The following is a 72,089-nucleotide window of genomic DNA, read 5'->3' as shown; positions in this document are numbered from 1 at the left end:
AAACTGTAATTGTTCCTTTGTTTAAATAATGGGAAGGTTGCTATAATTTATGTAGAAAAGTTAAACCATGACAACAAAAGGGGCACCTCAATGACTAAGGGCATAAACTAACCCCAAAGCAAACAAACTGATAGCTCCCCAACCACAAAGCACTTAATACAGAACTCCTTTGACAGCTTTATTGGATTTTCCTACAAAGATCACAACAGTTACACTTGCAATTATCTGTTGAAATTAATTCAGAGCGCTCCACACTTAGAAGCTGGCTGAGTGAGCCAGCCCTGTGCTTTTCTTTTGTTATCCTAACTTGCTTTACCGTCACCCTTGTTTGCATTGCTGCTTTCTGTTTATTTTTGTTTCTCTTTTTCGTCTTTTTCTTCTTCAAGATTTCAAATGCACTGAATTATCATATTTTGATATTCCAGACCCAAAATTCCAAAATTCTGAGGAAGATTCTAGTGACCATGGCACACCAGTACAAGGATGTTGCTGAGGAGGCAAAGGAATTCCTCAGATAAGTGCTTAAGCCTTTTTTTTTTTTTTGGTGCTTTTTCAAGGCAAGGTGTAGCGCCCCCTTTCACTGAAAGTACAAGGAAAGAGGTCTTGACCTCACAATACTGTCCTAAATTTTAGGCTCTGTCAGTTACTAGGGACCTCACCGGAGCAGTGACCTGAGGAACAGAATGGGCTGGCAAAGGGACAGAAAAGGAACATTTACCCTATCATAGTAGCTCTTTGTCTTTCAGAATTTGGATTGGATGTCTGGTGTACTAGCCACTAACCATGAACATCTGACTTTCTCAAAGACAGAATGGGAGTATACAAAAGCGTTTTAGACTCTCAACATGTTCAGTATGGTAAAACTGTTAATATATATATATATATATATATATATATATATATATATATATAATGTTTTTACAAAAGATTTCTGGGCTAGTAGAAAGTGTCTGATCATCAATGACCTGGGCATGCAATCCTACCCAAATGATTCCTTAATGTGCCATCAGTGGACTTCCCAAAAGATGTGTGAAAAGATACATTGTATTGCTCAGGGGGCTTTAAAATGTTTGTGTTCAAGACTTACAGTAAAAGAAACAGGAGTTCTCATTTTTTCCATTTTCACTTACAACTTCCCAAAACTGCAGAACTGAAACAATTAGCCGCCTCCTGTTCGTCGTCACCCATCGCCTGGGCGTCTTCAATCTTCTGGCTATGCCACAACTGTTTTCTTGTGTGCTATAGCCCTAAATGAGGCTCAGTACTGTACAGAAGGACGGAAATCTGAAGGCGCCTTAGAATAACATTTCAGGGCTTCACTGAGGCTTGATCTGTTTCTTTTTAGCCCTGTCCTAGAAACAGCAAGGCTGCCACACATTTAAGGTGGAGTGGGGGTGGGGGATAACATCTAAATTCCTCTTGTATCTCAGAAATCTAAATTAAAACATTGAGGAAGCAGTTACTAGGTTGCTCTGACAAAGATAACAAGGCTGCAAGGATTGGATTTAGAAATGAGCATTGCAAGGCTCTCTCTGTTGTATCCAATCTGGAATGTCACACCCAGACATACAAGTAGTTAGGAGGGACTTAAATAGCCAGACCCCATAAAAGACAAAGAAAAAAAAAGTAGCATTGCACATAATTACGGGCTGAAGGACTTGGTACCATTATTGTAGAATGCTGTACCATTTTGTTTCAATTAAGGAACACAAATAAATCACAATTAAAAAAATAGTTCAATAGGTTTGGAATCACTCTATACAGTCATAGCAAAGCTACCACACTGTTTAAATCGTCTGTGGAGAACCATCATTCTGTAATGACTAACAGAGAAAGGGGGCTAGGGGCCTCTTTCCCCATGTTTGAGAAGCACTTAAGAGTTTTATTCTCTCTAGATCCATGCACTGGTTAGAAGGACAGGGTGGAAGGGACAGGAGGATCTCAGGGTCTCAGACAGACACCCGGCAGATAACGGGAGACTAGTTCCATGGAGCCCTTCCCCTTGCTACTCTGGAGGCAGGGCAAAAGATAAGAAAGTCTCAGTCCCAGGGTCCTTGTGGCTGTGGTCCAGCCCCTATCTGACCTTGAGGCCTGGGCTCCACTATCTGAACTGGGGAGAGAGTCTGCCAGGAAGCTGCCACCCTTGGTACAGCCGGGGCATAGCAGGTTAGGCTGTGCACAGAGCCTGTGGGCATCAGGAAATTTCTTGGCTTTTAGAAGAGTTGGGGTCCCTCCTAGAAGCCCTCCAGTCCTACCCAGAGCCTACGTACCCTGAGGCTTCCATTACATCGATGTCATTTTTGTTGTGACAAAGCCTGGAGTGCTGGTCTGTTTTTACAGATCGTTCCCCCCCCCCATTCTTTCTCCCTTTCTTCAGTCAGTTATACTGAGTGGGTGAACACATTCCCAGGAAACAGCTCCCTGATAACTCAGGAGCCTTTGAGTCTGCGGCGCACTTCTCTAGTTTTCCTTAACAAAGAACCGAGTGTTGGGGTTGCAAATAAAATAAGCCTTTTTTTTCCCCTCCTTTAGTCAGATAATTTCCTATATTTCTACCTCTTTGATGCCTTGTTTCCTCATTCTTTTTTAAAGGTGCTCTACTCCCCACGTTCCTTCCTTCTGTTGTGACTGTAGACACTTCACACGAGAGCCTCCTCGTTCACTTTTCTCTCCACCTTCCCATGCTGGGGATTGAAAATCCCACAGATTTGTTTTACAGATTTGTGAGCATGAAAACCAGCACGTTGGCATTTTGAACAGAGCAGAGATTAAGGTATTGGCAGCCTTGAAATAGCTCTTTCTCAACTTCCATTCCCATGAGGTTATCCACATAGAGCCGCTGTTAGCACAGGGGCAGTGTGATGAAATGTATTTGTTGAGTCTCTTTGGTTGCCAAAGCTCCAGTCAACTATCTGATCTACCTGATAGTGGTACTATTTCAGAAATGTCCAGTCAGGAGAGCAATATCAGTCCTGTGGATTATCGAGCATGGCATGATAATGAAAACTACAGCTAGTAAGACCTTCACAGTTTCCCCTCCTCTCCACCCTGCCTTAGAAACCCTATGCAAGAACGGGGTGGTAATCAGAGTTTACCTATCAAGGATTGTTGCTTTAGAAACATATTCCCCTTGGATGTGGGATTCAAACATCATTAAAGCTATTTCCATTTTAAACCCAAACATTAGGGATTTTTTTTTAAACAGTGAGGCTGGAAAGAGTAACACACACAGAGAAAAAGGCAGTGATTACGTATGAGATAATATATTTTAAAAGTTCTGTTTTTCTTCTAGTCCCCTACTTCAGACTTACCTATTTAAATACACCAGGATAAACAAATATTTGTCTAAATTACTGGACTCATAACACCCCCAGACTAGCTCATATTACACACCAACCTTTTTAGGTTAAACTTTCTTACCTAAGATGGTCTTGCATTGAGGCAACAAACTTGGAAGGCGGATTTAAAAGCTGATAAAGACACCTCTTGGCCCTCCAGGTTAGAACAAAAGACAGCGTACAATTGAACAATGGTCATTATGGGTGTAGGGATGGTGGGGGAATAAATGTAGCAGGGGAGACACTAGAGAGGATCACTAGGGACTAGGCCTTACCACGTGGTTGCATCTCTGCCTAGTTAAGACCATCTGTAAATATAAATTCTTCCACAAATTCAGAAGCTGGTGGACAAGATGTTCTTGTACAACTTTTCATCCTCCCTTAAATAGAAAATCAGCCCTGAAACAAACCACCAAGGTGTCTTGGGTGTGGGTCAGGAAAATTTACTAGCTTTGGCAATGACACCCACTTATAGTAAGTGGGGTATTGGAGGCAACAAATTTCAAAGCTCAGAATTATCCTCATCTGGTGATCCCAGGGTAGTTTCCCAGTGGCTGGGCCTGTCAGCCCATTTCCAGCCTGATGAAAATGGGGGAAAGATCAGTGTTGCCGCAGGGATAGTAAGACAAACGGTGGTGGAACATAGCGGAGGCCACGCAGATGACTCAGGTGTGCGAGCTCCACTCTCCCGACAGTTCTAAGAAGGGAACATGATAATAATAGCAATGTCCATGGAGCATATTAATTAGTTAGGCATGGCTGAGAGCGTCACCTGTTGCCAATCCAAACATTAAGGGGCTCAGATACCATGCGCTTAGGTCCGTGCACTTGCAAGCCGAAACTTGTAACATCCCAAATGCATGAAGCCAGGACTATACCTCTTATCTCAAGAGACTTTTGGGGATGATGGAATCAGAGGACTTCCTGGAATTTAGCATTTTGTAATCATGAGTCAAAGAACTAATCGATATACAACAACCTCAAGACAAACTTGAACTAGGTGTGTATGCCATCACCACATGCTGTGTGACCTGAAAGAGGAAAAAGGACCCAGGTAAGTGGGTACAACTTTATTTCTCTGGTGACTTGTGCTGAAAGGAAAAGTAATTCACATACTCAGCAGCAATATTTTTCTTAAAGTTCAGGTTACTTAGTTTTATTTCCACCACAATGTTATAAATTAGAATTATATTTAGACCTTACAGACAGATTATTTTGGATTTGAAATTCTTTTTATTGAATTATCCATAAAACAAGAAGTTACTGAAAATTTACAATTGTTCATAGTCAATTAAAATATAGGATGAAAACAAACATATTAACATCTTCTCCTTTAGTGTACTCCAATAAGCAAAGAGAAAAGCTGGCCCTATAGCCAGATTGATAACTGCTCAGTTACACAGAGAGCAGATTCTCTGAGGAAAGAGTCACATTCCCAGGACAGCAGGAAGCAGATAGACAGTATGTCCCATACCGAATTAGGTGAGAGCTGCCTGGACAGTCATCTGGAGAGACTGCCCCATATTTGAGATCTTGAACTAGAATAAAAGAGAAAGAAAGAAAGAAAGAAAGAAAGAAAGAAAGAAAGAAAGAAAGAAAGAAAGAAAGAAAGAAAGAAAATATTCTGACTGTGGTAAGCTCTGTGTGTGAGTTCCCATTAGTTTATGGTTACGGGCAGAAAACAACAGCAGGCGCAAACTCTTTCACTCTGGGGTAGCTTGAATTTATAAGCCAACAGGCCTGGGGATGAACCTGACATGGTTGTAGCTTCTACCCTCCACAATACATCCCTCATCTGTATCCACATTCCCTAATTGCATAGCATACAAAGTAAAGTGGCTAGGAACTGAGGCTCTACTACTCGCATGCTCATTCACTGAGTCTATGGAGTTGAATGGATGATCTTACATTTAAAAGCCTCATTTACACTGCGTAAGAACACTTTTTATGTTGGGGTAGAGATACTGGTGCTTAGTGAAGGCTCAGCATAATGCCTGGCTGAAGGACAAGGTGTTTGTCCCCACTGTGTGTGCCAATGGCAGTGAAAGCTTCTTAATGGATGATGCTGGCTGGCACCTCACAGGCCGCTGCCCTGCCAGGTTTTTGGCTGATTAGACTCTAAAGCTGAATCTTCTCTTTAGGCTAGGGAGATTCATATTTGTTATATTAAACACTCAAGAAACAAGAAATGTGTATACTTGTTATCACCAGAACTTTCTTGGCATGAGGACATCAGAGAGCTTGATGGAATTTAGAAATTGTGTAATAATTAATCAATGAATCAGTACAAGAGGAATGCTAGCTAACTCAGCATGAGTTCCAAGGTGTTCCTGCTTTTAGTGAGAATAAGCACTCACCACCACCACCACCACCATGCATGCACCATGAAAGATGATGGGAGAGGAAACATTTAAGAAATTTTCAAGCAAAATCCTCTCTGTTTATTTCTTTATTTACTTATTGTATTTTTTTTCTTGGTGTTATAAGTGTAGGAAAACTGCCCCCACCTGACAAACAGGTTATTTTTCAACCACCAAAATGTATGAAAAAATTTACTAGAAAAGAAAGTCTACTCCCTGGAGGTGAGTTCTTAGAAATGAGCAAGCCTACAAAGATGGGCAAAGGAAGTGGAAAAGAACATACATGGCCCGAGAATCAGAAAAGGCTGGCTTTAAGTCTCAATTTCACTAGTCACTAGCTGTCCATTTGTTAGCAAACTATCTAAGGAACTTGAGGCTCTTTCTTTATAGTTCTGAAGAGACCATCCATTTGATAAATGAGAGAATTTAATGATAACCACAACCCTTAACTTCTCACTTGAGTGCCAGCCTCTGATAACCCCATGGGCACCAGACAAACCACAAAGCTCTCTGTGTTTCATTTCTCTGCATTCCGCGCCCAAATGGCTTGCTGCTGTTGTTACCATTGTTGCAGAGAATTTTCCAGTGCCTGGAAGGAAAGCAAAAGACAGGCACACCCAAAAATCAAAGGTTGTGAAACAAGCTAATAAAACCAGTGTTATAGGAGGTATTTGGAGGGTGGAAATGGGGATACTGTTCAAAGAACAAGAAGTCAGGCTGAATTCAAGCGCCACCCTACCATCCTAAGCCCCAACATGTCCATTCAAACTCAAGACTTCTCAAGATTTCTAGAAAATAGAGTAGTTATTCCTGAAAGTTGAACAGGGAGAGTGTAGGGGAAAGGGTCCACTGCTGTATAGTAGGTGAAAATAAAACTGAATCCTATTAAGATAAAAATTCACATCTTCTATGCGATAAGGAAGGGAGAGCTTAGAACAGACCTCTGCCCACATCATTATCTTTTTATAGCCACATAGGACAGGGCCTTATCATATAACTGTGTGCGGCAGACAGTCTGCACAGAGTCGAAAGGTTAGACCACATGCTCATCATTTTAAGACTGGAAGCAGTTGTCCCCTGTGATCTGAGTTTATTAGTGAAAATTCTTACCATCATCACTATAGCTATAATCTTCATGATGATCACCATCGCTTTTTTTTAAGGATAATTGATGTAGATCTATATAAACTATGTTACATCCTATATTTTATAATGTCGTGAGCTTAATGTTTGATATCTATGTAATATCTGTATGAAAATACATTTATACACTGTTGTCTGTAAAACAATGTAAAATTATGATCAAGAAATATAACTCATACTTCTCCACTTCTTTTCCTGCCATCACGTGTTTGATCAGTACTATGTTAATTCACAGCTTCTTGTATTGTAATGTCACCAAGAGTTCTGTCTTGTGAGGCAGATTCTTAAAATGGAAGTCACAGGTTCCAAGATATGTATTTATAATCCCGGCAATAGTTGACAACTTTCCTTTAAAGGTAGCTACTCCTGTTAGCTGTTCTATCTGCTACCTGCGGTGTATTTCACTGATGTCAGCTGGCATTCGTTCTAAACTGGTCAGAGAGTGCTTTGGTGTTTTGAATGAGAATGTCTCCCATAGGCTCATGTACTTGAAAATTTGGTGCCCTGCTGGTTGGTAGCTCTGTTTGGGGAGGTATAGGCAGTATGGTCTTCCATGTTTCTTGCTCTAGCTTCCCTGCTTGCTGCTCCTGCCACTCAAACCCTCTGGAACCACAAGCTTAAATAAATTCTTCTATAAGTGCTTTGGGGGAATTCTGTGGTCATCTAACAAAACCGAAAGTGCCTATAGCATCCCAACTCCTAAACAAATGACATAAAGAGATTCTCAAATAGGAACACGAACATATATGAAAAATGATGTTTGTGAATCAGGCCTTAAAATAATGCCTGTGTAGGAATGGAAAGATGAAATAGGATGTGTCAATATAGAATAATAGAACTGCAGATAAAAGAAAGCCAGAAAAACTCATAGCGTGCAGTGAAAAGACGTAGCAGCCAAACAACGCACACATCACTGGTGGAAGGATAATGGGGTTTTTAAAAATAATAAAATATTATAAATTATGTGATTACTTCTTCCTTTCTGATTTGCATTCCCTTGATATCCTTATTGCTTTAAGGATATCAAGGGATAGTCTTATTGCTCTAGCAAGGACTTCCAGAACTATGTTGAAGAGATATGGAGAGAGTGGGCAGCCTTGCCTTGTCCCTGATTTCAGTGAGATTGCTTTAAGTTTATCTCCGTTCAGTTTGATGTTGGCTATAGGCTTGCTGTATATCGCCTTTACTATGTTTAGATATGTGCCTTGTATCCCTGATCTCTCCAAGACTTTAAACATGAATGGATGTTGGATTTTGTCAAATGCTTTTTCAGCATCTAGGGAGATTATCATGTTTTTTTTTTTCTTTCAGTTTGTTAATATGGTGGATCACATGGATGGATTTCCGTATATTGAACTATCCCTGCACACCTGGGATGAAGCCTACTTGGTCATAGTGGATGATATCTTTGATGTAATCTTGTATTCGGTTTGTAAGTATTTTGTTGAGTATTTTTGCATCAATGTTCATAAGGGAGATTGGCCTGAGATTCTCTTTCTTTGTTGGGTCTTTGTGAGGTTTAGGTACCAAGGTGACTGGCTTCATAGAATGAGTTTGGTAATGTTCCTTCTGTTTCTATTTTGTGGAATAGTTTGAAGAGAATTGGAATTAGCTCTTCTCTGAAGGTCTGGTAGAATTCTGTGCTGAAACCATCTGGCCCTGGGCATTTTTTTTTATTTTATTTTATTTTTTTGGATAGGAGACTTTTGATGACTGCTTCTATTTCCTTAGGGGATATAAGACTATTTAATTGATTACCTGGTCTTGATTCAGCTTTGGTAAGTGGAAAAGTGTAATTAATAAAAATTTTTAAAAAAATGTGAAACAAAAATTATGTGAAAACTACCGAACTACAATTAGAAAGATACATGTACACACACGTGTATATATATATATACTTGCACATCTATGTGAGTATTACAAAGACTGGAGATCCAGATCTGGAAGCCATGGCAGTACTTCCCCACCGGACAGAATGCCAGCTATGGCCAAGGTTTAAGGGAGCAGGTTCACAGGGATGGCTAGGTGAATTAGTATTACTATTCCTAGGCTGTGCCTTTAGAAACAGACAAAACATGGACAGTTTTTAAGTTGGGTGTGTTGACATTAGTACATGTTATTTTGTCTCTTTATATTTCCTATTCTAAAATATTTATTAAAGAGAGGTATCAGTGAGATCTTGCATTTCACTGAGCTAAATGCTGATTATTGTAACACAGCCTATTCAAAATTTTCCTTTTCACAGCCTTACTTCTAACTTCCCCTTCCTCCCTCTCCCTTCTTCCTTCCTTCCTTCCTTCCTTCCTTCCTTCCTTCCTTCCTTCCTTCCTTCCTTCCTTCCTTCCTTGTTTCTTTCTGCTCTATGGTTAAAAGATCATTAGAATTTCAAAGAACAAATTAAATAGTCCACTCTAAAATATTGTAGAATCCAATTACCCATTTTTTTTTCTTTTCTCTCTTCCTATTGATCATTGTTCTTTATAGTAAAACACTAGGAAGGTGGGTTGCTTATGAAGCATTAGAGCGCCTGGACAATAGAAACAAGAGACATGCACATCTTGGGTCAAAAACTGATGTCGTTCTACATTAGTTTTTAAGGAATGAAAAACCTCATGACTTCTTTGTGCAATGAAAATGGGGAATATAGAATATTCTACTTTATAATTTGTTTCTGGAATCCCTAAAGATGGCAACGGCCACAGAATATAAGTTAATAGTCAGAACCAGGGAGAGAACCCAGATGCTACGGCTATGTTTTAAATGTCTTTCAAGAGCTTGGTAAAGTCTTGGTGCTGAGGATGTGTCAACTGAGAGGAACCTTCAAAAGGTGGAACCTATAGAAAATTCCTTAGATGACTGGAGACATGCTCTTGAAGGGGATTGTGGAATTCTATCTCTGCCTTTTCTCTCTTACTTCCTGGCTGTGAGGGATGTTTTGCTCTACCACATGGATGCTTATACTATGATGTGTTGTGTTGACATAGGCCCAAAGCAATGGACCCAATTAATCATGGACCATAAAATTGGAACAAAATAAGCCCCTTTCCTTCATAAGTTGATTATATCAGGTAATTTGTTATAGCAATAGAAAGCCAAGTAGCACAGCAGCTGTGCCTGATCTAAACAACAGTTCTTAGCTCATACCAGACAAAGTAGGAACCATCCCCTTGTCCACATCAAAGGCCCACATCCTACATCCTACATCTGTACTTCTGAGGTAGTTCTGGGAAGCATTTGAGAGAGAAGGCTATCTTTTCTTTATCTCAAGAGCTCCTCTTTCCCACTTTCTCTTAAGAGTTTGCAACCAAGGGAACAAGGAGTGACAATTTTGTTAGTTTTGTTTTGCTTTGTTTTGTTTTCCTGTTCCTAACCCAAGGGATTTGGGCAAACTTAGGTTGCTGTTCTCTGAAAAACCACAAGGAATACCAAAATAAGTCTGGATCAGGGCATCTCACCCTGGCTCCCCATGCTCCTTCCTCCATACAGCCAGGCAGTCTCTAGTCTCTAGGGCTGCAGGAAGGTATGGCTATGCCCAGGCCTGGTCTTTGCTCCAAGCCAAGGAGTAACCAGCAGCAGCTGCCAGGCCCCTTGGGAGAGGGCAGGGCTGCAGATGCTCAGATCTTGCAGCTGCACAGTGGGGTAAGAGGGACCCCACCCAGCCAGGGACCTGGCCAGGCTGGAGGCCTACTTAGCACTGAGTGGTTTCCTAGCTGCAAAGTACCCTGTGTGGCTGACAGAGATGAGTGGCAGGACAAGCAGTTTCTGGAAGGAATGCAGGACAAGATGCTCTGTCCTTCTGAGGATGTTACCACTCTGTGTACACCCTGGCTCCTCTTTGGTTGAAAGCTGTCCTGTGAGAACCTCTTAGATTCAGGAGCATCAGCACAGGTGCTGATACAGGACTTGAGGCCTGAGACAGCTATACAAAGCTTCACTTGCTGTGGCTGTGATGCCCCTGCTCTTCTTATTTACAACCATATTCATGATGTTGGTTCTTTGCTGCACCCTTCTAGGGGTGGGGTCTCATTTTCTCAGCCTAGCATAATGATTCACACCGTATGTAAGGGAAGCAGAATTTGGGATGAATCAACATCAATTAAGTTCATTCTAAGCAGATGTTGTTACATGTACAGTAAATTTCAACTGCAATTGGAGGACAGATACACTATATCATTGAGAGCAAGCTGGACTTGTATTCCCTTATTGACAATGGAAAGTAGGGCTTTACAGGACCAGAAGGACCAAAGATCGTAGATAACTCCTTACTCTGAAATGAATTACTTCCTTCTGTTGGATGGAAGAAGATTCTTGAGGTTCAGGAGTTCCACATAAATTTTCCAAGATTCTGAACACCTCTCTGAGATTACAAAAGCAGTGAATGAAGTCAGAAAAAGCAGAGTCTCTTCAGTGCTCACAGACTGTGCTGGTAACACCAGGGCTGCAGCTCTCATGAGTACCCCCCTGTGTCTGGGTGGTATATTTTTTTTAAAGATGTGATAACTCACCATGCCCTTACAAACAATCCCTGTGAACTCTTTAGTTCACTAAGCTAGACTCTAGTAAGACTTTTTTTTTTGTCAACTGTTGATGTTCCGTCTGGGATGAATAGATTTTTTGGTCCTTGGGAGAAGTAGCATAAGGCGTCATTATAGAGAAGAAGTATATGCTTGGTAATCATTGTAGAAATGAAAGTTAAGCTCACACTGCCATATAATTTCATACCTATGATGATACTCATCATTAAAAATAAAAAAAAAAAATAAATGACAGGAGCTGGTATAAAACGAAGAGGAAGCAGACCATTATACCCCATTGTAAAGGGAAAAAATTGAGGTATCCTGTGTGGAAAACAGTATGTTGGTAGAACCATATGTTCTGGCAATCCCTCTTTTGAGCATTTATCATTTGTTGAGACTGAGATTTCAGAGAGATGTCAAGCTTTATTCATTGCACTTTATTCATTGTGCCAAGTATCTTGGCACAAAAGCCAAGATACTTCAACAACTTCAATACCCATTGGTGGATCAATAGATGAAGGGAAATATCATATACAATGGAGCATACTCAGCATTAAAAAAAGGAAATCTACCATATTTAATATAGATTAATCTGGAAGACATTACCATAAATGAAATAAACCAGGGGCAGAACAGCAAAGCTGTATGACTGTTGTGATGGTTTGAATAAAAATGACCTCCATAGGCTCATAGGGAGAGGCACTATCAAGAAGTCTGGCTTTGTTGGGGAAGTCTGTCACTTCCTCCAGGCTTTGAGGTTTCAAATGCTCAAGCCAGGCCCAGTGTCAGTCTCTCTTCCTGCTATCCGATCTAGATGAAGAACACTCAGCTCCTTCTCCAGCACCAAGTCTGCATGTATGCCATCATACTTCCTTCCCTGAAGAGAATGGACTAAACTCCTGAACTGTAAGCCAGCCCCAATAAAATGTTTTCCTTTATAGGAGCTGTCATGGTCTTGGTGTCTCTTTACAGCAATAGAAACCCCAACTAGAACAACCGTACTCAAAGGAAGCATCTAAAACTGCAGATTCATAGAAGTAGACAGAATGGTGGCAGCTAAAGACTTGGAGAAAATGGTGAGTTGCTGTTCAGAGTATAAAGTGTCAGCTTCAGAAGATGAATAGACCCTGAAGAGTTGCTGTTTCATATCATGCGCTTGGGAACAAGACTTTTGGGACTCCAAGGAAATGATAGTTACCTCAATTCATTCTTGACTCTGAAGAGAGTATGATGAATTCATTAGCTTACTCAAACAGTGTTTATAGAGATTAATATGCTCTTTACACTGTATACAGCAGAACTGGTTTTCTGAAAGACTACATGAGCAGATATTTAAGGAGGTAATCAATGAGGCTACCAATGCACTGAGGGGACCTCACTCTAACTAAAAGAACAAACAGCCACGAAGAATCAATCTGTAGTGGAGATGTATTAGGAACATGTGTGAATAATCAATGAGAAACCTGCAGAAATGAATGGGGAAGGGGGAGTTCCATTGGGCTGGGGAAGCATCCAGGCTTAAAGCTGTCATGACAAAGTATCATTCGTCTGTAACAAAAGGAAAATGAGATTCTGATGAGTATGGGTGTAGGACAAGATGGTACTTAGTATATACTTTAATATGATACATGGAAGCAGTAGTCATTTATGAGCTCATGATCCATCAAATGCATAAGTCATTTATTTATTCTGTAACTATGTATCAGGCACTTTCTGTATGCACAACCACTAGGTATATAATAAAAGCACCAATCAAATCATTTCTATGTGTCTATTTTTTTTTAATCTATCATATGGACTTGACTTTGTAGTCCCTTTTAGCTATCACATTTTTGTCCAGGAGGAAGCTGACATTGGCATTGGTCATCTGTATCTAAGAGCTATTTATTTGAGCATTGTCCCACCAATTGAAAATATAAAAAGCAGCTTGTGGTTTAGTAAAACATACCCTATCAAACAGAGAATCAACTTTACACATTTGGGAAAAGGAAAGCTCAAGTGTGGAATTCTTTTTATTAGATTGACCTGTGGGAATAATTGAGGACTTAAATTCTGATTGACACAGGGGAACACAGCCCATTGTGAGAAATGCCATTCCTGGGCAGGTGACCCTGGGCTACATAAGAAAGGTATCTGGACAAGAAAGCAGTAAGCCAGTAATATGTGTTCCCACATGGTATCTCTTTCAGTTCCTGCCTCTAGCTCATGCTCTGGTTTCCCTTAGTGATGGACTATAACCTGCAAGCTCAAGAATTTTTTTTCATCATGGTGTTTATCACAGCAACCCAAAAGCAGGACACTTGTAAAGACTATTTTAAAACATGAATACTTTTAATATTGTAGCAGAATTCTGAGCCTTGAGAAAATGAGAATAGAATATATGTAAAGACAGGGAGGCTTGTCCAATTTCAACGGAAGATAAATATTTTCAGTTCCAGGAGATCTCTGTTGATTTGGGGAGTGTACATATACTAAGTTACCATGTTGTAGGCCATCCTTCCAATATGGCAGGGTTTAGACAATTTGGTTGACCTCAAACTTATTTTAATAGTACTATTCTGTTATTAAAGATATTTTTAAATGAACGGCATACAGAAACAGAAGGAGGAGAAGGAAGAGGAGGAAGAAAAGGATGAGTCATTGTATCAGGAGAGGAGGTGGCTAAAAGCAATTTTGCAAAAACGGTGGCTAGTATTCAACTCTTGGTAGCGCCCCCACCCCCAATATGACTTAAAAACACCCCTTTATTTGGATAGGTACTCAATTCCTCTTTGCAATGAAGCAATGGCATGGCTTTCTTCATTATTATTATGAGAGATATATAAAAGTGTATACATTGGACCCTTGGACAGCATGTGTTGCATAGTAAAATCGTTTATGTGGCAGTAGAATAAGGGTGGAGAAAGAGATATAGAGATTAACACATGAAAGTTCTCAGAGGAAAAATGGAAATTCTCCCAACATGGCTGCACACGGTAGGTAGAGAGCTCATGACAAAGAAGCTGCAAGATCCCCTAGAGAAGACAAGCACTAAGTAAATGAGTCAACCACCCGTGAAGGGTCATAAACCCTCTGATGGGGCCACTTTCCAGCTTCCTAGCTCACTGTCATCTCTGGGAGTGCTTTTTCATTTTCTTAATAAATTACCTCTATTTCAGTCACTTTCTATGTGTCCTTGGTCCAATCCAGTGCTTCATATCCAAAGAATCTAAAAATCTCCACAAGTGTGCTCCACATTTAAACCTGCACCTCTAACATTTAGATGTAAGACACTAGGATATACCATTAGGTGCAATGTTAGAGAAAAAAAAAATGGAGATCTTCCAAGCTTAGCACCGCAGCAACACTAAGGCTCACATACTTCTGGCTCCACTCTCTTAAATCAGTCAGGAGAAACAATACCTTGTCAATTCAATGGGCACAGTTCCAACTCTGCTTTCAAACCTGTAAGGCCATCAAGTTATCACCTAAGAATCTATCAGGAGGCACATGTTTTTTCAAGGAATATCCCATGGTTCTCTGACACAGATACCTGTTTGGTCAAGTACTCTACTACTCTGTCTACTTCTTTTGGGAACAATCACTATAGCAAGATGGCAAAATTGAAGTACATACCAGAAGACCAACCTTTTCTTTGCATGGAGGTGGTTTTCATGTAAAGAGGTAAGCTTGGGATCTATTTCATTCCATGTATGTCTTAGGTAACTCTCTCTAATTACAGCATTAGAGTGCCATTGTAGATTTACAATGCAAGTGTCCCAACAAGTGCTTCCATCTTCAAAGTCTTGAGGTCAGCATATATTGTCGCCATGGTCATGAGTTCCCCAGGAAACATAGAAAGGATCAAAAGGAGAGGGAAAGAAAACTTAATTTGAATAGAATATTTGAAAGGGTCAAGCAATCATTATCAGCACAGAGTTGGACTTTTCAAAGACACAGCATGTCTCCAATGCTTATAATACTCTGTACCTACCCTTTGTGAGGATAGTGAATAGAAACCTGAGGGTTTCTATTGCTGGGATGAAACATCAAGACCAAAACCAACTTGGGAAGGAAATGGTTTGTTTTTTTCATTTTCATGTAACAGTGCATCATCAAAAGCAGTGAGAGAAGGAACTCAAACAGCGCAGAAAACTGGAGGCAGGAGTTGATGCAGAGGCCATGGAGGAGAGCTTTTTACTGGATGGCTCCCCATGACTTTCTCAGTGTGTTTTCTTATAGAACCCTGGACCACAAGCCCAAAAGTGGCCCCACCCACAATGGGTAGGCCCTCCCAAATTAATCACTAATTAAGAAAATGTCCCTAAGGCTTGCCCAATTTTACAGAGAGACATTTTCTCAACTGGAGTTCCTTCTTCTCTGATGACCCTAGCATGTGTCAAGTTGACATAAAACTAATCCTACCATTGGGAACATACATTCAATGACTTTTGATCACCATTTACTCTGTGCTAATTTCTCTAGACAGCACTGACTAGGATTCCCAGTGTCTTATCTGTTGTTGGTGGTGATGATGACGATCTTTCTCACAGTGCTCTATTAACCTGTTTTATTTTTCCCAGCTGTATAGAGGTATAATTGACACAGAATTACTTATGTTTGAGGCACACATATACTGAGTGATAGGAAGCTAATTAAGTAACATTTATGACTTCACATACTTAACCTCTATCTGAGGCTGTGTGGTGAAAATGCTTAAGTTCTCCTGTTGATGTACAGTAATTATTACTGTTTTTTTTTTCTCTCTCTATTTCTTACCTTTTTTCTATTTCTTTTTTTGCTTTCTCTATTTCTTACCTTGTGAAGGATTTGGCCAGCATCTTCCATTCTCATCCTCTCCTCAGCTCTGGTAACTGTTCTTCTACATATTAAATGACCTTGACCTTTTTGTGAGTCCACGTGTAAATGACCCTGGTCATGTTGCTTTCATGAGTATTATAAAGAGTTCCTGAAGATGAGGTAACATTATTCGCTGACACATAATTGCTGAGCCATTTAAAGTTTCTTTTTCTGTTGGCAGCCTTATTCTACTTCCGGATTGTTGAAAGAACTTCTATAAACATAAACATCTTAAAGTACTGAATATAAAAAGGTATGTACATTCTTTGCTATAGTTTCTTCTTCATTCTATTTTTATGTCTGTTTAATGTGCCCCCCCCCAATTATTCTATGGCAATAGGTTCAAGATCTCTGCAGGCCATCTTTGGGTGACTGATTTTTTTTTTCTTTTTCTTAACCCTTTTCTTACCCACACAGCAGCAATAGTTCTCAGAAATACCTCATAAGAAAAGCAGCTGATAAGGGTCACTCAACCAGCAAAGGTCATTTAGAGTTCCATTTGCAATGAGCATGTTCATTCAGGGCTGAGAGCCACTCAGGCCTTGTGCAATCAAACTTTGCAGTTTATCAAGTTAATAAATGAATTAATCATAACAGAACAGTGGAGGCAACAAAGATATGTGTACATGCCAGTAAGGGTTCTGCTGACCCCAGAGAAAACGAGGTCCATGTCACTGGACATGCAAAGTCATCACAAAGAAAACTCACAATTGTGTTTCCAGTTTAATTGCTCATGGTTAAAAGGATAACAATGGAAACAAAGTTTTGTTTGCACAGAGCATGGGACTTTGTCCTGGGAACTTTTGTTCTCCTAATAATTCCCAGCAATGTGAACACTGAGTGCTGACTGACTGTGTGGAATTTTAAGAGAAAGAGCAAAGAAAGCCAGGGTAGACGTATTAAGAAGTGTTCCCAATGTCAGAGACTGGTAAAGATTTCCTCTTTGTAATATCAAGAGGGGAAAAGCTGTAAGCGAATGTGTGAGGAAATGCAGGAACTGTTACTGTTGTCAACGTTATTGAGCTATAAGCATATCCACATTCATTCCCCCAGCAGCCCAGGAAAACAGTTTCTTCCCAGCTGCAAGGGAACACCATCCTGCAGAAGAAAAGGGTCTTTTGGAAAACCCCTATCACACAGGGGTGAAGTGTGCCGTCAGTGTGGGAAGGGGATGTTACTGATGAGCTGAATTTAACTTCTGTCCACGTAGCTATGCCAACAGCATCATCCAGACGTGCAGCTCGTACTACGAAAATGCAGAGTTTGAACTGTACTTCAGAAGGGAAAAGTCAGCAGGTAACTAGTCCCAAGCTAAACCCATGGCTGCCATTTTGCAGTTTCTTCTTCCAGGCTTGACCCTTTTACCTTCTGGCACACCCTTTGGAGTGGCTATAAGAAGCTTCCCACTTTTTGAAAGCACTGTTGACTTCTGAGCATAGCGTATGTCCTCTCTTTTCCTTCGACCAGCTTTCCTCACGTGTCTTTTAACCCTTCATGTGTGTGGCTTTTCCACTAGAAACTGCACACATTTCTGCCCTCCCAGTGACTCAATACAGCACTCACTAACCACAGTGACACAGCTTATGTCCTCCCCGCTGTTGCCAGAGAATCGTGGATTGAGGGCTCCATTTTCCTATGTCCTGTGCACTCCACACCCCGTCCATTTTCAGCAAAGGGTTTCAAGGCAAATCTAGGGACAGGAGATTCAAAAAGAGAAGTGCAATAGAATCTTAGGACAGTCCACAAGTAAGTTCATTTTTTTGTTAAAACAAGAGAAATATAAGCAACAAAGAAACAAAGGAAAAAAAACAACAAAAAGAATCCTGGCAACAGTGACCTCAGATGCTTGCTGAGGGTTAAATGCTGTATATGAGAACTTACCTTGTCTAGGCCAAGCCTGGCCCACAGCAAGAAATTAGAAAATGGTGTTTCCCTCTCCTCCTGCGTAATGCCAATCCCTGAATTTGAAAGAAAGGTTTTGTTAGCTGGTATTTCTTACAGCGTTTCCCCTTCCTCTACCTCATGTATGTCCTCACGCCACACAACCACATCCCGATTTTCTCTTCCTATTTTCTGTATATGATGGCAGCTTCCAGCAGCATTCTAGTGTCCACTCCCTCTGTATCCTGCCTATATCTTCTGTGCACAAAATAAAACACAATGATCCAAAGCAAGTGTTTCCTTTATGGCAGAAAGCGGTAAGGACTACCAGGCCTGGGCTGGATGGCTCAGACCCAGTAACTCTCCCACTACATCTTCCTTTATGTGCAGGGATCAGTCACTCCCAGAAAAACAACTTTAGCTAATGCTTCTCACAAAGTAAAGCCCTTACTTATATGAGGCCCACTTCTATTGCTTTAAAGATGCATTTTCCATACAACCCCACCACCGTGAGGGACAGATGTTCTTTATCCACAACTAAGGTAGGAAAAAAAAAAAAAAAAACAAAACTGAGACAAGTAGACAGTGTTCAAAGACAAGTGGTGAGACTGGAACTCAAGCAGTCTGTCTTGACTGAGATCTATGAGCATCTTAAATGGGGTGGCAGTAGCTCAATTGTAATGGGATCCCGAGGAATCTGGAGAAAATTACTACTCTGGGGAAAAGAAGGTGGTGCCAGCAGCAGCCAACCACAGGCCTCAGCAGGGTGGAGAAACACCATTGCACTTGACATTTGGGTATTTGGTATTTGCCTTGAGGCTGATCCAGGCTTCTCCTTCTCCAGGTCCTCACAGTACAAAGCCAGGGCTGGGAAGAAGATATTTAAAAGGACATGAATCTGTGGCTGTATGAGGGACAAAGTCATAAATGTCCTGTGTGCAGAGTGGCAGGTGTATGTGTGTGTGTGTGTATATATACATGAGTGAGATAGAGAAAGAGATTTTGAGAGAATGGTGAATATATACTTTAATTATAGGAGTATAAAAGCACTTGTATGCCATTCTCTCTCTCTCTTCCTCCTCTCTCTCTGAAATGATTTAGACATTCTGAATGAGATTTAAGCATCCTCCCTTGGGTCCTTCTTGTTTACCTTTTTTTACATCTGTAGATTTTAGTATGGCTATCCTATATTATATGGCTAATATCCACTTATAAGTGAATGTATACCATGCCTGTATTTCTGTTTCTGGATTACCTCACTCAGGATGATCTTTTCTACTTCTATCCATTCGCCTGCAAATTTCATGATTTCCTTGTTTTTAATAGCTGAGTAGCATTCCATTGTGTAAATGTACCACAATTTCTGTATCCATTCCTCAGTTGAGGGACATCTGGGTTATTTCCAGATTCTGGCTTTTACAAATAAAGCTGCTATGAACATAGCAAATATCCTTGTTGAATGTTGGGGCATCTTTTGGGTATATGCCCAAGAGTGGTATAGCTGGATCTTGAGGTAGTGCTATTCCCAATTTTTTGAGAAAGCATCAGATTGATTTGCGAAGTGTTTGTACAAGTTTGCACTCCCACCAGCAATGGAGGATGGTTCCCCTTTCTCCACATCCTATCCAGCATGTGTTGTCCCTTGAGTTTTTATCTTAGCCATTAACATGGAATCTCAGAGTTGTTTTGATTTGCATTTCCCTGATGACTAAGGATGTTGAGCATTTCTTCAAGTGTTTCTCTGTCATTCAATATTCCTCTGTTGAGAATTCTCTGCTTAGCTCTGTACACCATTTTTAATTGGACTCTTTGGTTTGTTGCTGTCTAGTTTCTTGAGTTCTTTATATATTTTGGATATTAGCCCTCTACAGGGTGCACCAGAAACAGTGGAAGAGAGGGAACATGATGGGAATCTACTACAAAGGGTCCTCTGAAAGGCTCTACCCAACAGGGGATCAAAGCAGATCAGAGACTCACAGCCAAACTTTGGGCAGAGTGGAAGGAGTCTTATGGAAGAAGCAGAAATAGAAGGACACAGAGGGGACAGGAGATCCACAAGGAGACCAACAAAGCTAAAAACCTGAGCCGAGGGGGTCCTGCAGATACTGATGCACCAACCAAGGACCATGCATGGAGAAAACCTAGACTCCCTGCTCAGATGTAGCCAATTGGCAGTTCAGTCTCCATGTGGGTTCTGAGTAAGTGGAGCAGAGGCTGCCTCTGTCATGAACTCAGTTGTCTGTTCTTTGATCACTTGTCCCTGGTGATGTGGCCTTGCCAGGCCACAGATGAAGAGGGTCCAGGCAGTCCTAATGAGACTTGATAAGCTATAGGCAGATGGCATAGGAGGAGAACTCCCCCTTTTAGTGGACTAGGTTTAGGGGATAAGGGAGAAGAGGGAGATAAGGTGGGACTGAGAAGAGTTGGAGGGGGCTTCAATCAGGATATATAATAAATAAATCGTAAAAAAAAGAAAAAAGAAATGATTTACACAAATAGAAATTTGAGAATTAATTTTTTTCTGAGAAAAGAAAATAAGAATTTCTGTCCTATCCATAATATTTAAATTGTGCAAGACAGTTGCTCATGAGCTTTATATAACTTAATTTTAAAAGAAGTTGGGATGGTCCACAAACAAGAGTAGTATCAATCCCTCAGCAATGACTGAAAAAAGCTTAAGGTACAGCCTGTTGTTTATTATGCCTGAATGGAGAACGCAGGGATCTCCTTCTTGCCTTTGCCAATATTGTTTGATATCTGATCAGAGGGGTGCCTTATAAATAAAGAAAGTATTCACACAAAACAAAATATCTTAGTACAAACTAAAAACACCTTTGAAATCCAAAGGGCCGGTATTAGTAATCACAGCAGGATACCACACATCATCAGGGATGGTCCCTAGGAAGCACACCACTGTTACCCAACTTAAAAAGGCAGTTAGAAAAGTGCTTCAGGAAAGCGATGGGGCCTTACATCCAAAGATTCTTCCAAGCTCCTAAGAGGCAACTGGGATTGGAAATGAAATCATCAGAGGAAGTAAGACCACTGACTGGCTTCCTTAGAGGTGAGCAGTGGCAGAGAACTGGAAGAGTTCAGCATACGCCTCTCCAGGTTTTGGAGTTCATTATAATATAATAAGCCATGTTCTTATTCGCTTAGCATCTGGTTACATTTATACTCTCAGTGACTCATACTAAACATGGGGTTGGGGAGAAAGATATTGAGAAAACAAGATTATAGACTCTGGTCAGCAAGGACTAGCAGTCCTCCTCAGTCCATTAGAGCTGGTAGAGCTTCTTGGAGTCCTCCAGGACTTTGTACTACAAATTCTTAAAGCTAGAGGACCCGGAGCAGTGATAGCCTAGGGACTATCTCTGAAATAGGCAATACAGCAATTTGTCAACAACAGAGGTGTTCCCAGGCATTCTTCCCTCTAGCACCTTCACATTTCTGCTTTCTGCAAATGATCCAGGCCAGTGTCCTTCATCACAAAGAGCTATGGGTATACTGCTCCTTGCAGAGAGTTTGTGGTCAGATGGAGGGGCCAGGGAAGAGGAGAGAAAGAAGGCAAGGTGCCATCAACTTGGTAAATGTAGAAGAGACAGAACCCATCAAAGAGGCTTTTGGCATGTGGAGGTAAGACTTGAAACAGCCACAGGCACAGTTTTGATCTTATATGTGCAAACATTTATCAGAGAAAAACAGAAACAATCAGGGAGAATGGAATTTTAAAATGCATCACAGAGATTCTGAGGGTAGCTCAGAAGAGGCGTATAGAATGTGCGAAGCCCTAAAATTCAAGAGGTTACAGCTTTAACAGTAACACGAAGCATTGTCTGAACAATTAAAAGCAATAAAGAAGTACCTTCCTTACCCAACTTTACCGCCAGTATACTGAGGATTTGAGAACACAGCTCGGTAGATGAAGTACTTGCCCAGGACCCAGAAGCCACACAATGAACTGAGTATGGTAGCAAGAGCTTACAGACTCAGAGCTACAAAGGCAGAGACAGGTGGGCCTGGGGCATCACAGGCCAAGAAGTCTAGATCGTTGATAAGCTGTAGTGAGAGACCCTGCCTCAAAAAATAGGAGGGAGAGTGACTCAGGAGAGCACAGGATATTGACCCCTGATCTTCACATTGACAGACACACATGCAAGTGCACATGCCAGCAGATATGCATATAGATGAACATGCACAAATAGCTGACCCTGGAGAAGGGATGTCTCTCGGAGAAACACGGAACCTAGCAATATCTTATTTTTTTAGATTCATTACTCTTTTATGTTATGTGTTTAAAACATATGTGTGTTCATTGCATGCAATAGATACCCTGTGTCTATTTATGTGTTTCTATAAAATATAGAAACAGATTTCTTTTCATAGAATGAATACACTCTTGATAGTGGTAGGCCTATCCGTTAGTGCTTCCAGCCTCTGTGGATACTCTATAAAGCTAATATCATTTTTAATATTTTCATTCTAATTTTCTATATATGTTTTACTAGATCTGAATCTTTTGAGTTTTGGCTCAGTGAAGCATAGTGGTATTTCTCTGGGGAAAAAAAATCCCTTCTGGGTAGTTAAGGAATTACACCAATATTTTAAAACTAAACTATAATTTCAATGCTAACCCCTTATTTGTACCATATTTTCTTAATATGTGCATGCCACATGTACAGCGGCTTTTCTGTTAATTTGGATTCACTGTTCCATCTCTGTTATCTATTTGCAGTCATTGTCCTGCATCTGCCTATCTTTGCCTCTGCTGATCTATAAATAGTTACCAATGTGGATGCCAGGGCTTAAACTGCTGTACTATCCTTGCCATGCTGAAAAAAATGTTGTATGAACTTCGCACAGACGGACTTTAATATTTGTAAGAACACTGATATGTCCTTTCTAGTTGAGGAAAACAAATTTTGAGATTTTCACCGCATGCACTCAGCTGGTAAGTTTTCCTTTTCTGTGCTGATTCATCGAATCACCATATTTTCCTAGTCCCTCTCTTGGTTACTTAGCTGTTTCCTCTCATTCTTTCTGTGATGGCAACTCTGCTCCTGCTGGAATGACCTTGGCCTCTTAAACAATGGCAGGCCTAAGAGGCTAAGTGGGCCTCTTGCTTTCACCTCCTGAAGCCATCTCCTCACACAGCCAGAGGGACATTTCAGGGACGCAGTTGCAGCAATCCCTGAGGAGCCTGTGGTTCTGTTGCATCAAACATATCACCCTGTGATGCGGTGTGTAACATCCTTTCTGGCTGGGCTCTGCTTGGCCACCATGCCACTGTTTCCTCTCATTTTCTAGCCTGAAACTAGCCTCCTGTGATAAGAGGCAGTCATAGCATGTCATTCCTTTTCTCCTGATATTGTGTACTTAGCTCCCGTTGGGATACTCTTCATGATCACTTTACCAGCCCCTGGTCCTCTCCTTCTTGAAGCTGCCTAGCCTGGTAAGAAGAAGACTGTTGGTGGCAGGTAAGAAGTGGCCAACTGTGTTGATTATAACATCTCCCATATGAGGAAAAGGCTGACTCAGAATACTGTATGTGCCCTAAGATATCATAGCAATTTCTAAAGACAAAAGTATGTGGCCATATGGGCTAACTTCCTGTCCTAACTGATCAAAGGTACAAGACAGAAGTGACGGCAGCCAGCTTCTAAGATTAGTCCTCAGATTCAGCATACCCCCGGGTACAATTTCCCACCCCTCCCTGGACATGGTGGTGTAATTGGTAGAACAAGGCAGTGGAAACACTCTGGCCTTCTCTCTCTGGGATCTCTTGCTTTGGAAGAGGCCAGTTGCTTTCTTTTGAAAAATCCTCAAACAGTGATCTACAGAGATCGCATGGAGGAGCTGAGCTTTCTGACAATAGTCACATGGTCAGGTCACCCTGCAAGTGTGTCCTCTGGTCTCAGTAGGGCCTCTAGTTAACTATGATTCTTGTTCATGTCGTAGCTCACATTACATTGTAGCCTACGGAAGACTGAGCCTAGATCCCAGCTAAGCTGCGAATACTTAAACCTTATTGTTGATTCACCTCACTAGGACGGTGTAATCTATAACACAGTTTTGCTCATGAGGACTGCACCCCAGATCCAAGCAGGAAGACTTTCTGGATCTATGTCAGAGAGGGACCAATTCTGGGAATGGTCCTGGAGCCTGGATCACTGCACTGTGTAGATAGCTCCTGCTTCCTGCTTGAATCATTCCATCGTATCCTACCTAATGTAAATATAGCTATGGATAATATTTCAGTGAGAAAATTTAATAGGAGGAAAACAGTATCTTATCTGCCAGAGGCTGAGTGATGTAGGTCAAGATTTCTGACTTTGGCTGTCTAGGCTCAAATCTCAGTACTCATTCATCATGTCACACTGACTGAGGTTTGATCCCTTCTGTGTAATCAGTAAAGGCTGGTGATCTTTACTATCATTTCGTAGCTTAGGGCTCTGGGTCACTGAAGGGTGAAGCAATCCATGAGTTCAACTTCATTCTCGGCAGCCCCATTCTGAGACAGGAGTTTTCTGCTCAACTCCGGGAGTCACAGCATCATACAGTGCTGGCCACTGGGAAATGTCACACAGCTCAGGACTTAACCCCCTGGATCCTGGTGACCACACCCTTACATCAGCATTCTACCACCTTGTTCTATTAAAGTTCATCCCTGTTCCTGATAGCCCTAGAAGTTGGTGGGCCTTAGGAATTTCCTAGAGTTGGCTAAAGGCTTGATGTTGCATCTTGTTCCAAAAGACAAGGGCAAGATGAAACGAGGGCATGAGTAGAGGCAAAGCTTCATCGTCTTCTCCATATACCCTTTCTGCTCCAGAACTTCATGGCTGTGTCTTTGAAAGTATTTCTGAGATTTTTTTTCTACAAAACCATGTCCTCTTCGTGCCCATGCTCAAAAACAGGAGTATATCCTATATTGGCTCTGAAAGAAGGAAGCTAGAGTTGGGAATCTTTTTAAAAAATCTGTTTTATGATAATTAAAGGTAGAAAGCAAAATACAGGGTCACCTACACTAGACACAAACAGCAAATAGGAGTGTGCCATCACCCCAGAGCTGCTTGACTTTCAAGACACAGAGTAGTCTGTTTATAACCGACCAAGAAAAAATGTCTCAACATAACTTCAGAAACTTTTTCAATGTTTTCTCCCTGACATTTGTTTTTTCACTGATTTTATTCCTTCTGATTTATTGCCATGTTATGGTGAGAAGTTCTAGATTTGACACACCGAAAACTAGATGTGCATTCTAAATGGTTCGCGTTATGTTGCTCGTTATAGATGGCATCACTAAACAGCTTCTGCTTCCGCTGGGGCAGCTTTGCACAGGCAGGAGATGTAATGCCTGGATCAAGGGGAAGCCTCGGGTACCAGCAGAGCCTGGGAACCCGTCCTTGGACTACTTTACTTGAGGCACCTCACCATTTGCCCGTGATATTCGGTCACTGTTGAGTGAAAATTCTGAAACCAAAATGGAAGCTAAGAAGATACCACGGATGACTTAGAGCATTACAAACGGTCCCGAAGGATGGCAGAAATTTCCGCTCTGAGGTTTTGGACTTGTCACGTCGTGTGATCCCGGAATGAGCAGCAATTAGAAAAGTCGTCACCCCGCACCAACGATGTCTCTGGAATTTCCAGCTTTTGACCGCCTCTGAAAATTGATCACTTTCCTTTTCCTTTAGCTGTATGTCAAAACTCCCAAATCCCATAGATGCTCAGGACAGAACACTAGAACCGAGTAAGTAATTTTACACAGGAGGGACTTTGGAATAAGCAGAAAAAGCAGTGAGATCCTCTCAGCTGCTACTGTACTCACAGACTTTTCTAAACGGTTCCATATAATTATAGAGGTCAGATTAGCCTAAATCCAGCTCCCATTAGAGAGCCTCCAGGGTACTAAATGATTGCATCATAAAAGGAAGAAATCCTTAGTTTTAAAATTCTAAAATATGCTGATTTAATTTTTTGTTGACAGATCTGCATAACTGTGAAGAAGCTAAAACTTCCAACAGGTTTAAGATTTTTTTCCACAATTCCAACTTGATTTCTGAGTATTTGGTCCCAGGCATTACTTATTAGTCAATGACTTAGGAATCTAGCATCTACGTGATGTTCAAAATAACAAAGACTATTAGGCTCTAACAAGGCCAGTGGGCCATATTAGATCAGTTTCTCTTGGGATTGACAGCAGTTCAGTAACAGCTGAGATAGATAGAAAGAACAAATAGGTAATGAAGGCCCAGTAAATACACCAAGTAAATAAAGCTGGGCAGGGAAGAAATTATTGGGCTGTGACTACTGCCCAGTGGCACACTGCCTAGCTACCATAACCAAGGCTCTGGACTTGGTCTCCAACACTCACAAAATAAATAATCAAAGAAAATTTTTAACATTCTATCATTGTCTTCTGCAAGCATTTTCTCATAGTATTAGGTGTTTAGACATTCTACAATTGATCACAGCCCATCCTGTTGTTTATTGAACCCCTTTCAGGCTCACGAAACGATTACTTTTGAATGAAGTGTATTACAGAACTGAGGTCAGGGTTGTGCCAGTCTGTTCAATGTTGTTACAACAGAATGCTACAGACGAGGTAAGTTGTAAATAATAGAAGTTCATCCAGCTCAGCTGTGAAGTCGGACCACATGGCGAAGGCCTCTGTGCCATGGGCTCACTGAGCAGAAAAGCATGTCCTGAGAGAACACACAGAAAGAAAATGGGCCTAAACTCTTCCTTTGTATTAGGAGCCTAGTTCTCCCAGATGGACATTGAGTCCATTGTTGGAACAGTGTCTCATGCCCTGAGCACCTCCTAAAGGTCCTCCCTCTTGATACTGTTAAAATGACAAACATGAGTTTTGAAGAACACATTTAGACCCTAGCAGAATGAGTGAAAAAAAAATGGACGAATCTAGGAATGCAGTGAGGAGAAGATATAGACTGGCCATGAGGGGTGGCCACAAATAGGATAAACTAGCCAGAGGGAAAATAGAGCAACTGGGAATAAATTGCTGTCGGTGACATGCTTGGCTTATGTGTCCACATTGCATGCTCTACACATCAAGAAATAGAATTACTGGGCAAAGGTCTACAGTGTCTTCTGGTTTTGATACAATGTCTTCCTATATAGCCCAGGGTGTCCTGTTGTCTCAGCCATTCCAGTGCTGCCATACACTGCCTCTTAAAGGAATAAAACAGAATAGGAGAAAAAGATGGCAGACAGATACTTTTTTTCTTTTTCTTTCTTTTCTTTTTTAACAATTTATCCATTTTATATCCCAATAGAGGCCCCCTCCCTAATTTCCTCCTGGGTTCACCCTCTATCCCTCTTCCCCCTTTTATCCCCTTCCCCTAGTACACTGAAAGGTAGGGTTCTCCTCCCCTGCCATCTGACCCTAGTTTATGAAGTCTCATCAAGACTACCTGGATCCTTTTCTTCTGTGGCTTGGCAAGGCTGCATTGCCAGGGGGGAGTGATCAAAGAGCAGGCAACTGAGTTTATGTCAGAGACATACTCTGCTTCCCTTACTAGCAGACCCACATGGAGACTGAGTTGTCTATTGGCTACATCTGAGCAAGGGTCAAGGTTCTTTCCATGCATGGTCCTTGTTTGGTGCATCAGTCTCTGAAGAACCCCTTGGGCCCAGATTTTTTGGCTTTGTTGGTCTCCTTATATATCTCCTGTCCCCTCTGTGTCCTTCTATCCTCACTTCTTCCATAAGACTCCCTGTTCTCTCCCCAAAGTTTGGCTGAGACTCTCTGCATTGGCTTAGATGGATCCCCTGTTGGGTAGAGCCTTTCAGAGGACCTCCCTATATTTTAGGCTCCCGTCCTGTTCCCTCTCTTCCACCTCTTCCAGTGTCTATCCTCTTTGCCATTCTTAATGAGATTTAAGTATCTTCCCTATGGTCCTCCTTGTTGTTTAGCTTCTTTACATCTATAGATTTTAGTATAGTTATCCTATATCATATGGCTAATATGGTATCTGGGTTACCTCATTCTTAGACCAGTTGACAGTGAATCAAACTAAAGGTTCCAAACTATCTTAAAGAAGCTTTCTCTTTAGGATCATTAAGTGGCAAGGCTTGAGAACCTCAGAGCTTCCATACAGCAGAGTGCCTTTATATATTGGCTTATATTTTGTTTGTATATAAGACAGGACTTGACCAAGAATCTATTGTCTAAATAATCTAGAGATCCTAAAGAATGATGGTTTCCAATCATCATTCAACAGGAGCGCAAAAAAGGCAGAGGCATCATTGGGCTACAGTAGCATTGCCCAGGTGTTCTATAATATCATATATTGAGCCTCTGAGTCAATTTTATTATATGAATTTTTATGCAGTGAAAAACATTTAAATGACTTATGTATATAACTTCCAAAATTGGAGTTCAGTTCTTATATTTTGTATGATTTTGTATCTTATGACTTATTCTGATATCATTTAGTAATTTTGCTTACAATTTTTGTTTTACTTTCTATTTATGTGAGATTAAAACAAACCCTTTGAGCTAAATTAATATTCAGGAAATTGCTGAATTAAATTCCAAGCTACCAATCCAAAATTTACTGTAGGTCACACCACAAATCTTAGGAACATTCTAGTGTGATAACAAAAGCAGAGTAGACTACTCAGTTGTACTTTTTAAAAAAGTTATATAAAGTCATAATTCTGATTATATCTGATTCTAGGAAAATGAACTTAGGGAAGAAGAAGGTAAAAATAAAGTTGTTTCAAGAAAGTAAAATGTGACGAACAAACACATATTTCATAAATTTAACATAATCAGGAAGACCTCAAGGCCAGGGTTTGAGATTTGGTGTGCTTGCAGAGACCTCAACACTGTAACCTTGTGTGATCAACACTATGATAGCATCTGAAAGTCCAATTTTGTTCATACATAGAGGCTGGAATTTAACTCTTGCTTAGAAAATATTATCTAGAGAAAGTTTTCTCTTTGGAGGTCAGGTAACTTTTAATCTAAATAGAATTTACATTTTCACATTTTTGTACAAGAATACACCTTATTTCTAAGTTCTGTTTTCCTGGTGTTTAATTTGACAATATTTCTTTAACTAAAATAGTGTCAGTAAAACAATGAAGGGGAACTTCAAGCTGTTAAAAATGTAGAAAGTAAAATTGTCATCTCTATCTGGGGATGTTAGAACAAACTTCAGTTGTGTTGCCTATGACCTTTTCTTCATAGTATCTGGGAAACTTAAAGGAAATATTGTGCAAGAATCAAATATACATCTTCAATATTCGATAACTAATGAGGAAATAACTGATCATTCTTTCCCAATCCCAAGACAATTACTTTTATAATGAAGAAAAATAAAATCGTCATTACCATCGATTGCCACCAGCAAACTAGGTTTAGTGTCATCAGTTCGGAAAGTTGTCTTCCAAATGATGGGAAATTCTGAGACTTTCAACCAGCTGTGTTAGAGGTGGGTTAAAGCAGGAGGTGGATGTAAAGACTTGAATCTCAGGCATCCGTGACTGCTAGAAGAAGGTTTGATGAAGAAACAACCGAGGAGATGACAGTCCTCGGAGTACCGGGCATCATGTGCCAATGGCATGTAGACCCACGCAGTACCCACAGTCACAGTGATTGTAGTAGTTGAAAGTTTTTCCTGATTTTCTAAGGTTTGGTCACAATGGAACCTTGACTCAGTAGATTCTCTAAGTGCCCAAGCTCAGACCTATTTTAGGACAGGAAAATATCCTCTATACTCATACTCTCTGTCTCTGTTTCTGACTCTGTCTTTGCCTCTGTTTCTCTCTGTCTCTGTCTCTCTTCCTCTCTTTCTCTCTGTCTCTCTCTCTAACTCTCCCTTCCCCTCTCCTTCCTTCAGTTTGTTTTGTTTCGTTACCTTCTTTTTCCCATGGGATGCTTATGGCCTATTTCTTTAAGCAGTTTATTTTTTTCTCTGATTATTGCTTGTTTCTTTGGTATTCTATTTCTCAACCTGGATCTCTACCCCATACAAGTAATGACTTGCAATTTTCCAATTTTATGATCTTTCCAAGCAGATTTCACATTCAAGCCTACTGGAAGAATTGCTCCTGGAACCAAGCTGGATCTGTTCCAAGACACATTCCTCACTTTGCTAAGGAAAGTACTGGCTTCCCTCAACTACTCCCAAATTAATGTTTCAAAATCTTTTCATTCTACACAGTACATGAGTGCCTGACTCATGATATTGTCATTAAATGATCCTGGTAAGATGTATTGTGTTAGTTTATCTGTATGTCTTCCTTTTTTGTTTGGTGAGATGCCTTGTATGCAGCATATATTTGATATGAGCATAACTCACACTCAGCTCTTGGCTTGTAAGATACCATTCTCCATTAAAAAAGCTCCTTGAAGAAATACATGACTCAGATCTGGAGCATGAAAAATATAAATACTGTTTATATTTCCAAATGTGTGGTTAGTTTAATGATAATTCTAATAAATTACCAAACAATGAAGACAATAAGAAATTTTGATGCCACAAGATTACAAAAAAATAGTAAAGGAAAAGTTTGATGAATTTCTCTTAAATAGAAATGAAAATAGATTGGCTTTGTAGCAAAGAAGGTAGCAAGATACCATTTCTGTCAATAAACAAAACAAAAATCACCAGTAGTGGGAAAAATCAAAACTGCAAATCACCTAGTAGAAGCCAATGAGTTACTATTGTCCTGCTGCTAATGCATTTATCAAACTAGAAACTTTATAGAAAGTAGTAAGAAACAAAGTAAGAAAAAAGTGTATAGTATATATTCTCAGTTATGGAATTAAGTGTAAGTAGACTGAAACTTTCTATTAAAAAGTATAGAATCAAGAAAAAAAGAAGGAGAGATGAGAGAGGGAAGGAGGGAGGAAGGGAAGGAGGGAAGGAGAGAGATTGTTTCCATACAGTATTAAAGAATGTTTCTCTAAAGCTCACGTGTTGAAGGCTTGGGTTGATGAGTGACCAGAAGGTAAGGAAAATTTAGGACGTAAACCCAATTGATAAGAATGGGTTCTGTAGGGTGTGCGCTGGAGGGTCGTGTTGTAGCCCACTACTGCCACTTCTGCCTCGTGCCTGCCAGGAAGTAAGGAGCTGTGTCCCACCAGGGGCTCTCCCCATGATGTTCTACCATGAATGGGCTCAGAAGCAACAAAGCCGGGTGACCATGTGCTGAAACCTCTGAAATTATGAGCCGAAACAAAACCAAGCATTTCTTCCTGTAAATAAAAGAAAGAAGAAAAAAAAAAGCAGGATCCCTAAACCTACAAAACAAAGCAAAAACATTCAAGTCAGACACAGCAACCTTGAGAATGAAAACAGAGAAAGGGGGAAACAGTTTCAAAACAGTCATTAATTAGAGTAAATTTTAATTAGCATAGATTCACAAGAAAATCAAAGACAGAGATGTGAGAGGTCCCATTTCCCACAAACCATTGCCACGTGAATATTCAATTCATGGTGCTTCACCTAGAGAGTTTCTGGAAAAAGGCAAAGTGCCATCACTGTGTTTTGCTATTGGATAGCATAGCTGCTTGTGAAACTGGGGACTCAGCCCTGGCTTTCTCACATTGCAAACTGGGTCTCTTTTCACACACTGAGGGGAAAAAAAGACACATGCAGAAAGAGAGTGGTTGGTAGAGACAGCAAAACAAAGATAATCTCTCAGTTATCACCCACTAACCCATCAGAAGCCAAAAGATAGGACTTAGGTGGTGTACATCTCTGTCCTAATAGAATACCAAGCTGAGACAGAGAGAAGACAGATGAGATGAAGATGAACTCACAGAGGCCTAAAAGGAAATAGAGTTGTGAAAAATCTCCCCTCTTTTAGTTGACTTTTAGTTGACTTTTAGTTGGTTTACTGTTCATAATTCTGGTCTCTGTATACATACCATGCCTGTGAGGGACCGAACTTCAGAGGTTGTGCTGTGGGTCTCTGTCTGTTTGCATCCGCAACATCAGAAATTGCTCCATATGATCTGGGAAACACCAAGGAAGAGGCAGTTTCTTGTACTGTTACAAAATAAACTAAGGAGGAATGAGAAAGACTGCATTTGCTTTCACTGCCAGAGACTGCGCAGCAGTCCTTATGTGCATGGTTTAGAGCCAAGAGAATTTGGGCCAGCATGGTACAGAGAAAGTGAGAGAGAAAAAGAGAGAGAGATTTAGAGAGACTATTAGAATGTTTTAAAAATTGGTTTGATTAAAAATTGGGGGAATAAAAAAGTGAATCAAACACTTAATGAAGAGAACATTTCCCAACCTAGATTCATAATATGTGTCACAAACCAGCACAAGGAAAGACACCACAAGAAAAGAAAGAGAAAAACACTTCCCTGAAATTAAGAATATAAATATCAGCCAACCCTGTGTGCAGGAAGAGATGGTCAACACTAAATGAACTCCATATCTTTTATGTGTTTTGTGTTTGTTTTGGTTTGTTTGTTTATCTTATTGTTTTTTTTTTGTTTTGTTTTGTTTTAATTTGGGCCCTTGTGGGACTTTTTTGAGGGAGAAGATGAAATTGGGTGCATATCTTCTAAGTTCTCTGAAGAATTTATGAAATGGGAAAAAAATTAGGTAAGAGATACAATTAATGTTATAATGTACGTAAAATATTAGCCTGTAATTATTTTCCTAATATATGTTCATATACTGCTCTAAAACTTTATAAAAATAAGTAAAATAGTTTCTCATATCTTCTTATTACAAATAAATAAAAATTAATAGCTTTCTTACATATCAGAAAAATAATAAATATATGAATAAATGTATGGGATCATTGGCCATATCTTGCCATACCAGTGCTTGTTCTAGCTTTTGGGGTTCACAGCTGGGTAAGACTGATGTTTTCATGAAATCTGCAGGCAAACAGGTAGAACTGGAAAAGATCATCCTGAGTGAGGTAACCCAGACCCAGAAAGGCACACATAGTGTGTACTCATTTATAAGTGGATTTTTGCCATATAGAACAGGACAATCATACTACATACAACTCACAGACCCAAAGACGATAAGTAACAAGGAGGACCCAAGGGAGGATGCTTAATTCCCACTCAGAAGAAGAAATAGAATAGACGGTGGAAGTGGTTGAAGAGAGGGAACAGGATAAGAGAGGGGGCGTGGAGATAAATGAGGGTTGATATCAGACCTGAGCAGAGTGGTGACAGAAAGACAGAGGGCTTGCAGAGAGGAGATCGATCTTGGGCAGAGACTTCTCAGTGACGAGTTGGAGACCTTGACAGGGTAGGCTCCTGGGAGGATATGAGGGTGACTCTAGCTGAGACTCATGGAGACTGAAGAGGACACCTTCTAACTAGACAGGACTCCTAGTAGAGGGAGAGGAAACCCCCACCAATTCACAAAATCTTCGACCCCAAATTTACCCTGCCTACAAGATGTGCAGAGACAAAAATAGAACAGAGATGGGGGTAATGTCCAAGCAATGACTGGCCCAACCTGAGACCCCTGGGAGGCAGCCAACTCTGACATGATTAACCATGCTCTGCTGTGCTTACAGATGGGAGCCTAGCATAGCTGTCCTCTGAGTAGCTCCGCCCAGCAGCAGGTGGAAACAGATGCAGAGACCCACAACCAATCATTGGGTAGAGCACTGTGGAAGAGTGGGAAGGGTAGAAGGATCCAGGAGGGGCAGGAGTGCCACAAGAAAACCAACAGAGCCAACAGAGACTGAAGCACCAACTGAAGACTATCCATGGACTGGACCTAGGTCCCTTACACATAAGTAGGTGATGGACAGCCCAATCCTCATATAGATTCCCTAGTAAAAAGAATGAGGGGGGCTAACTCTGGCATGGAGTCTGTTACCTGCTTTCCAATCACTTTAGCCTGACAAGGGCTACCTCACAAGGCCACAGAGAAAGAGGGTGTGCTAAGTCCTGATGCAAATTGATATTCTTGGGGGAAGGGGGAGCTCACTTTCTCTGAGTAGTAAGGAAGGGGAGATTGGGGAAACAGAGAAGGAGAATGGGACTGGGAGGAGAGGAGGGAGCGTGATATAAAATGAATAAATAAATATCAAAGTTAAAAAAAGGGGGGGGGAAGACCCACGATTTCTTTTTCTCGCCTGGTAACAGTGTTAAAAAGGAACAACTTAGCACCTTCCAACATTTTAATAGGTAGCTATAGTGATGAAGCTTCCAGGTGAGTACTAGCTTGAGTTCTCAGTGTTCTCACTCTGTGTGTTACAATAACATTCAATAGGGTATTTAAGAACAACACTTAGGGTCTATGGGATGCCATTGTCCAACAACTCCAAAAGAAGTAACCCCTTCCTGCCTGGAGCTGGGCTTTATATTTGCCAGCCTATGTGTTTAGTAGTGGCATTTTTTAACCCAGTTAAGAGGGTAAGGCCATTTAAACTATTTTTTGTATATGTGGCAATTGTTTTAAAAATATATATATATATAGCATATCTATAGGTTTATTCAAAAATGTTCTATGCCTACAGTACATTTACAAATAATGATGCATTTGAAGGGCTAGGGACACATGCCATATTGCTTTAAGGGAAAGCTTGGCATTGTACAGATAGAACATCTTCCTATGCTCTTCACATAGTTAACGAATTCCATCTGAAAATCCCAAAGAGGTGCTTGGAGGATAGATGGTTCTTGATGAAAGAAAGAATATATATATATATATATATATATATATATATATATATATATATATATAAATTGGAAAAATAAATATACCAAGTAGCCAAGAAGCTTTAAAAGAAACAAAACTGGGGCTAAGAAATTTGCTCAGTGGCTAAGAATATTTGATTTTTTGCAGAGGAGAAGGGTTCTGATCCCAGACCCACACGGTGACTCACAACCATCCATAACTTCAGTTCCGGGGAACCAGAAGACCTCTTCTGACCTCCACAGCACTGAGCACTCAAGTAGTACACTCACATACATGCAAGAAAAGCATATATACAAAATAAAATTAATCTAAAAGTAGAAGCAGGAGTGAATATTAATAGAATCCTATTTCCACTGAGAAACAAAAATGGAATAAGTGTAACCCTGCATCATTATAATGCCTCAACCATCAGTTCTAAAGCAAGAAATGAGATGCAACTGACAAGTTAGAACCCAAAGACCCCAACTTACCATCCCTTCCACCTCTCCTCTCTTTTCTCTGTCATTCTCTGTCTCTCTCATTCTCTGCTTCCCTTTTCTGGAATACAAATGGTACAGCAATTTAATAAACAGTACAGTATTTTCTTATGAAATTAGACATAAACTTTCTCTACACAATCCAACAGTTCTGATTCTTGGTATTTTCTCAAACAAGTTGAAAGCTTAAATCTACACAAATCCTGTACCTAGCTGTTTATAATTTGTGACAACTTAATAAATGATTAGGAAACTTGTAGCCCCAACAACAATATGCCTTTTGGTAGATGACTAGATACATACACTGTAGTATATCCAAACAGTGGAATATTATACAAAGCATTGCGATCAAGGAGGGGGTGGGGTGAGGACTTTAAACACATGCTAATTAGTGAGAGACATTTATTTAAAGAAGTGACATACCACATGATTCTAAGTATTTGACATGTTAATAACCCCTTCTAAGGTTCAAGGAACATTGTGGTATAGAAAGCAAAAACTGAATATAAGAACTGTAAGATAAATGTACCACAATTTCTGTATCTATTCCTCAGTTGAAGGATATCTAGGTTGTTTCCTGATTCTGGCTATTACTAATAAAGCTGCTGTGAACATAGTTGAACAAATGTCCTTGTGTTCGTGAGCATCTTTCTGATATATGCCCAGGAGTTGTACAGCTGGATCTTGAGGTAGCACTATTCCTAATTGTCTCTGAGAAAGTGACAGATTGAATTCCAAAGTGTTTGTACAAGGTTACATTCCCACCAGCAATGGAGGAGGGGTCCCCTTTTTCCACATCCTCTCCAGCATGTGTTGTCACTTGAGTTTTTTATCTTAGCCATTCTAATGGGTGTAAGGTGAAATCTCAGGGACATTTTGATTTACGTTTGATGACTAAGGCCATTGAGCTTTTCTTTAAGTGTTTCTCTGCCATTCAATATTCCTCTATTGAGAATTCTCTATTTAGCTCTTTACCCCATTTTTTTTAATTTTTATTTATTACAGTTTATTAACTTTGTATCCCCCCGTACTCCTCTCCCTCCTCCCCTCCCCATCCCACTCTCCCTCTTTCCCACCCATGTCCCTCTCCCAGTCCATTGAAAAGAGAGGGCAGGTACTCCTCCCCTTCCCTCTGATCCTAGTCTATCAGGTCTCATCAGGACTGGCTGCATTGTCTTACCCCATTTTTTAAAATCAGATTACTTGGTTTGTTGGTACTCAGCAATTAAAAACAAGAAAACCATGAAATTTGCAGGCAAACAAATGGAACTAGATCATCCTAAGTGAGGTAACTCAGAAGGAGAAAGACACGTATGGTATATACTCACTTATAAGTAGATATTAGCCACATAATATAGGATAAACATACTAAAATATACAGTTCTAAAGGAGCTAAACAACAAGGAGGACCCTAGAGAAGATGCTTAATCATCATTCAGAAGGGCAAATGGGATAGACATCAGAAGCAGAAGAAAACGGAACAGGACAGGAACCTACCACAGAGGGCCTCTCCCAGAAGGGTATCAAAGCAGATGCTGAGACTCACAGTCAAACTTTGGGCAGATTGCAGGAAATCTTATGGAAGAAGGGGGTTGGGGAATAAAAGGACATGGAAGGGGCAGGAGTTCCACAAGGAGACCAACAGAGCTGAACAATCTGGGCCCAGGGGTACCTGGAGAGACCAATGCGCCAACCAAGGACCATGCATGGAGAGGACCTAGACCCCCCTGCTCAGATGTAGACTATAGGCAGCTCAGTCTCCATGGGGACTCCCTAGTAAGGGGAGAAGGGGCTGTCTCTCACATGGACTCAGTGGCCAGCTCTTTGATCACTTCCCACTGGGCAGAAGGGGGACATGTGGGGAAGAAGGCCAACCTTGCCAGGCCACAGAGGAAAAGGATGCAGCCAGTCATAAGACCTGATAGGCTTGGGTCAGATAATAGGGAAGGAGGACCTCCCCTAGCAGTGGACTAAGGATGGGACATAGAGGGAGAAGAGGGAGCAAGGGTGGGACTGGGAAAAGATGAAGGAGGGGCTTATAGCCTGTATACAAAGTGAATAAACTGTAATAAATAATAAATCAATAAAACACTGTAAAAAAAAGAGCTGTAAGATAATGAGGAAAGGCTTTGAAAAGACTATCTTCTGGATGTGACAGTCATTACAATCATAACAACTATAGTTGACTACACTGGGCCTGATCAAAACCGTGTCTGTAATTTGTCAGCAGAGTGTATGTGGTAGGTACAGCTTATAAGAGTCTACCTTTTCCTAATAAACTATTCACTCTTAATATATTGGGGGGCGGGGAAGGAGCCATTGTCTTCAGTTGCATAGGCAACTGGTGAGTCCACCAGGATCTGTTTGGTCATCCTAAACCTATGATCATAATTAAACAAACCACAAAGCTAAGCAAAACAACAGGATGTGCATGCAATAGCATTTGTGAGTAAAGAGGCCATGAATCTGAAGGAGATTGCAGAGAGATACATGATATGAAAGGGTTTTTAGGGAGGAAAGGGAAGGAAAAACATGTAATTCAATTATAATATCAAAAAGATAAGAGGGGATGACTAGAAAGGGGTGGAAATTAATAACCAGAGCAAAGAAGATCTTTTAGGGCAAGGAAGCTAGTCTGTGCAACACTGAAATGTGGATACATGTCTTTGCACATATCTAAGCCTATTTAACTTATATCATCAGCATGAACACAACTGTGAACTAGGGACTTGGGGGGCAGTGCTGTGACAGTGTACCTTCATTCTGTGTGATCATACGCACCACACCGGAGCATGCTGACAGTCAGACAGGATACATATGTTGGGGTCAGGGAGTCAGAGGCTGTGTGGGAAAACTCTGTACCATTCACTGAATGTTGCTGTGGCCCTAAAATTGCTCTAAAAGTAAAATTTATTATTAAAAGTCATAAAATATTAGGCTTGGAGTGTAGTTCAGTGATGAACAGTTTTCCATTCATGCGTGAGACAGTGTTTAACTCCCTGTACAAAAATAACAAAATAAGAATATAACAAAATAAGAAGGATAACATTACAATTCAAAAATGTATGTACTTACTGAAGTGCTTCTCAGAGTAGACTGAAGAGAAAAACACAAGTGTTCTTGAGGAGAAACTCATGATTATTGCTGGATCAACGTCTGTGTGTGTGTGTGTGTGTGTGTGTGTGTGTGTGTATGCGCGCATGCATATACACTTTTATTCTGACATAAGCCACATTTTAATGAGATCTCAGGACCATAACCCTTGCCCATGTTTACCTTTTGACCTCCATTCAGCATAGGCTGTCTTGCAGTTTTTAGCGACTGGCATCTGCATTACAAATGCACTCCATCAACGCCTTCTCCAAATAAAATGAAATGCTTTCCCCAAAAAATTGCTTAACAATCACCTCAGAGCCCTCTGTCTGCTCTAATTTTTTTTGAGATTGAGAAACTAAAGAGACTGTCTCAAGATGTGTGATAAAGTGAAACTTAAAAAATCCAGAGACAAACAACTTTTCAAGAAATAATGCTCGACTTGTTCATTTTTTATTGGAACATAACTCATCACTGCAGACTTGGTAGCTTACAAGCACACACATTTCTTATCTTGCAGACTGCATTGCTTGTGTGTCTGAACACAATGAGCAGTGTGCTCTGTAGTGACAATGGGTTTCACTGGACTTTTATTTTCATTTGAATGTTCAACTGAAGAATCCTCTTCCATGATCTCCAGTAGCAAAATCCATTTCCTCAGAGCTGGAGAACCATAGACCTGTTTTCTCACTGGTGTTCACGAGGGGCTGTCTTCAGCACAGCACACAAGGTTCATATGCAAATTCTTGCTAGGTAGCATTCACTCACAGTGCAGAATCATGACGTTATAAAGAGCCTCAATAAACAACATGCTCTCTTCTATGACACCTAAAGTGACACAAGAGAGGGACTTGTTACCCATCACCACCTTTATGCTCTGAGTCAGAGGTGGGTCATCTGCACTATGACAAGCATAGAAAGGAAGGATCTTATGAGAGGGACATATTAGCACCTGTGCACACAACCTCTTAGTTCAGGGACGATACCACAGAGAACTGGGTAACTAAAATGTTACAAGCATTTTATGATTAATCAATTAGAATGTATTGTTAATGTATAATTCACCAAAGCAAGAAAACACAGAAAACTGTATAAAGTTAAACATAAGCCAGCATGTGACTTGTTGCTAAAATAACCTAAGTGTTCAGGATACTGAAGCAAGATCTTGAGTTCAAGACCAGACAAGGGGACATTTCAAGACCCTGTCCAAACAAAACAAGTTAAATATTAAAAAGCTTTAAAGAACTGATATGTATGCAACAAATATTTATGAAATCCTAGACTTGTGGGGGCCATTGACAATAAACATCAAAATACGAATATATAATGAAGAAACTGATAGGATTAAAAACTGTAAAATAATTTCTTACCATATTACAACCTACATGCCTAAATACCATTGTCGTAAAATAGAAGGGAAATTTACCAATTAATGAGAAATAGCATAACAAAACATGAACATTTGTCCTATATAAACAAGTCACGGTAAGTAGAGAAATGAGTGCAAAATGAGCCAGTTTCCTGGTGACAATGATTAGTGTCAAGGAGGGGCTGATCAAACTGAGCATGTGCTTTTCCACCTTTATCATGTAAAGGCTGTGAAGAGAACCAACACTTGCTTTTAACTAGAACCAGGAGAGGGAGTCCCTCCCTGCAACATCTGTAGGAGCCTTCACTGTTGCTGTTTCCCTGGGTAGTTCCATAGCTACAGTGACTATTTTGTGCCAAACTGGCTCATAGGGGAATGCATATCAAAAGTGTTATGTGAATATGTTTATCCAAATACTTCACTGTAAGAAATTTAAAACAAACTCTTCCTCAAATATGGTCATATTAGTTTGGATTTTTGAATACAATGTATGAGAACTCTCCTAATGAATTCCTGGTTAAATGAACTGTAATAGATCAATAGAACATTAGACGATTAGCGATAGAGCAGGAGTGCATTTAATGGTTGCTAAATATGTTCACAATATAAGAACTAAAAAATTCAAACTGTGGAATAACACAGTCCTTTCTCAGTACACATGGGGAATGGTTCTCAGAACCAAAATCCACACACACTCAGGACTTGGTCAGAAAATGTTGTATCTGAGGACTTGAAACACCTAATACAATGTGCATGCTTGTAAATTTTAAGCCAGCAATGGAGTTGATCCGAGGAGATGAGTTAAGCTAGTTATGCAGTCTTGATCCCACAAGACAAACATCAGACCCTGGCAGTTACATTTTTCCATTTTCCTTAACATTAGAGCACAATACACTAGTGGCATTCTCAGTATATTGGATCTTAACGGGTTCGGAGTGCAGAGCCTAGGGAAACAATGACAGTAAAGCATTTCTATTTCATCTATTGACAAAGACACTGTTCATGTAAAAAGTTCTCATTTCTTGATAGCACTATATTTACTTCTGACTTTTAATTTGGAATTTGTCTTTTCTGTATTTTCTCAACTTTTTCTAACCATGTATTATTTATGAAACAATGCGCATTTATATATATATATATATATATATATATATATATCATAAAGTAAATTATTTTGTTTCTATTTTCCAAGTAGATTTCCACATCACTTTGCTTCCTCCTGGATTTGGTGATGTGACTAATCAACATGAATGGATTAAATCTGCAAATGATTTGGGCTAAGATGTCATTATTTATCTCAAGCGATAAAGGTGGGCTAATTACAACAGCTATGTGAATTAAGATTAAACTTAGCTGAACCATAGCTCAGTGATAGGTAAAAGGCTGAACCATGGCTCAGTGATAGGTAAAAGGATGAACCATGGCTCAGTGAGAGGTAGGTTGCCTAGTGCAAGGTCATAGTTTCGGTCACCATCACTGAAGAAAAAGAGGGAGGAAAATAAAATCTTGAACATAGTATTCATATCCCCTGTATGTTATTAAATATAAGAGGTAAAAAGAGACGACAAGAAATTTGATGATAGAGAAAAGTATACTAGAAGCAGAACCAGATATCCCACAAAGATCAAATTTAAACATCAAGATTTCAAAGAGGGGCTGGAGAGATGGCTAAGCAGCTAAGGGAACTGGCTGCTGTTCCAGAGAACCTGGGTTCAATTCCCAGCACCCACATGGCATCTCACAACTGTTTGTAAATCCAGTTCCAGGGCATCCAACACCCTCACACAGACATATATGCAGGCAAACATCAATGCACATAAAATAAAATAAATCATTTTTAAAAGATTTCAAACAAACAAACAAAAAAAGATTAAACTTAGCATTTATGTGTTTATCTATTTAGAGCTTGTGTCTCCTGTGATGAGATTCAAATGAAAGTTTCCTTAATTGCCAATTTAATTATTAACTAATTAGAAGTTGTAAATTCTACTACCTTCAGCAAATAGCAGGGTTATTGGAAATGATGACTGATGTGTGACAGCTTCAGAAATAACTGTTCTTTATTCCAATATACCCGTCCTGGCAGTATCATGGGAAACATTAGAAATACAAGTCTCAAATTCACCAATGTCTTGGTTTTTGATGCTTTGCTAAAGTCCATTTTTGTATCAATCTCAGATACCAACAGTGTCTACAAATGTCTTAAAATTGACTGGCTTTTGAGGGGCTCTGTGTGCTACAGAAGCCACTTACAGGGTTTTCTTGTGTAAGTCTTGGCTTGCTAATTTTCAAACCACAAAGAATGAGGAATTTTTAGTAATAATGCAACATAATTATTACTTATGTTCTCTGTTTCAATACGGTAGGAACAAGGTGTGGTCAGCCAAGCCCCTTCTTTGGATCCCTCATATATCTTGAACTGTTGCTCAAATGTGTTGGGTTTGGCACAACCTGTAAGACCCCAGGCCAGGCACTGTTTCGTCTTTGATTTTTAAGCCCCTGTATATTTCAAGGGAAACTTAATCCATATGTTTCTGATTCATTTACACTTAACTCATCAAAATGTTGTCTTGAAGGAGTTATTTGATATCCAACAAATCTTTGGAGCCCTTTTACTTTGAAATTCTTTATTTTGATCCTAGTAGAAAAAAAAAACTACCCTTTTAATGTGTGAGAGTGTGCGTATGTGCGTGTGTCTTTTAATAAGCATATTCAGCGACTCTAAGGTATGAGTTCAATCTAAAACTAACAAATAGGATGTCAGCCCAGATTGTTAACTTGATCTAATGTCCTACGTACTAATTAGAGCCTCTTGGGATGGGGGAAGCAGAGGATTCTCACTCTGATCTAAACTAGTCCCAAGCCTATGAAAATGTTCACCATCTGTTAGCAATATAGGACCTAGATGTGCCTGACAGTCATAGCCCTAAGTCTTTGGTTCCAATCCACACTGAACTATTTAGGATTATTTTGTTGTTACCCTGTTTCACTTTGTAACCTTTGATGTTTTGGGTTAGAATTTTACACCCTAATCTTAAGAAAGGATGAAGAACTGTAAGTGCCAGGGTCTGGCGGTTGTCTTGCCGATAGCCTGGATCAAGGCTGCTTAACTAGTTTAATTTATACCCTCAGAATCGACCAGATTGCTGGCTCTAAATTCTCTTTCACTAAACTCTTTCACTGCTCATGGAATTGGTTCATTTTCTTTCCTCCAAAAATACACAGTATGACAAGTTGAGAGGGTATTTTCTGCCATTCAAATCAGTGAAAGGGAAGCTGATGTCAGAAAGGAAAAAGCACTTATGTTACTGAGTATCTCCTAAGTGACAAGCACTTTATATATTTATTCATTCACTCTTTAGCAAGATTTTATTAAGGGCCTACTACATTCAAGTCCCAGTGTGGCAGGGACTGGTGGACAGTAAAAATGAAATAGGTGGAATGAAAGGCCTCTCTCTCTCTCTGTGCTATACCCTTGTGGGGGAAGGGAATGGTGATGATGGAAATGGAAAGAGTGATGGAAAGGGTGCTGTCCCTGCTAATAATGATAGCCATGCATTAGATAGTATGCCAAATATTCAGTATCATCACAATGGGTCCTTAAAAAAAGGACCCTCTTTTAAAGATGAGAAAGCTAGTAGTGTTGCTTTTGGGGGACAGGGAATGTATCAAGAAGTAGGATCAAGGTAATTAACCACCACCAAGGCTGGAACTCTAGTCACTAAAGCATGGTATCTCAAATTTTCTGTTCAAATCACTGTCAAATATATTTAATGTTAACTTTTACAGGTATGAGTGCAAGACAGCAGAGCTTGGGAATTGTACCCTTGCCAGCCTACATCTCAATCCACAAGATAAAGGATGAGCTATCACAAATATTGCTTTGGTGAGAATTTTGGTTTCTTTAAAACCCCACTTATATTATTTGAGTATGTTTTTTTTCTTTTAATCCCAGGTGTGAGATATAGGGCTGCTTCTGTTTGTTCACAGCCAGTAATATGATTGTCTCTGTTCTAGGAGGGATGTAATTTTTGGCAGCTCCAGACAGTTTAATTCCGGAAGCCTCTGGAGAGGATATATATGGGTGAGTCCTGTGTCAGGGCCTGTGTCAGCTGCTGCTTGACCTGCTGCTGCTGGTTCCTGCTGCTGTGTTTCCTTTTGCTGGACTGTTGGATTGCTGGATATTCTGACAACAAAGGTTGGAATTGCCCCTAGAAACCCAATGCTTCTTAAGAGCAGGAAGTAGTCTAAAGTGGTCTGTGCCCCCTTTTCCCTTTAACCTTCTTTCTCTCCTACCTAGTATAGGAGTGGGGCTCGAGGGGATTAGGGTAAAATAAGAGTTTGAAAGGTGGTAGATATAAGAAGCCAAAAAAGAAGCCCCCAAAAGTACACCTACATATTTCCATCTTTTAATTCCTCATGTGAGAGACATTTTATAGAGATCCTTGAAAATGCTCAGAGGTGATTCCTAGGAACTTCCGGTGGTTGTTTAATAGCACAGAAGGAACTGTATAGTTTTACTGTTGGGTGTATAAAGGGAAGTTTGTAGGTGGAGAACGGTAAGCGTAGGTACCTGCACAAGGGTAATGACGGACTCTGGGGAAGAGCCAAACATTTCCCATCCAATCTTGAGTGCACTGAGCACTGACTTATTCCTGGCATGGCTCAGGGGCCTCCTCCCATCTTCACATGGTTATGTGTAAATAGATGTGAGCATTGACCAAGTATAATAATCACAGAATTCTGTGTAATAAAGAAAATTGCCTATAAACAACTGACAGCTGATTTAGGCTCCATTTGAAGTGGTATGAAAATCAACTTGTTCCATGAACTTTCCCTGGAGCCAGAGGTTCCAGAAATGACAGCTATTCCCCTAGTTAGAAGCAAGGCACTTTTGGAAGATTTGTTAACTATTTCAGGGCCCAGAAATGAATGAAAGAGTTAGATAAACAAAGGTGTTCCAGCGAGGGGTACCACTGAATCCAGATAAGAAACCCCATTATTAGTCCCCTTTTACTCTGTGCCACAGAGTCCGTAACATGGAGATGACTTTCAATAGGACATGTCCTCCTATCAGACTGAATCTGGTAAAAACCTGTTTCATTCTTCCACAGATAGTCTCAGGCCTTCTAGCTTGGGCCAAGGAGCACAAAGGACCTGCTTTAGACATCACCAGCAATGCTTGTGACATTAAGCTTTTCCATAAAGTTGTAGAGGACAAAATGAAGTAGGCTCTCGTCCATGATCTCTTGCTGCTCCTTCAGAGCCCTTATATATTTTCCTGCTTTTCCACACACTGTTCCCTCAAATAACAAATGATGGAATGAGAAAATAAGAGAAAGAACTTTCTCTCTTCCAAGTTAGTGATGATGCTAAGTAAATATGGCATGCAAATTACTCAGTTACATATGCTTCATTTAACATTAGGGAAGTTGAAGTTAAATATTATTGTCCTGAGTCCATTAAGTTAAAAAAAAATTACAGAGATATTCAGCAAGTTGTTATCACACAATTAGTAAATAGTGAAGACCTCTTTCAAGCCTCTAGACTCTAGAACACAGAAAACATAGAACTTTGAAAGAGAAATTATCTCATCAATATTTATACATTCAGGAATTCCAAAAATATTTTTACAGCTTTGGATGAACACATGCGGTTTTGTTATGGTTTGTTTGTTTTTTTTTTTCAATTCTTCTTAAAAGTAATTTATTTATGTACTTTACATCTGATTGTAGCTCCCTCTCTCTTCTCCTCCCAGTCCCACCCTCTGTCCCTCTTTCCCCATCACCCCTTCCCTATTCCTCAGATAAAGTGACCCCCTCTACCATGCACCTACACAAGCTTCTTAAGTTGTATCAGGACTAAGAATGTCTCTAACCAGGGCCCAGAAGGGCTTGGGGAGACTGAAGCACCAACCAAGGACCATGCATGTGCTGGACCTAAGCCCCTTACACAGATGTAACAGATGGACAGTTCAGGCTTCATGTAGGTTCCCTAGTAAGGGGAACAGGTGCACTGTCTCTGACATGGACTCTATTGCCTGCTTTCTGATCACTCTCCCTCTCCCCCGAGTGGGACTTCCTCACCAGGCCACAGGGGAATTATGTTTCTGTTCTTCGTATGTCTGAAGCTATCATAAGCCATCTACTATAAGTTATACTATCAGCCTCCTACCAGCCGGAAGCTGTAGGACACAACATTAGCAAAAAGAATTTGACTAAGGAGGTTGCTCTTTGCCTCACCCTACAAGGAGTCAGAGAGCTGTCATTCTGAGGCTAGTGCATGGCACTATGCTCCACGGTTTTCCTCGCTTTTCTGTGTTCTCGTTCTTATTGTGCATTTTTTTTTTAATTCTTAAGTTTCCCCCCATTTTTGCATGATAATTACTTGGTACTCATGTCTGCATGACAGATAGAGTAAATAAAAGATAACACGGAAGGTATAGGTGACCTATAACAAGAAAGCAGTAACTTTCTTAGATCCCTTCAGATATTGTCATATATCATGTAAGCCAAAACTGTGTCATGTGTGTCTTCTAGCCACAATGGACTCTGGGAACTTATGTTCTGTCTGGGCACATTGCCTACCCAAAAAGAGTTCTTGTTACTATAAAACAACTGTATTTAATGAGTAGGCAACTAAAAGTTTATTTCATTCACTTTAAGGAAATATATACCAAAAGGAAAACCAAATACTTTAATTAATTTAAAAAGAGACCAAATTATTTCTCTGGAATATTTACTTCAGCATGAGTCTAAATTAATTGAAAAATCATTGGAGAGACTTAAACAAAAAAAATATAGAAATTGAATGAAAACAAAATAAAGGCTTTAGCTATATTAGTGGAACTTTAGCTACATTATTGGATTTTCAAAACAGAGACAATACAGAAAAAAATGAGAAGATGTCAAAGAAACACTAATGAGAAGAAACGTTAGAACCTAAACATGCTTTTCCAACTTTAATGAGCCAGAAAGTGGTCAACACAGTAAAGGAAAATAGGTCACATTAAAACCTAGAATAATTAAAAGCAAGAAATTCAGGAAATATGTGAAAACTTATAGATACAGGGAAGAGGAAGAAGGGCAAGAAAAGAAGGAATTTAACATCAAGTTCCGCAAAAGCGATCCAGGACTTGTTAGCAATCGCAGAGCAGGGAGGTTCTGAATCAACACCGAGTAGCTGCTGTGTGCAGTGTCACTTGACATTTTCAATGAACTTACACCTACAAGGATACGGTTTAAAACAAATAAATCGAAACATTTATACATTATTGGAAGAACAATATGAACATTTATGTTACTGAATAATGCTAAATTTGTTGGAATTAAAAACATGGATTCCGCAGGTGCCCTGAGCAGGAACTGTATCACCACTATTGCAGTTAATATCGTATCAGAATAAACTTAGGAGTGAGTGGGAGGTGGCAACATACAGTCCACAAAGTAGCTAAAGGCAGATTAATACATGGAACAATTAGGATGGGAGAATTCTGAGCATAGTTACTATCTAATAATTCACTTGAAAAGACCAGCTCAGTACATGGATAGAGCAGAGGTTATTGATAGTAACTGTGGAGAGTAAATGACTCATGACAAGACAAGGCATGTTCCCACCAAATACAGAAGGATGGATGAAATGGAGGTGAGAGATTACCTAGTTAGCTTGAGTAAAAGAAGTTTTTAAATGCCCTCCAAGGAAGCGGAGCCCTTTACTTTTTCAGCAAAGAAGTAAGGGCTTTGACCTTAGAGGGCACATGTGTCTCTCAGTCAATTTTTTTTTACTCGTGAACTTAGACCATTGCCTTAAAGATATTTTCTCTTCCACTGACACTTTGTAAACTAGCTTTGAAGACAGAGGCTTCTTTTAATGGAAGTAAACAGGGAAATAACTTGCACAGGAGGACTTCTCTCTGCATGGTTTACAAAAGACAATCTGAAGGAGGTAAGCTTTTGGGGGTAATGACCATAGCTTGTTATTTCTATATCTTGAGCAATTTATATTCTTAAAATTAGTTTCTACTCAATAAACTCAAACTGACCTCAAAGACTAGTGGCAGAGTTAATAGTAGCTGTGGTATTTGTTTTGGTAAGGTCTGGGTTTATCTTTTTTGGGGGAGATAAAAGATAGATAGATAGATAGATAGATAGATAGATAGATAGATAGATAGATAGATAGATATGGGTGCTGCGAAGTCATATTTAGAGGAAAAAAGAAATACCTCTAAGAAGTGAAAACAGACATTTCACCATGTAGAAATGCAAAGTGAGATTCTCTCTGTTGGCTAAACTCCTATCAGACACACCGGCCACGTAATTGAATGTCTTGGAGACAGGACTGCTTCTGTTTAGTCCACTCCATTTGGCTTCCAGTTAAACAGGGGAACAATATTTATTCCAATGACTAATGATTTAGCAAGCAGCATCAACTTGGGTTTTTTTGGGTAACAGAAAAGATTAGTGACACAAATATTTAAATTGAAAATTTATTTTATACAGATCACGCCTCTGTAGAACACATTACTGTTTGTTCTGTTTATTTGCTTCCATACTAAAATTAGTCTGTATTTATTCATCCTCTGAACATCTAGTGGTATCGGGAAAAAACCACAGTGAAGTAGAGACACCTCTTAGAACATATTTTGAAGGCTTACAATCTCATTTCATGACCTACAAACTGATTTCATCCTAAAGGTTCTAAGATTTCAGTTCAGGTTTTCTTTTACAATCCAACTTTCTACAACAAACTATGTCAAACATCTGAGTTGAAATATGCCAGAGTTCCAATTCCTTGGACCTAAAAAAATGACTAAAGTTAAGAAAATGAAATGTGGAATATGCTGAAGTGGGAAGGCATGCTGGACAGGAAAGAAAATGCTCACATCTGTTCAAGGTCCTAATACAGATGCAAAGAAGATGCCTGGAGATGACCTCAGAAGACAAGTGAAAAACAAGAGCAGAAATATATTCCACCAAGGCATTTGCATGATAGAGGATAGAGGAGTAACTATAATGTCTGATGCTGTCTATTGTCCCAGGATGTCTAGTGGGAATGTACTGATAGAGTGGGAATTCCAAAGTTATAATTCCAATGGCTGACATTAAGAACAAGCCTAGTGTGGGGACAGATAATTCAAGCAAAGCTGAAAAGGATAGGACAGGCCTGCAGGAACATCATTGCCTAATTACTGACGTTAAGGCTGAGTCCATGGAATACAAGATGGGTGGCACAATAAAGCCAAACTAAAGACATACCAGGACATGAAAAGGAAGGCGAGAACTGGACAGCCCAAAACTCACATTCTCACATCAGGACTCTGGCCACAGTTGTACTCAGAGAAGCATGTCTACAGGAACCACACAGCTTCCTCTGGCCACATTTTTGTCCTCCACATGAGTGCTGATGCTGAGGCTTCCAACACAATTCTTCTCCAGAGCTTTGTAACTTTCATGGTTTTGATCTATTTATTGCCAGCGTAGGAGTGAAGATGTGTTGAAGATGACTATGTCGCTATGGAAAAGTGGCTCTGAAAAGAGGAATTCAGCATTCTCAGCCAAGGCAAGAAGGTCATTAATTCATACCATAAAACACAGGGCCAAAGAATGCAAGAAGTGGCACTGTTCTTCCCAGAGGCTCCTAGCAAGTGTAAACAGCAACCTTAGTTGTTGCTGGTGACTGGCTGTTTGTCAGACTCTGACCAAACTTCAGAATGGAAATAATCAAGCAGTGATGTCAATGTCCCTTTGGGATATGGACATCTTTGCTAACCTAATTTCTACTCATCTATCTATAGAATGGAGAATAGCTGTATTCTTGAGGAAACAACCAAGAGAGATTTTAAGGCCATTTGAACATTTAATTAACAGAGAACGGAGGAAACATTTGGGTTGCGAGTGTGTCCCAACTTTACTGTGCTGAAAAAGCCCACACTTAGGTGGAGACTTTTTAGAAATAATCCTGACTTTGTGTCCCATGGGCTCCCAAAGGTCCTCCAGAGCAGCCAATAAACTCATAAAGATTAAAAGCCTATAAACATGTGGTTTCCTTCCCAGAGTTCTGTGCCCTGTACTTACTATCACTGACAATGGGAGCCTGTGTTATAGAAGCCTAAGGTCGCACTAATATTCACATGCCATTAAAGAGAAAACAGAAAAAAATATTCCTTGACCTTTAAACAGAAAGTTACACACACAAACACAAAAATATGGCGATGATGGAAATATTCCTTAAACTGGTTGTGAAACTACTAATGGCCACGTTGAGAACCACAAGAAGACCAAGTCCATGTAACTGAACTCTTCAATGTTCAAAGTCAGAGTCTGATTTTTTTTATTCTTTGATTATCACTTTCTGCAGTATGAAGATGGTGTTGTTGATGATGGTGACATTGTTATACATACACTTGTGCAGCCAGTTGAACAGAGACTCCTATAGACCATTGAACACACGCACACATGAATACTTTGACCAGGCAACCCAGCTTACATAGTCACCCATAGTTCCATCACGCTAGAGTTCCTTTCATTTTGAGGTATATCACAATTGAAGTGGAAAAATAATATGCTATTCCTAACCAGTGACTTCTTCATCTGAAATTCTCTAAGATGTGGAAGTCTCCATAGGAGGAGTCTCACAGAGGAAGACAACATGAGCTAACGGTGGCCATTCTCCCCAGATACCTGAGTATGTTTTCATTGGAGAGGCTGTGAGAAACAGATTTTAATTCATCGACAGAAATAAAACTTAATCCATGAAAAGTGGCTCAAAAGTGAAATAGGCCATTCTGGTATATAGCGAACATCTTATCCCTGAAATCATTCACATAAAAATTAGACTCTTGGGGTCCTGCTGGGGCTTTTCTCAAGTCAAATCATTGGGAAGCAAAAACATCAAGAAGTGTAGACTGCCCTCATTTTCAAAGATTTGCTTTCCTGAGCATATCATGAACCCAAGGATACACATTTTCTTTTAATAATTGTGAAAATAAATAAAATGTGGTTAATGTGAAAAAATTAAGGAAGATTAAAATCACCTCAAATCTCACCAACCACCAGAATTCAGTGGCTACCCTTTTATACATCATAGCATAACCATTTCACAGCTTGCATGGGATTGGCTGTTTTATTCAACAGTGTGTATTCCCAAAAATAAACTCAGGTTGTCAGGCTGAATGGTAAATTAGTCATGTTTTCATGTTTATTGGCTTTGGATCTGCTTTTTGTAGAGAAATTCATCAGAGCTTTTGCCTACCTTTGAACTATTCCTATGACTATGACTTCTTTGTATAGAAAGAAACCCTTTATTGAGGGGGTTCCTGCAGACTGTATGTCAATTCTTCTAAGAAGATGGGTTCCAGTGATATGCTACATGTCCTAGCTTAAGGACCTACTGGTCTTGCCTGCTCTTGGTCACACAGATATCATAGAGACCATTTATTTCTTAATTCTTAGCCCATATTTAAATTTTGCTTAAGATTTCTTTGGCATCACTTAAGTATTGATTTATAAATGAAACTGTGCTTATATTTCCTTTCATGGACCCTTGACTTGCTTTTGCAATTGACTCATTTCATTAAGCTGTAGTTCAGAATATCTCAACTTTATGAATGGAAATATAAAACACAGCAAATATCCTCTTCTTCACAAAGAAATCTTTTGGGGTGATGCATAATACCATATTGCAAACTAGGTAATAACAGGGTCAAACAAGAAAGCATGAAACCTGCGAATATGGGGAAATGAACCTGTAAAACTGTTTGTGAAGCATCTAAGATTACGCAGCTATTTGCCTTATTCTCAGAACTATGAAGGAGTTATCCTCAAGAGGAAAAAAAGGCCACCACAGCCACATTCTTGAGGAACACTCACAACGATGAACCTCTTTATCCCAGCAGCATCTTCTGTGTTGCTAAATCCACAACTGGTCACCAGTGACGTTCTTTTGGGATCAACACCCAATGCCCAGGATAAAGGGTGTTTACCTCAGAAGAGAATCTGATGTGAATAAAAACAAGCAAATGAAATCCCAGCTCTGGGCATTCCTATTTTCTTAAAGAAGCTTATGGGGTAATACTTGCCAGATTTTCATCTCTGGTGAAAAACATGCAGGGCTTAATTGATTCCTGCAGAATTTCTTAAGCTGATGAAAGGGATATGTCTCTGAGAGACGTACTTGTTGGCTGTTTTACATGCATGTGCATGCATACAGAGAGAGAGAGAGAGAGAGAGAGAGAGAGAGAGAGAGAGAGAGAGAGAAAGAGAGACAATACTGACCCCAGAAACTTACAGCATGGCCAGACTACAGAACTTGCCAATTTGCCAAACCAAGTGTGAGTCATTACTTTTTCCAGACCCCTGTCCTTCAGGATAATTAAGACACCATTTGGCCACCTCCTTAATTATCTGTCTAAGCCATCCTTAAAGTGACCTGTTTATTTAATAAGTGCGGTGAAACTGAAAAGCAAGTCTTGTCTTTGGGGAACTGACTTTTTCCTTTTATGAAAAAGAGAAGGAGGAGGAGGTGGCAATGACTTGACTATGGGGACATAGTCCTCATAGAAGTAGACATTGCTATAATGCTGGAATGCCTGCTTCTAGCGCATTCATTTCTCCCAGTGTTGTCTATATGTTTAAACCTGTGTACCATACAAATGACTACTCTACATCTTTGTTTGTAATGCTGGTTTAAATGGCAGTCCCAGGTGTTCTCACTTCCAAGTTCCTGAAAACAGAGATTCTCTCTCCATCTGGAAGAGTCTAAATTTCCCCTTTCCCTGTTCTCATAAGAATTAGCTAAGTGCTAATTCAAAATTCCATTCAGAGTGGTGCCACTCCAGGTCCAGAGCCCCAGCCTCAACTGGATGTGCAGTCCTCAGAAGTACTCTTCCTTTTAATCCCAACTCTCTCTCAAAAGTCTCACATTGTTCTCAGAATCCAGCCTGGTCTCAGACCTACAATCCTCTGAATTATGACCCACATCATAAACCATTCATTGTGTTTATTTTTATTTGATTAAAATATAATGGCATTATTTCCACAATATGTTCTTTGTTGCCTCAAATAAGGAAGGACTGTCTTTCTCTCAATCAAATCTCTTCCTTATCTCTATGATCTATGATCTTTCTAGCTCTTCCAATGGCACAACTTAGTCACTATGTTAATACACATATTGAGTATATCTTTAATCACTCCTTCAGCCGATGAACATGGGCTGATTTCTCAGAAGAGCAGTGCATGCTAGTATATTATTTCCTTTCCAAAGAAGAAAGAATTCTCTTATGTCTCCTTTTTCCTTCCTCTTAGATCTTCCTCCACTCTATTTCTATGTCTAGCAGGGTCGTTGGTGTTTGCAAAGAACTCATGCATATCTCAAGAGGCCTTCCCTCATACTCAACCTCCCATAGAAATTGTATCCTTTGGTCTTTTCATTCATGAGGTGATTTCCTAGTTTGTACTTAGAACATCCTTTCCTTCTCTCAAGCTCTCTCTCTCTCTCTCTCTCTCTCTCTCTCTCTCGCTCTCTCTCGCTCTCTTGACCTCTTTTTAGGATTCGGTATAGGTTATGATTTTCTTGATAGTCTTAAAATAGAATACCACATATATTTGTGCCTTTGATCTTAAATCTTTATAAGGGGACTTAATTCAATTACATGATTTCAAGTGTCTTCTTTGTTTGCTTTCTAAATGTGTGATATTTGAAACTTGTGATACTTAAAAAGAACTTGTCTATTAAGAAACTCATCCTTTCCCATCCAATTTATTTTCCTGCATGTGATTGATGATAGTATTTGCCTAGGAATTCCCGGGGCATCCAGGATGACAAGGATTTCTGCACTGTATGTAAATTGGTCCTTCTGCCACAACCTCTGCTAGGATTGAGTTTTGTGCTTCTCCTTCTTCCAAACACTGTCCATGTTCAGTTTCATCCAGAGAAGCTCAGTTCTTTTGATGAAAGGATTAACCTGGACAAGAAATATGCCCATGTGACTTTGCTGCTCGAATCCCCTCAGGACATCCAGTCTCTCCAGGATCTTCCTTGGAGGACTATATTTTAGGAAAGGTTTACCACAACACACCATGGTGGCATGTACCCAATGGTTGAGTATTTCTTTCTTCAATGGACTTGATTAAATATTGTAAGGTCAAGAACATTCTTTAATTTTTTTTAGAGAGACTGAATAAATGTATATACATGCATGCAAACATGTATCTGTTGCTGTTTTTTTTTTCCTTTAAAGACTTTGCTGTGAGTATTTTAATAACTAGATATGAAACCGGGACCTCTGAAGTCTCTATGCTCAGAGTTAGCTCACAGAGTCATGGACTTCATATAAAAGTCTTAAGGAGTAGCCCCAAAGATGAGCTATAGTGAAGCATACATTTGTTTTAAAGAACACTAATAATGAAGGAAACTTGAATTTTCAGTCACCTTTAGAATCCCTTCTTTGGTGTTCCATCTTCTACTTTCCTTTTTTCTCCCCATCCAAACTTACTTCGATGACTGTATTGTAAGATGCACTAGCTTTGTAAGTAAATGTAGCTGTCTACTGTTTTCCAAATAAAGTTTATAATTCTTATTGCTGATCTATCATAAATGTTCGACCTTCAAAAATAAACTTTGTTCATTTCCACAATATCCCCCTTATTAACAAATGTCTATGTGCCTTACCTGCCTCTGGAAATTTCCATGTGCCTTTATCCACTCAGCTGCTTCTACCATAAAGCTTCCTATCCACCCAACCAAACTCTGAGGGTTTCCAAGCCCCTGGCAGTAGGACCAGTTTCTTGTAAGGCTCTCTTATCCTCCCTGAACTCAGGGCTTTAGGAATATGCTAAAAGCAACATAGGAAGCTGAAAGCCCATTTCAACTCTCCATGAAGCCAAGCCTGAGAAACTGTAGGCACGATGATGAATGGACAGGTTCAAAGAAGACATTAGAAGAAGAAAGCTTTGGCCACTTAAAAGGAAAGATGAAACTCCTATAAGAAAATCCAGACCAGAATCTTTATAACCCTTGGTCCCTTAGAAACAATGTCAGAATAACTAAACTTCTGTGCTGGTGATATGCTAGGCAGCAGTCAGTACATGGCATACAATTCAGAATTTAAGGTAGGAGGTATCTTATAAAGGAAAATGTGGTACCTGCTTACAAAAAAAGCTGGAGATTTCTAAACTCCCTTGATTCCAGCCTCATCTGTAATGTAGAAGCTAAACTCTCATGTCCAACTTCCCCTTTTCAGATACCATATGTGTTCTTTACATACAGCTTAGCCTGTGTGCGGTCCTTTCATTCAGCCTGGAAAATTCTGCCAGTTCTTATTCATCCTACAAGACAAAGTATTAGCCCTTTATTTTGAAATGACAACCAGCTCTGGGATTCTAGTTTTCTTTCCCTTTATACTTCACTCTGTTCATAGCTGCATTACATCAGTGACCATACTGTACAGGATGTATTTTGGCTTCTTTGCAATCTTTCTGGCCAGACCACATGCTCATTAAGTCCAGGAATGTGTCCCTTTACCTAGTAGGCAACTTTCCAATAAATATTTATTGCAAGAATGAACAAACAAGTGAACAAACAGCTGGTCCTTAAGGGCGGTAGGGAGTCTTCCTCCTTTTTTTATACACAGCCTCTTTCTATATCTGTAGTGCGCTAAGTCCCATTATGGGTCTTTCCTAGTGAAGAGTTTCCTGTTGGATCATTACAGAGAGAATCAGGGGGTGTCACAACCACACTGGTGACAAGATTGCTGCCTGAACATAGAGACATGGCAGCTTACTCCATTTCAAAAGACAACTAGAGAGAGCTGAGCTTTTTGCTGTTATAGGCTATGTGGATATATCCCAAAGTCACAAATTCAACTATGTTCCTCTTGTTGGAGAGAATGGTGTCGCATAAACTCCAAATAAAGAATGAGAACATATCCTGCATTTTTTTAAAACACTACAACTCTCAGTTTCATACAGAAAATAGCACTGGGTGTTTTAAGAGACAGTTTTAGTGAAAGGATATTATAAACCATCCAGTAATGGTGTAAAGACAGGAGAATAGATATAAAAACTAAACACTAAGGAAGCTGGACACAGCAACTAGAGGCAAAGTTGGGTCACTATGCAGGGTAAAGTCCCCTGCTGTTGTTTCCTGTAACAGAGCCAGCCTGCACTGTCCCTGCTCCAGATAGCCAACCCCAGAAATTGCAAATGGCTTCTGACACCACCATTTTTATGTATCTTTTTTTTCCTTCGTGCTTGTGCCAGTGTTCTTAGGACCGTGATACTGTGAGAGCTTATGATGGTATCTTAGGATATTGTGAGAGCTGGCTAGAGTGAGAGAGAGAAAAATGCTGCCTTCATGCCTTCTAAAGAGAGATCCTGCTTTATGAAACCAGGGATCTCTCAAACAAGTTTCAAAGCCCAAATGAGGACAAATACCCATTATCCACCTAGGCTTGCCTTTATATGTTGATAGCTTCACCAAGAAGCTGGAACCACTTCCTTTTTGTATTTTGGAATGCCTCTCCACCTCATAAAAATAAGAAAACTGAGCAGTTAAAAATTAAGAAATATTTTATGCATGCCTTTCTGTGGAGTAGATATAGGTTAGGTTTGCTCTTGCTTATTTATTTAGCATTATGATATAAAACAGAAATTAAATATTTGTGTGAGTAGGAATGAAGCTATAAATAGCCATTGAGATACTGCACTCAGATCAGCAAGTCATCTTCCTGGACCAAAGAGACTGCTCAGTGTCAGCAGTCTGAGAGGTCAGCTATGGAGCTGGAGTTTTAGTTTGTCTTAACTATTATTCTAAATAATCTTCCTTTTTCTCTGTTTGTTTGTTTGTTTGTTTGTTTGTTTGTTTGTTGAGACAATGTTTCTTTGTGTAGCCTTGGCTATCCTGGACTTGCTTTGTAGACCAAGCTGGCCTTGGACTCACAGAGATCTGCCTGCCTCTGTCTCCCTGAGTGCTGAGATTACAGGCATGTGCCCCTACACCCAGAAGACTTTATTTTCAACTACAGGATCTTTGCTACTGCCCCAAACTATTTTTGCTATATTGTTCTACTTATCTGAATTATAATACATTATGTTTTATTCTCAGAAATGAGTTTGCATATATATATATACATGTCAAAGACAGTGAAATACTTCTGTGAGATATAAATGTTTTAGTTGTCCACATATCCAATGACTTACTGTTATCAGTTAGATTTTCTTACACTCATGACACTGTATTAATCTTCACTATCTTATTAATATGACTCTGGGTGGTCAGTCATAAAGCTGTGTGTTAACCTTATTCAAACATTAGTTTTACATTGATCATATCTGTCATTTTTTTTAGTCATGTATTTTGTCTTTTCTTTATTCTTTATCCCTTCTCTGTAGTACTATCATGATATACAAGAAGGATCCCTATTCTCTGGTATACATTTCCAAGTCAAGCTGTTTCTAAATATTCATTTACCAAGCTTGCTCTTCTGTTTAAGGAAACCCTTTGGCTTGCCATATCCTGCTTAGGCAGGATAGATTCCTCTGTCATGTTCTAGAGATTCTTAATTGTGAGACCACAGACCTCTTCAAGTCTGTAAGTTTCTGTGCACTCCCACTGATCTCACTATGCTGCTCTTTTGAGTTTCCCTTTTGAACTGAAAGTACTTGAAGAATAACAATTTAGCCGTAAAACACTGCTCCTTATCTAGGCTCTTTCTTTATGTGGATACGTGGAACAGCTTCTCTTCTCTGAGTTGGAAGTACACTCTTCTCTCCAAACCTTGCATCATCTGCTCAGTGATGCAACCTGCTTCTTTGGGTGTGTGTGTCACTGACAATTTACACCATGCAATTTAACACTTAAATAAAATATGTTCCTATTTTATAAATCTGGTTCATATGCGCTTGGCTCCCTAGCTATAGTTTGTGCTTCAAAAATTAAAGAGTATGTCTTCCATTTGGAAATTCTAGTACCGAATGAAATCTTATGGATAATCAATTAATCCTGACTGACTGATTGTTTGATTGGTTCTCAGTTCTATGTGGTACCCATTTTTTTTTTCTTGAGAATCTTTGTTAACTAGCCATTTTGGTGACTTAAATGTGTTTTCAGGGTCAGCCAATATGTTTCTTACATATTCTTTTCTTTTGTGTTCAACTTTGCAGACCAGAAGAGCAAAGTGTCTCTGATTTTAGCAACCTCAACAGTTATGGTGACAATTCCTGCCTGTCCAGCAATTCTCTCAACCTGGCAGTTAATAAAATGCCTTTAGTTATGAACTCACTCCTGATAGTCACATCACAGAATGTTTGAAGTATCCAAATACCCTTAGCCTTCTAAATATCTATTCTGGAATGTTACTTGTAGGTTCTACTTTTTAATTGCTCTGGCTTTTTTCCTTAAAGTAGACCTGTCAACAAATACGGACTTGATTCAAGCAGCCAAATTTCATTCCACTTGTGTAACACTCAGTTTGGTCCTTTTCTCTTGAAAGTTATCTATCTTTGTGGGGGTGGGGTAAAGGGGAGAGAGTGTACATCTTTCCTTGGCTACCATTTCTGTGTCTCCTAGAAATGAGATGAATTGCTTGGTCACTAGTACTCTGCTGGTCTCTGACTTCTAAGAATATGTAAGCAACAGACCAAAATATTGTGAACTGCACTCACCTCCTCCTCTGAAAGAATATAGAGCAGGTGTGGCAACAGCAAACAGTGAAAGAAACAACCAATCATTGGCCTTTCTTTGTCAAACTGAATCTCCATGTTTCTTCAGAGAATTATCACACCATGTGATAAAAGCCCATGTCAAACATCAAAATCACATTTAATATATATGAATCTAGAGTTATTTTAATATGACTTTAAATGTTAGCTCCTTAGCATTGCTTTTATTTTATAAAACATTTCTTTAATTTCTTGGAAATTCCAATATAATTAAACCATTTCTCCCATTTTCTTGTTCTTGCTCCAAATCCTCCCTGTACCATCCTGGTCTCTCTCTGGTTTGTAGTTACTTTTTCTACGATTTTTGTTACACACAAACATATATACATATTCATAGTATTAGAGTGATTTTAACATCTAGTTTTATATAAAAAGATAGGAAAATTGAATTACTTAATGGTAGGCATTTTAAATGTGTATATAGTGTCAAGGATATTGTTAGACTCTCTTGAGAGTTAGTGAGAGAGAAAAATATGACTTTCTAATTCACTGGTTGAAATGTATTAGTCATAAGAAGCCAGTATTCCACTGGACCAGAATCGTTTAAATTTATAATTCTAATCCATAAATTCTAGACATAGTCACAAAATAGAAGGGAGGGAAGGAAGGATGGTAAAAATGTTAAACCCTTGGGTGAAGCAAAAGAAAGGATCATTTGTGGGAGGAGATGAAAAACAGTCAAGGATACTGTTTGGCCAAAAATGACTTTAAATCTTACATGGAAAGAGACCCTTGACATTCTCTATGTTGGCCCAAATGGTAGAGCTAGGGCCAAAGAAAGAAGTTATACGAAGCTAGATAACTACTGAGAATAATATAAAGAAGATTGTTAAAGTGAAAACTTAGAGCTAGCCAGTTTTTGGAATGGATTATATAAGCCACAGCTCACTATTACTAGTGACATTACAAGAACGGATTTTTATACTGAGTATGGACACCAGGTTATCACCAAACAAATTTTTCAGAGAGAAGAACTTACTAAGTTATAAGTAGCTGACAAAGTCTACTTCTTCAGTAGTTAATTCTACAAAATCTTTAAGTAAGTGTTAACATCAATGATCCTCAAACTGTTCCTTAAAATTAAAACAAATATTATAAGCCTCATTTTTGAAGTCAGTATTTCTCCCACAAACAAAGACACAAAAAAAATTAAGAAAATTATAGACTGGTCAACCCCCTTGATGAATACAGAAAAACGTTTATTTTCAACAAATCAAATTTTAAAAACACATTAAAATATCACATAATTATATTGGATTCATCTCACAGATATAGACATAGGTCAACAAATACAAATCAATACATACAAAGTAGTGAATAAGTAAATAAGCAGACTCGTAGCAATACATACTGAAAAGAGGTTTAGCAACTTCCAGTATTTCTTCACAATAAAATGCCTTGTGCCTGCAGGTGCCTCATTGGATAAAAGTACTTATTATACAAACTTGACAACTTTGAGCCTCAGAAACAGGGATAGATGGTATCTCCAGGGCTCAGGACCACTGATTTTTGGTGTTGCCATATGGCCCTGAGTTTTGTTGCAAATTTTACCCTACCTACAAGATAGGCAAGGATAAAGATAGAACAGATAGAGCAGAGATTGAGAGAGTGGCCAAAGGTGTTTGCCCCAACCAAAGACCCACCCTATCAGAGTGCCAGCTCCTGATGCTATGAACGCTATTCTGATAAACTTGCAGACAGAAGTCTTTCAGAGTGTTCCTCTGTGAGGTTCTACCCAGAAGCACCTCAAATAAATGATGAGACTCACGGCCAAACATTGGATGATAGGTAGGGAGTCTTGGGGAATAGTAGGGGGAAAGAGAAAAGGACATGGAAGTGACAGGAGCTCCACAAAAGGGTACAGAGCTAAACTGAGAATTCACAACAGAGGCATCTTGAATCTCTGAGAAGCACTTAAAGAAATGCTCAATGTCCTTAGCCATCAGAGAAATGCAATTCAAAATGACTCGAAGATTCCATCTTACACCAGTAAGAATGGCTAAGATAAAAAAAAAAAAACCTCAGTATCCAAGAAGGTACCCTAGTAAGGAGAACAGAAACTATTTCTGACATGAACTCAATGGCTGGCTCTTTGACCTCCCCCTACCCCGCCACCTGAGGAGGGAGCAGCCCTGCTAGGCCACAGAGGAGGACTTTGCAGCCAGGCCTGAAGATACCTGATAAGCTAGGGTCAGATGAAAGGGGAAGAGGTCCTCCCCTATCAGTGGACTTGGAAAGGGGTAAGAGGAAGATGAGGGAGAGAGGGTGGAATTGGGAGGAAATGAGGGAGCAGGATACTGCTGGGATACAAAGTTAGTAAACTGTAAAATTAAAAAATAAAAATTTAATTGAAAAAAAGACAAAAAAAAAAAAAACCTCAAGTGACAATACATGCTGGCAAGGATGTGGAGAAAGGGGAACCCTTCTCCATTGCTGGTGGGAGTGAAAACTTGTACAACCTCTCTAGAAATCAATCTGTTGCTTTCTCAGAAAATTGGGAATAGTTCTACCTCAAGACCCAGCTATACCACTCCTGGGCATATACCCTAAAGATGCTCCTCCATACAACAAGGACATTTGCTCAACTATGTTCATAGTGACTTTATTTGTAAAAAACAAAAACAGGAAACAACCAAGATGCCCCTCAACAGAAGAATGGATACAGAAATTTTGGTATAGTTACACAATGGAATACTACTCAGCTATTAAAAACAAGGAAATCGTGGATGGAACTAGAAAAAAAAAATCATCCTAAATGAGGTAACCCAGACGCACATGATACGTAGTCACTTATAAGTGGATATTAAGCCTATAGTACAGGACAACAATCCGTAAATCCACAGACCCAAAGAAGCTAAGTAATAAGGAAGGCCCAAGGGATGGTTCCTGAATGTCACTCAAAAGGAGAAATAGACTAGATAGCAGAAGGGGCTGAAGAGAGGGAAACGAGGAGGAGATGGAATGGGGAGGGAAACAAGGGTGAGGCAGATGGGAGAACTGGGCTGGGAGGTGAGAGGGCTGGGAACTGGAAGGGAAACAGAGGGGGGTCATCTCTTTGTCAAAGTGGAGGCCCCTGACAAGGGGGGCTTCTGGGAGGATATGGCTGTGCCTCTAGCTGAGACTCTTAATGAGGGGTCTCATGAGGCATATGAAAGCTCTGATGACCACCTCCTAGCCAGGCTGGACTAGTGGGAGGAGAGGAACAACAACCCACAACAAAAATTTTGATCCAACAATTACCCTGCCTGCATGAAGTGCAGGGATAAAGACTGAAGGAACATCCAACCAAGAATTGGCCTAACCTGAGACCCACCTCACAGTATAGAGCCAGCCCCCGGTACTGTTAATGATGCTCAGCTGTGCTTGCAGACAGTAGCCTAACTTGGCTTTCATCTGGGAGTCCCCAGCCAGCAAGGGATGGACACAGAGGCTGGGACTTGCAGCCAAGCAAGGGGCATGGGGGTCCTGTGGAGGTATCGGGGGAAAGATGGAAGGACATGGAGGGAACAGGAACCTCACAAGAAGACCAACAGAGACAACTAACCCAGTCCCATGGGGTCTTACAGAGACTGAGACATCAACTAAGTAGCATGCGTGGTCTGGACATAGCCCCCCCCCCCGCACATATGTGGGCCATGGAGGCTTGGTCTTCAAGTGGGTCACCTGGAGAGTGGAGGAGGCTGGTGCTGTTTTTCAACATGGACTCTGCTGCTTGTTTCCGCATCACTTCCCCCTGGCAGGCCTGCCTTGCCTAGCCTCAGGGGATGAGGATATGCTCAATCTTGATGTGACTTGATGTGCTGGGGAGGGTTGATATGGGAAGAGGGTGTGAGCGCCATTTCTGGGAGTAAAGGGAGTAGGGAAGGGAGGAGACTTGAAGGAGAGGAGGGAGGGGCACCCTTGGGTTGTAAAGTAAATAAACTAAAATAATAAAAAAATGAAAATAAAAAAATAAAAGAATGCCCAAAGGAGGAAAAAAAGAAAGAAAGAAAGAAAGAAAGAAAGAAAGAAAGAAAGAAAGAAAGAAAGAAAGAAAGAAAGAAAGAAAGAAAGAAAGAAAGAAAGAAGGAAGGAAAGAAAGAAAGAAACAGAACTAACTAACCACGGCCCAGAGGGGTTTGCTGAGACTGAAGCATCAACCAAGGACCGTGCGTGAACTGGACCTAGACCTCCCAAGGATGTAGCAGATGGGAAGCTTAGGCTTCAAGCGGGTCCTCCAGTAAGGGAAGTAGGGACTGCATAGGACAGGGACTCACTTGCTAGCTTTTAGATCACTTTCCCTGGCGGGACTGCCTTGTCAGGCCGCATGGAAGGAGGACATGCTCAGTCCTGATGCAGCTTGATGAGCTGGTGGGAAAGAAAGCTCTTTTATGAGGAAAATGGGAGGGGGAACGGGGTGAGAGAGGGCGGCACTGTCATGAGAGGAGCAAAGGGGCTACATGGTATAAAGTGAATAAAATAAATAAGTGAGAAAAAATAGGAAAAAAAAACAAAAAAAAGGAACAAGAGAGAAAGAGGTAGAAGGAAAGAAATGACTCCATGAACTGGGCTCTCAGTCCTCAAGACACTAAATATGACTTGCTCTGGGGAGTACTGAATTAAATTCTGGTGGCTTGTAGTCCTTTTTGGCTCTGTGAGGTAGAGGCACAATATGAATACTTTTCAGCGCAATCCTTTTTATTTTATTATGTTTAACTAAAATAAAATGACATAATTTTCTCCCCTCTCTCTTTTCCCTCCAACTCCTCCCATATTCCCTCTGCTCCGTCTCAAATTTATAGTCTCTTGTTCTTTAATTATTGTTGATATATATATGTGTGTATATATATATATCCACACACATATGAATAAATATATTAATACAACCTACTGAGTCTATTTAATGTTTCTCATATGTATATGTTTTTAGGAATGACCACTAGTATCAAACAACCACTTAGGGGGATCTTCTCAGGGGAAGACTAGTTTTCCTTCTTCGCTCAACAGTTAACTATCTGTAGCTCTTCTTCTAGGTGTGGGGGCTCATCCATTACCCTCATCCACGTAGGGATGATAATCTGTAGTACCATCACTCAGATCTTGTTCACACAGCTATAGTATTGTGATTGCATGGGTACAGCTTACCTATCATATATATATATATAATAGGTATATATCAAATATATATGATAGGTATATATGATATATATATATGATAGGTAAGCTGTACCCATGCAATATATATTGTATTTATATATTTCATATATAATATATATTTTAAATAATACAATATATCATATTTTATATATTGTGTATATATATATATATGTATTTTTCTGTGATGGTCTCCATTTACTGCAAAAAAAAGAAGCTTCTTTGATGTAGCTTGACATTTATCTGTAGACATAAGGATAAGTATTTAGAACACAATTAGGAATTATACTGGTATAGAAAAGTGGCAAAAATAGGTTCTCCTCTGAGATCCATGACCTCATTAGTCCTGGGTAGTTGGGTAAGTTTAGAGTATCAGCCATGATTTCCTTCCTGCTTACCAGCCCTTAAGTTCAATCAAACAGCTGTTGAAATTACGTCTCTACCTGTTATGCTTAACAAATTTTAACTCCAAATGGATCAAAGACCTAAATGTGAAACTTGAAAGCTAAAGTCTTTTCCTATTTTCTAAGCAATATTCCACTCACAATTCCTCATACAACTGAAAAAAGTTCTGTGCAAGTAAGAAAACAATCATACAGTAAAGAGGAAGACAGAAAGCCTACACCATGGGACTAGTTTTCACAGTATCTGAAGGAGGTATGCAAGCCACTAAGGGAGAAAATCATTCAATAACCTTACTCAGCTGTGCTAGCTAGGAACCACAACAATGATCAATGTGGTACAAAATTTATAAAAGCACATATTTGGAAGTACGCAATGCAATTCTTTTAATGTTATGCCTAATGTCATACTTCACTATTTGGTTTATGTTATATTCACAAATGATTCATAAATATTTTAACCAGTAGGAAGTGAACTTAACTACAGCATGACACTTTCAAGACTCAGGTTTTTTGTTTGTTTGTTTTGTGGTTTTGTTTTTGTTTTTTTTTTTTGCCTTTTATCTATTTTCAAAGTGTTGATCCTTTGGACAACACATGTGGCACTTAAAGATAAGTGCTTGGAATTCACCCTCTGTCTTGTTCATCTCTGTAATTAACTGATGTGATGAACAAGCTTACGTCCTAAAATCAATCTTGACTTCATTGCCTCTTTATAAGCTAGGATTTTAGTTCCTCTTGGCTATATCACTTCTCAAGAAGCCTTTCTTCCAAATACATATATTCTCCATACTATCTGAGGCATAGATCTGACTGAATTACCCTCAACTCATGTTCTAAGTTCTAAATCTTTAGCTGTGTTGATAATCCTCTCTCATCTCACCACTCCTATGACCCTTCACCTGCCTCACTACATGCCATGCTACAGGTATGCCTCATATTTCATTATCATGCCATTTACATGCTTCCCCTTACACCTGCAATTCTGCTGTTGTCTTGTCTAAGTATGTGTTGTTCATCCATGAAGATCCTTAGTTTTCCAAGGCAAACCCATCCTATCATCCTATCTTTGCTTCCTTTATTTCAGTCTTTTTTTTCAAACTGAAAATATTTTTCATACAATATATTTTCATCATTATTTCCATTCCCCCAAACTCTTCCCTGATCCTTTATACATCCCTACTCACTCAAATTTTTTCTTTCTCATCTCTCTCATCTCTTTCTCTCTCTCATCAAAAACAAACAAAAAACTAAAAAATAAAATAGGAAAAAGCAAACATAAAAAAGTCAAAGAAAAAGCACCAGAAATACAGACAGACGTGGAGTTACATGCTCAACACACACAGAAATCGCACAAAACTATAAAATTAGAAATCATAATATATAAGCAAAAGACTTGGAAGATTAAAAAAAATCTCAGACAAAGCATTATGAAACAAGCAAACAAAAAAATACTATTGAGTTTGTTTTGGGTTGACAATCTACTGCTAAGGATGGGCCTGCCCTTATGTATGATTTGTATACAAAATGAGACTCCATTGGAGAATACTGGTTTTTTGTTTGTTTGTTTGTTTTGTTTTGTTTTGTTTTTGTTTTTGTTTTTTTCCTTTGTGAGTAGTTGTCAATTGGAGATAGCTTCCAGATGAGGGATGGGGCTTGTGTTCTCTTTCCCTCAGTGCTGGGACCCCGTTTTTTGTGGACCTGTGTATTTTTGCCAGTCTCTGAGTTCATGTGTACATCAGCCATGTTGTGTCTAGAAGGCATTGTTTCTTTGGTGTCTTCCATCCCCACTGGCTCTGACAATATTTCAGCTTTCTATTCCACAAAATTCTCAGGGGACTGAGGTTTGGTAAGTGATAGAGACATCCCACTTAGAAATGAGTTTTCGCTATCCACATATCGCCCAGTTGTGGGTTTCTGCATTTATTCCCATTTACTTCAGGAAGAAGTTTCTCTGATGATAGCTGAGCAAGATACTGGTTGTAGTTATGGTAGAATGAGTCACTTCATTGCTATGTTGCTCTAGCAAAGCAACAGTATTTTGTTTACCCTTAGGTCCCTGGCCTATCTAGTCTCAGGTTCTTGATCACCTAAACAGTATCAAGCATTGGTTCCATCTCATGGAGTAGGCCTTAAAATCAAATCAGATAGTATAAAATCAGATAGTGGTTAGGTAGTCTCAGAACTTTTGTGGCACTATTGCACTAGTTCATCATGCAAGCAGGTCAACAGTGGAGATGGGTTGGTGTTTACCTTTCTCCTCTGTAGCATGAAGAGAGTATTACAGTAGCATGAACACTCAACAGTAGGGGTAAAGGCTCTACTTCCCCCTGTAAGTAAAGCTTGATCTCTCCATGTTCAGTAAGTTATGTAGGTATTGCCTCTAGCATTATGACCTTACTATCAGTTTCTTGACTACAAACAATAGCCTCAGCAACAATAGCTGGGGTTATTTGGGAGTTTCCATGAGTCCTTTTTGGCCAACCACTCAGTGAGTTGAAACCCATTCCTATTGCTGGATATTTTATTTGGTATCAAAAGTTGTCTAATTTTATACCCTGTTATTCAGAGATTTCATTTAGATTTCTTTCTTATACATCTACGGTTGAGAGGAAGCTATTAGGTTTCCATAAAGTTTTTCAAACGGGCCTTGATTTTAGCTATCCCTCCCTGCATTCTCTTCTTTATCATTATCTTTCCTCCCAGTCAGCATTTAATCCTCCTATTCCAGTCTCCCTCTACTTCTTTTCAATCCTAGCTGTATTTTTCCGTAAGAGATTCTTGAAAGTAGGGGTTATGCTTTAGAGTCTTGCACCTGAACACCCTATATAACCCTGCAGCTTAAACTCTGCCGTCCTTGTTTTACCTTCTTTAAAAACATTCAACACCTTCTCCTATCTTATGTGCTCTTATTACATATTGTGTTTATATTATTATATATTATCATATACAGTGCACGATTAGTCTCTTAACTAAAAAAACAGACGACTATCTATTTCATTCTCTGACATATGTTCCAGGTGTCCAGATCACTATTAGAAAAGTAGTGCCCGATAAAAAATCTCTCTTGAATAAATGAACATATTTTTTTGTATTTTTGGAACAACCTGCCATAGCTCCTCAAAATACTAAGTATCAAAGGAAATATTTTATAGCATTCCTAATAATAATAATAATATACATTCAACAAGCATTCAGCACGTGCTCTGTGACTTACACACATCATCTCACTAAAGCCTTACCACAACCCTAGGACACAGATTACTATCTTCAGTTACAAGAAACTTGAGACTTTAAGAAAATCAGCAGCTTTCTCAAGGTCAATAAGCAGTGGGGCTGAGGCTCAAACGTCAATGCCCATGATCTTATAAAGTATGTTTTCTGCCTCAAAAATCAATTATGACCACACGTTTACTTTTTTTGACATTATATACTTTTCAGGTTATGTATTTTAACCTAAGTAGCATCTGCACTCTGGGCATAAAAGATAGCTGATATTAAAATTAGGTATCACATGTATTTTGCAGTTAAGTATTTGGAATGATGCTCTATGTAGTTGGCTGAAAAAGCAAAGCTATGCAGCACCTATGGCTTGTCACAATCTTGGTGATTTTTTTTTTGAGACTGTTTTTTTTTTTTTTTAGTTTTCATTTGGAGGTCAAAAATTCAGTGTCCTGTTATGGGTTTGTTTTCTGGTGAGGACCTCACTATGGAGAGAAGACAGGTAGAGCAATCAGACAATCATGAAACAAGTGGGACTTGTGGGCCAGATTTCTTTTTAAATAACCTCATTATCTAAAGGGCTACACTCGCGTCTTCTGATCAACATACGCCAGTGATCTGGGCAACTTGTACCATCTTTCACTAGCTTAATGTGTGTGTGTGTGTGTGTGTGTGTGTGTGTGTGCGCGCGCGCGCACGCACTCAGTACACACATTACTTTATTTATTGGGCCCTAACTTTCAGAAGATAATTTATAATTTACACTGCATACTTTTGTCTCAGTTTCCAACTCCCACAGCAATCTCTCTCTAGAAACCTGCTGGGCCACACTGGCCAGGGAATCAGATAAGTGATTTCCATTCTCCTTTTCACTTTCCAATTCCAAAACCCCAGTCTTACCCCCAGCTTGGTAGCAGATCACCTCCTGTAGCCTTCCCTTCTCCTCTGCCCTCACTGCAGGGAACTAAACAGATCCTCTGCTATGGCCTTCCTTCCTCATCCCATTCTTTTGTCTTGTCCACCAACACCATAGAAATTGTCTCCAGAGAAGCCTTCAGGCTATGCCAAATAGGAAATAAAATCCCGCTGACAGATACAGTTTACCTCCCTCCTGTGGTCTTCTCACCTCTCTACCATCACCATCACCATGCCCTCCCCCAACACACATGCACTCTCTATTCCATTCCTGAATGTTGCCTCCCAATATCTAGAAACCAGTAAGTTCTGTACAGAATTCTCATTGGTCACACCTGACAGGGACCACAGAAGTGGACACTCTATACTCATCAAAGAAAATATCCTCAAAGATCATATTGCAATTCTAAACACCCATGCACCAAAGAGGGCACCAAAGTTCATGAAAGAACCAATGTTATAGGTAGAATCACCTATTGACCCTCAATGATTGTGGATAATTTCAATACCCAACTGTAATGAATACACAGGTCATCCAGACAAAAACTAAACAGAGAAATGCTGGTGCTAACAGCGTTATAAACCAAATGCAACTAAGAAGTAACAGATATATACAGAACATTTCAAACAAATACAAAAGAATTCTACCTGCTTCTCAGCGCCTCATAGAACTCTCTTCAAAACTGAGTGCATACTTGAACACAAAGTCTCAACAAATAAAAAAAGAAATTGAAACAACACCCTGTATTCTATCTGACTATCATTAATTAAAGCTAGATATCAACAAAAACAGAAACAAGAAAAGACTTACAACTCATGGAAACTGAAAAAAATCACTACTGAATGAAAAATAAGTCAAAGAAAAAATTTAGAACTTTTACAATTGAATGAAAATTAAAACACAATGTACTTAAACTTATGAGACACAATGAAAGACGATCTAAGAGACAAGTTCATAGCACTAAGTGGCTACATTTAAAAAATGGTGAGGTCACATATTAATAACTTAGCAGCATACTTGAAAGCAAGTCCTAAAGAAGTAGAGAGTGAAATAAATAAATAAACAAATGAATAAGCAAACAAACAAATTTAGGGCAGAAATCAGTAAAGCAAAAACAAGAACAACAAAATCAATGCAAAATATCAATGAAACAATGGTTTTCTTTGAGAAAACCAATAAGATTGATAACTTGTTATTCAAATTAACTAAAAGACAGAGAAAGAATATTCAAATTAACAACATTAAATATGGAGAGAGAAAAAAAAACAGACACAAAGAAATCCAAAAAATTATAAGGATGTAACTGAGAACTTAGACCCAATCAAACTAGAAAAATCTAACATAAATCAATATAAAACTTTTGAAGGTTATATATATATATATATATAAAAGGTTCAAAGGTTTAAATCAAGATTAGATAAGCAATTTCAACAGATTTACAACCATAGTGAAATAGGAGCAATAATTAAGTCTTTTAATGAGAAAACAAAAGAAAACAAAAAACCCAAGGGTTTTGAAGTGAGAACTACCCACTGTAGGAAGCACCATTCGTAGCACTTGGGCTGTATATGTACAGAGAATGGCTGAGCATAAACAAACATGCAAGCGTTTATTCTCTCTGTGTATTGACTATGGATGTGACCAGCTGCCTTGACCTTCATGCAATAATGGACTATAATCTGGAATTGTGAGTTAAAATAAACCTGTTCCCTTCAAAACAAAAACAAAAACAAACTAACAAAAACCCAAAGGCAGATGCTTTCTGTGCAGAATTCTACTAGAATTTAAAAAAAAAAAGAATCAATGTCCATATTCCTCAAATTAGTCCACTAACTATAAACAAAGGGAATAATGCCCACAAGGCCACAGTTATCCTGATAATTAAACCACATGAAGAACCAAAAAAAAAAAAAAAATCAAAAAGAAAATTACAGTCCAATTTCCCTAAGGGATATAGAAGCAAAAATTCTTAATAAAATACATGCAAATCAAAGTCCAAAAATACATTAAAAAGATCATCCACCATGATCAAGTTTGTTTCATTACAAAGATGTAGGGATAGTTCAACATAACAAAAATTGATACATGAAATTCACCAAATAAACAGATTAAAAGACAAAACCCACATGGTCATCTCATTACATGCAGAAAAAGGTCTTTGACAAAAATCTAACACACCCTCACAATAAAAAGTCCTGGAGATATTAGGGATACAAGGTAGATGTGGAGAACAGTCTTTAGATCATTGACACTGGAAAGGACTTTCTAAACTGAGCACAAACAACACAGTTCCTAAGAACAACAGTTACTAAACGGAGCTCCAAGAAACGAAAAAGCTCCTTTAGGCAAAGAACTTCCTCATTCAGGCAAGGCGGCAGCCTGCATAAAAGATTTTTACCAACTACGTATCTGATAAAGGACCAATATCTAAAATATATGTAGAGGTTTAAAACCTGGACATCAAGAAAATAATCAACCAAATTAAAAACCAGGTACAGATCTAAGCAGAGAATTCTCAGAAGCTGAGAGAAGCTGGTTTGAATCCGTCAACTTGGAGAGGAGCTTAATCAAGAACAGCTGAGTTGAACCAGCCAGCCATAATTCAGAAAGGGTGTGTTTACTTAGCATTAAGTCTCAGAGGCTGAAAACATTCTAGACCTAGATAATAATGTACAGAGGGAAGAAAGTTCCAGAAGTAGGTCTTGGTTAGCACAAGGAGGCAGTAAGCTTCAGAGACTACAACTACATCCGGTAAATAAAAGTTAATTTTACAAATCCCTAACTAAGACACCTGTAAATGGGAGGTTCATAGTTTTCTATTATTGTACTTTGGATTTACTTACATTTTGTAGGATTAGAAATGCATATAATAGGCACCAGGAACAAGGACACAGTGGCTATGCAGGGCCAGCCTCTTAGCCTGCAAGGACACTCTCAAGCTGGTGAGTAGCTCACTATGCCTGCTAGTCACCCTACCAAAACCTTTCACCCTTAAAGGCACAGGGTGTGACATGCCATGGGGATCTGGTTTCCATCACCTGTAGAATGCTTAGGCCCCTTCTCATAACATAGTCCCTGTGTCATAGGCTACTGAGGTCTGAACTCTATTTGGCTGGCTGTGTCACCCTTCCTGCTGTCAGGAAAAACAAAAAAAACAAAACAAATAAAACCCAACAGTGGTCTAGTTAGATGACAGCGTTTTTGAGAGACTCCTTATCAGCTGTTAAATTCTGCATAGGGTATGTCAAAGCTTCAAAACTGGAGCTTATTTGAAGTATGTGGCTCTCTGACGGCTAAGCAGTCCCTAAGAAAGGATCATCCCCGTAGACTAGGGCTAGCCATCCTGCAGGCTGGTTACAGTGGACTTTCCAGAGGAAGTGGTAAAGTCTTGTATAGTCTGGAAAGGGCAGAGGATTATCAGAGAGGTTACACATCTAAAGGAAGAAGTTAAAAGAAAAAACAAAACCCTGCTCTTTGTTTTAAACAGCTGCATCCCACATTTCTTTCAAACAGGGAGCAGCCTTCCTAAGCAGACTTGAGTTAGGCCAGACAACACCCAATTTTGTGAAGCCATGGCTTCAAGGTGTCATTGCTTTGCTCTCACTGTCTCAGATATCGGGAGGAGATAGGGCAGAGAACAAATCTCTTGCCCCATCCCTTCCCACTGTGCTATCCTGAGCAAATCTTTCATCCTTTGTGCCGGAAACTTCTTCTGATGTATAGACTGTGATTAAACCCACATATGAATCTTTTGGAGATGAGTTTTGGTAAATTAGGTATTGACTTAAAAAAAAAGGCTTAATTATTTTATTAAATGGATGTGATAGGTACCTAACAAATACTGTTTTTCCTAATGTTATTATTCTTTTAAAAAGACCTGGTTATTTACTTTGGAGAATTTGATCTTATTTTCTTGGTGTCCCTGATGAGTGGATAGTTTGAGAGGCAGTTAGGATACATCAAACCCAGAGGAGCTGTACTCCACGGTGGTACCAGGTTGACCTCACTTTCTGACCCA

At 39.5% G+C, this 72,089-nt stretch overlaps 1 long non-coding RNA gene across 1 annotated transcript; it reads right to left on the bottom strand.

Moving 5' to 3' along the window:
* Positions 1 to 16,739: 16,739 nt before the first annotated feature.
* Positions 16,740 to 32,300, bottom strand: LOC132649260 (uncharacterized). The gene is made up of 3 exons (XR_009587698.1): positions 31,985 to 32,300; positions 18,079 to 18,155; positions 16,740 to 17,887 (listed from the first exon to the last, which is right to left on the bottom strand). It is a non-coding gene; the product is annotated as an uncharacterized LOC132649260 (long non-coding RNA).
* Positions 32,301 to 72,089: the final 39,789 nt, after the last annotated feature.

Source organism: Meriones unguiculatus, chromosome 19, assembly GCF_030254825.1.
Source record: "Meriones unguiculatus strain TT.TT164.6M chromosome 19, Bangor_MerUng_6.1, whole genome shotgun sequence".
NCBI lineage: Eukaryota > Metazoa > Chordata > Mammalia > Rodentia > Muridae > Meriones > Meriones unguiculatus.
Note: the sequence above shows the minus strand (reverse complement) of the source record. Positions and strands in the feature narration are given on the sequence as shown.